Below are 72,089 nucleotides of genomic sequence, written 5' to 3' on the forward strand. Positions count from 1 at the left end.
TTAAGCCAGTTTAATTAGCCTCCCTCCCTCGGAGGCTTGGTATGATCAAGTGGGAAATCCACTCCCTCTTGACAAGACGTGTCATGGGAAGTAGTGTAAGGTGCTCCAAGGTGATAGTTTAGTTTAAGGGGATAAGTGGGCCAATAAAAATATGTGAAAAAGGTAACAAAGAGAAATGTTTAGAGGGACAAAGACACGAGGGGGTGTTTAACATTTTTTAGAAAACTTCCGATCTATCCATTATGCCATGGCAGTATAAACAACACAAAAATAATAAAAATTACATCCATATCCATAGACCATGATTTTTACTTTTACTCTCCTTATATATGCCTTTTTAGTTAATTAAATGGCTTTTTTTATTTCCTTTCAGAATAAAACTCTATTTTTAATCAGAAAGCTAAATATTCTGCAAGAATGTTAGGTTGTTTATAAGGTTCTTTAACTTTTTTGATAGAAATATCAAATTTCTGGTTTACAGAGTTAATTTCCTTTTGTAGATCTTTCTCTAATATGTTTAAAAAGAACGAAAGGTTCTCATTTCACCTCTCTTTCGTCCAACATTCCTTATATACGTTCCACTCTTTCCTTCTCCTCTTTGATTTTTTACTCCCATATCTGATTTTTCTACCATCCATTCTCCCTAAAATAGAATCAATTGTCTCATGTTTTCATAACTTACCAAAATAAAAACACATTTTATTTGGTAAGTCATTAAATTCTTATCAAATAAGTGCTTAATAATAAAATGGCAGGTAAATACTGGCGATTGCACACAAGAACTTGCTAAGATTTTAGCGCATCAATATAATAATGGACGTGTCGTCATGAGCTAATCTACTAGAATGTTTATACTCCCGTTGCAACGCACGAGCAATTGTCCAGTCTTTAATAAATTTGGTAATCTAATATGGATTACAACGTGGATCGTATCAACTTAACTAGCCTATACAACTCCAAGCAACGGTCAAGCACAAACAACCAAAAGAAAACAAGTTACGGTTATCCCAAGCTAGGAACATATCCACAATGGCAATCTAATGGAAAAAAGGTGCACAAATGGGTTTATAACCATTTTGGCATGGCCATACCATTTTGGCTTTTTAGAAGAAACAACATTTTGACACAGCCATGCAAATCAACACCGCTTGTTTCACAAAATACATGCCGGTAATTTCTTTTCTAGTAAATACTTTTTTTTGCTTAGTAGCAATTATACTTGAAATAATGCTACGACACGTGTAACTAAATGCAATGTAGGTCGATACACATTTACATACAATGCAATGTAGGTCAAAACACATGCATACAACCTCAAGATGCCACTTAAATTGTCATGAAATGCCCTTTGAACCTTAATTAAGCGTTCTTTAGTTATTTTGTGGTACCTGTTAATTTGCTGGCAGAAAATTAAGTGGAAAATAGATGGTTGCGCGTTGTAGACCTACACAGTCCAATTGTAAGGCCGCTTTCTTGAGAACGTCCTAGCGGACAAAAAACAAGGTTTTTGTGAGCTTCCTACACAGGGGTGAAGCCAGAAAAAAAAAGGTCTCCGGGGTCAACACGAACAAGTAGCACTAATTTATCCTGAAAAAGTAGCAATGATATATATGACTAAAAAAATGTGTAGGTCGCATTAACTAACATGCCTAAAATGATTTTCAGTAACCTCACATAAATGAAAAATCATAGTTGCCAACGTAACATAACAAAATAAATATGGTTACATTTGTTTTAGGTAAAACTACGGTTACATCATGAATGTGAGACTGGGTGCTTTTTTGGGCTGCCCATCGTGAATGTGAGACTGGGGCTTTTATATACGTACCGGTGTTTGGGCCAAGGGCATCGGGGTCAATTGCCCCTGGCCCAACACTGTAGCACCGCCCTTGTTCCTACGTTGAAAATCATATGAATTCTGGTTGTTGAGAGCATGTCCGTGCACGTAGCTCGTTGCTGGCAGCATAGGACAGTTTCTCCTTGGAAGAAAAGTTGACAACGACAATTCTCTTTAAAAAATGGGACCTCCTAATAATTCTATCAGTTAAGCACGATTAGTTCAACTGCATCCTATATATCTAAGAGATTGATCCTCACTAACCTATTTATCTTAACATGCAAGCATGCCACATCACCATATAATTATAGATGAAATAAGGCCCACCATAACATGCAACCATGCATGAAAAAATAATTATCATTCTATTGTTCAACTTATATTCAATAAATATTTTATCACATATGATAAGCCATATGCATATTTTATTTTGGTTCATGTGTTGTCAATCTAAAAATTTATATTTCACATATTTTAGTATTATTGAAATATATTACAACCAATTTTCGCAGTAACGCGCGAGGCATCATCTAGTGTACATCAATCAGCCTGCACATTGACGACTTTTTCTGGAGGATCTACAGTTGCGACTTCTTCTTCGATTAAAAAGTAGGATCTACAGTTGCGACTTCTTCTTCGATTAGTGGTAGAAGTTCCCACCACGTGACGACGGAACAGTTGCTGCTGCATTGAGAGACAGATCAGCCTTTTGTTTTGCGGGAAAAATCAAATATATTAAAAAGTCATCAGTACAAAGCCCCTCAAATATAATACTTCTTCCGTTCCAAAATATAGTGTGTCTTTGATCTCCGTGCTTCAACTTTAACCATAAATTTAACCAGCGAGACCGACTGCGGTGAGAGCAAAAATTATACCCGCCGCAATCGGTTTCGTTGGTTAAATTTATGGTCAAAGTTAAATCTCGAAAAACGTGGGCGCGCTATATTTTGGAACGGAGAGAGTAAAAGATTGATTCATTCTTGCATTGTCCCTGTATAACTACCCACAATGAGAGTAACATATGCACTAATATCACACATATTTAGATAAAATAGATAATGTGACAAGCAATAAATGAAAAAGAAGAGCAAAGTGGTAACATCGCTAATTACTAGTAGTATGAGTAACATCACACGTATCAAGACGAGATGGGTCTATAACCTAATAATTGAAATGTTGCATGTTAGCACACATATGTTAATTCTCACTCTAAAGGTAGTAATATAGACTAATAACATATGCATGTTACTAGTTTATTACTACCCATTGTGGCTAGTCTATCAAATTAGAAAACCTTCAAATTAGTAGATTGGTTACATCGAGGTCTCGAGACCATCAAACAACAACTACTACCGCTAGAATGAGCCGTCGGCGTGTTGTTATTATCACTTCACTATTGAAGTTGGTTCAACCTTGTTGATGACAAACAAAAAGTCTTTATACACGTGCCCTGCAGACCATCACCCTAAAATCGCACTCGTCCTGGTTGGGACTGATCTGTCTTAATACCACTAGGCAAACAGCCTAGAAGGCGGGAGTACAAATACAAGCGCACCAGTTTGGACTTCAACAAGGTTACTACTGTATCCGCTATGAAATGGTACACTGGCCCTATTTTTCTTTCTTCTGATTCTGGCTATTAATTAAGTGATTTTGCTGATTCTTAGTCGTCCAAGAATCTCTTAGCAGCCAGTCAACTCCATGAACCACCGTTCTGACAAGTGGTCTGTGAAACAATTCCATACTTGTTGTATTCTAGAAGTAAATATTCTTTACTCTCCTAGATGAAGGAATTATTAGTACACTGTTTTTTTTACTTATATGAGTAAATTTGTAAAATTATTTGAAAATCTTTATCCATTGGCTAAGTTATATTTTTTTTAACTATCAAGATGCTCATACGTTGCACGGAACATCAAGATGCATCTGTATAAATAGTTTATTTTTTGGGAGAAAAGGTTGAACGAGGGAAAGCCTTATTTGCAAATATGAAAAGGGGTGTGGGTATTTTTTTCAAAATTGCCATAGTTTCCTTCCTATTCATCAGATATAAATCGGACGGCCTATATCGCAGAATGGCAAACACACCATCATCACCGACTTTGTTTTTTATAAGAGTAAAGAAACAGGTGGTTTATCGGTGGAGTTTTGTCCTGCGCGACGGGTCCTGTAAACATTTACGGAAATGTTAACGCCCACACGTGTGGGCATTTGCACATCGCCCACACGCCTCCATCACCACTCATTTTGCCACGTATGAATAGATGACATGAGCAGAATTTTTTTTGGTTTTCGGCTTAAAAATGTTGTATCTCCTAAATAAAAAAGCGAACTAAAAATCCATTTTCATCATTAAATTCGTCTCGACGAGATCTTCAAAACTAAACCCCATGTTGATATGTTTCAACGATTTTTTTTTGCCAGAAGTTGCCACGATGTTTACACTGCAGTTGCCATAGGGCTTAAACTAAAGTTGCCATGTGGCAATATTAGTTTGTAGATCATGGCAATTTTAGTATTTTGATGATGGCAACTCCAGTACTTTGACCATGAAAATTATTTTTTGTATGAACCATGGCAATTTTACGTGCATGTATCATGGCAATTTTAGTTTATGGTTCATGGCAAGTCTAGTTTCTTAATTCCTCATTTTCTAAATGTCAAAATTTACATTTAAATGTAGAAGAAAATAGCTGAAACATATCATGGCAACTTCAGTGTAAACATCATGGCAATTCATATGCAATAGACATGGCAACTTTTAATAAAAAAATTCATCAAAACATATCAACATGGGATCTAATTTCGAAGATCTCATCGCAAGGGATTTAATGGTGAAAATGGATTTTCAATCGGATTTTTCGTTTAAGAGATAAAACATTTTAAAAACTGAAAATCCAAAAAGATTTCTACATGCATGCATGCGATGACGTGGCAATCTGTTTACATTAAAGACGTGTGATGCGTCTCCCTTCCTGCCACACGTGTGACAATTAGCGCGACCCAACATTTATTGGTTAATATGTTTGGTTTTCAAAATAAAGAAGTAAAATATAATCAGTTTTTTCACAAAACAAAAGAAACGTTCTTCATAATATCATATGGAAAATAGTACTATGATTGTTGTACATTGAAGACAATATTAATTATCATCCATGTACATTGAGACTATTCTAACTATATCAAAATCTAACAAAGAAAAAAGAAAAAAGAAAAAAAAGAATGTCATCGTCTTTGTTCAATCAAACTCTCTACCGCAGGTGCTCCAATGCCCGCAGCAGAGAGGGCCTAAACCTCTCTACGTCGATCCGCACGTCCTGCTTGCCGAGGTACCACTCCGCCACGTTCCCCCACCCGCTCAGGTGGATGGCGGCGGGGTCCTTGATCATGGGGTGCTCCTTCCCGAACACGCCCATCAGCGAGCTCTCCTCCGCCGCCACGCTGTACTCGATGTACCGGAGCCCCATGTCGCGGGCCGGGTCCCCGAAGTCGGTCCGGGCGATCTCCTCCAGCCGCCCGTACGGCACGATCTGCAGGAACACGGCCCCCGTGGGCAGGTACACGCAGTTTGTCAGCCCGGCGCCGTGCACGCCGACCATGACGTCGAAGGAGTTCATCTCCCGCGTGAACTCGTCGTAGCTGGCCTTCGGGCGCCCGGCGACGACCACCTTGAACCCCGCCGCCTCCGCCGCCGCGACGACCTCCGGGAGGTTGAGGATCTTCCGTCTGTTCGTCCTCTCCAGGATGATCATTCGCGGACGCCGGCGGCGCCCGCCGGGCGGACGGACGTCGCCGAGCTTGATCGGCCGGTCACGCGGCAGCGAGTACGCGTGCCTCAAGAACCTGGTGAAGTCGACCATGGTGTAGTCCCCGCCGGTTTCGTCGAGGGAGGGGTCGATGGTGAACTCCTTGCGGCTGCCGTAGCCCACGACGACGTGCGGGTAGCACCGGACGGCGCCGTCGTCGTTCTCAAAGTCCACGACGTCGTGGCGCGAGATCTGGGCGAAGATCCGCTTGTACCTGTCCACCCAGAAGGGCAGGAGGTTGACGACGAGGAGCTGGACCTCCCCGTTGAAGCGGCGCGCGCCGATGAAGAGCGGGACGAGGACGTCGGTGAAGTCGTGCCAGTAGTTGCCGGTGAGACCGCCGAGCTCGATCACCATCGCCGGGATGTTGAGCTGCGTCGTGCACTGCGGGGCGTCACGGGAGTTTGGGACGGCCCTCACCGTGACCTGCTTCAGGCCGTCGAGGTACTTGCGGGAGTAGGGCTTGATCTGCCACTCCTTGGGGGGAGCCCGCGGCGAGACGAGCGTGACGGTGGCGCCGGGGCCTCCCTGAGCTCGCGCGTCGCCGGCCAGCTCGCAGATGTCGTACTTGCCGAACGACGTGTCGCAAATCGGCTTGGCGTCGGCCACATTGTTGTAGTCATCCGTTCCTCCGCCTGAACATCGATCGCACGCAAACATGATGATGTTCACCAGATCGAACTTGACAGTTTGGGTAAAGCAATTCAAGTCAGTCACACGTATTATCATACCGAATTCCTTTGATTCGGCTGCCTCCTCGTTCTTGTCCTGGCTTTTCGCCTCCCAGTTGTCGGATTTCATTTCGTTGCCTGATTGGCACCACACATCAGAAAAATTTGATGACACGATGGCTGCTAATAATTGAACAAAAACAACAACAATAAACAGAAATGGCACCTGGTTGTTCTTCGATCGAATTTCTCCCTGCCCACTGCTGCTCGCTCTCGTCCTGTTTCTCTGAAGAAGAGGGGACGAAAAGGTCGAAATCGAGACTTGTTCTTGGTTAATCAACAAGGTATCTCTTATATTATTATGACGCAACTAACGTTTACCTTGACGCCGTGGCGTTGATGGTTCCGTGTGCGCCTTGGCCTTCTCCTCTTCCTCCTCCTGGCTGAATTCCTCCATTCCTCTGCTCGCATCATCTACAGTAGCTTCAAAACTTCAGCAGATTTAGCTACACAAAATTATCTAAAGATCCCTAGGTATATATTGATTCGGCGTGCGTGCGTGCCTTGCCCTGGATGGCTCCTTCGATGCTTTGCAGGGATTGCTTCAGCTGAATCGATTGCCGCTGGGTCCAACAAGGCTGCGTTTGAGCACCAAGATAAAGATTGTAAGGACTGATCATAAAACTTTCCTGCTCCTTGAGCTCCTAAAGTTGATTCCCTCTATGACAATTAGAAGAAGAGGAGGATTGATCATGATACCTTTTTGGCTGTAGCTGAACTGCGTTGACACCATCAGGTAGAGGAGCACAAGCAGGGAGCCGAGCAACAGGCCGTACGCAACATAGCTGCTCTTCCACGGCGACGATCGGTTCGCGCTCCTCGCCGCCTTCCCCTCCGCTCGCATCATCTTGATCTTATTAGCCTCCACGAAAATGGTCTTTGACCACGCCGCGGCATAAGCACAGATCTCCCGAGGGCCCTGGCTTGGCTTTCAGGGTGTTTTTATTTTCGGTTTCTCTCTTTGATAAGAAAGAGGGAGGATTAGTTCGTTGCGAGAATATAGAATAAGAGAGACACTTGGACTTCCGGAGGTTAGTTTACTGGTTCTTTGTACTTCATCGTGACAAGGAATGGAATCGTGGATCCTTCTCCCTTTGTTTTCTTTGACATGTACGTACTGTCTTATATCCAGAAGAAGTGAATTTCACAGCACATGACGGGGGCCTTTGCAAGCTAGTGTACTTGTACAAGTTCCATAAACATGTCACCAAAAGAATATTTGAATGCCGTAAAAATACAAAATATTCTAAATATGTATATCACACATTTCTTGTAAAAATGTTATAATTATGGAACTTAGAGCGAAAGAATAAAAAACCTAGCTGCAACCTCCCCTGTCACTCCACTCGGCGATACCGCGTGACCTCCCTTTTCTGGTGTCGGTGTCGCCGGATCCACTTCAAGAAGAGGGGGGTTCTCGCGCAATGGCAATGGTGGGGTGTCTCAACATGTATTTTTCACACGATGATTGATTAGGTGAGGATTGCACCGGTGGAGCCTCCCAAATTGGATACGACGGTCAGGCAACAATCTTGCCTACAAAGGCTCAACTGTTGGAAAACATGAAAATACCGTTGACGATGCCATAGTGTTACACCGATGTAAAGTATGAAGAACCAACATGTTGTCCATGAACACCGACAGGAATAGAAACTCCCAAACTCATTGATTCTAGACCGAGCGTCACTAAGATGGGATCCAAATTGAAGGACTTTTATTTGAGACAATACCCCTACCATTGTTGAAACAACATTACCGCGACACCAAAACCTAACCAAAGAACCCTTCCAACACACCAGAGACAGAGACATGAGTTCCCCTACCCTCCATCACCTCGCTGGTGGCCTAAGTGAGGGGAACTTGTTGAGACTTCGCGAACCCTAGAGCGTGAACCTTGACGGTGGTCGAAGAAAGGGGAACCGTTGAACTTCAGGATGGGGAGAACACTAGAATGAAAAAATTTAGATTAAGGAGGGCAAGATGATATTTTCAGAACCAACAAAGCTAACCGAAGACAAGTCCGATCGTGATGTGTTTGCAAAAACAATGAGGGTTGACAAGTTCAAACATGAGCATGCATTGTGCTACAGCGTGTCCAACTAGCCATCACGCACGATGTTCCCATGTGCCTTGGAGTCTATCGTTATTAGATAACTCGAACTTGCTTACCACTACCATTTATCGTAAAACATCTCTAAATCCTCTAAGAACTAGTTTCTCTAACTAGCGGATCCTAAGGCCTCATTTGGTTTACATCAATTTTATAGAAGTTCTAAAGCCTTCAGAGCCCTTCATCAGTCAGATGCAGAGACCGGGGTGATTCTCCTTTTCTTCTAGGCATGTTGGTTGCGCCGGGTGCCAGGCAGTGTTGCTCATGTTGTACTAGCTGACTGTAATTCTGTTTCTGAGGAATAAAACCCACTTTTTCCACGCAAAAAGAAAAAGAAAAAAAGAAGAGTTAATCCTTCACATTTAAAAAAAAAATAGACTAGACTCGTTGAAAAAACTTATATTCTATGAATCAAATGGCATACCTTTTCTTATAGAAAATAACATACATATCATCTCACTTCCTATAGTTTTCGTATTCTCAAGATGTCTCTATCCTGAACTAGAGAAGGCATCAATATATAACTCCTTCCAAAAGTTATAAGTTTGTTTCGACGAAAAAAAATTATGAGTTTGCATCCTTTAAAAAACTATACTTTGGACTATTTTTAGTTCAAAAAGGACAACTCTCACAACAAACAAGGAGACGACCATGCCGCCCGCAGCCACTGCCACAGCCGCCTACCTCGCCATCGGCCACCCCGGGCCCAACCTGACGCCCTTATCGTGAGCCACCCCGTCATCTCCGGCCATGATGATTTTTTCTTCCCCGTCGTCTCCAGCCACGGTGACACTTCTCCCGGTGTCGCTGGCTCGGCAGTGCTCCTCTCCGTCGTAACCGGCCACGATCAGGCAGCAGCATGGGCAGAATAATTTTTATAGAGGAGAAACATCAAATACACCTTTATATACAGAGAAACATGGCCGCCAGCTTCCAGTGATACGTTGTGTTTCAGACCATGCCATCATGACACTAGGAGAATTAAGATTAGAAGAACACATTCAGATGTGTTTAACATATTTATGCATGTATCTGTTAGAATAATCTCTCACGGTATCCCGCTCCAGTGCCGAGGCTGAGTATCGTGCTGTGGCTAATGTCGTCGCCGAGTGCTCATGGCTTCGCTAGCTTCTCCAGGAGTTGCTTCTTGATATTCCGAAGGCCATCATTGTCTACTGTGACAATGTCTCTGCGGTCTACCTCTCCGCCAACCCCGTTCATCATCGTCGCACGAAGCACATTGAGCTCGACATTCACTTCGTGCGAGAGCAGGTGGCCCTTGGGCGCGTCCACGTTCTTCATGTTCCCACTGCTCAGCAGTTTGCCGATGTCATGACGAAGGGGTTACTGACGCCTACATTTGAGGAGTTCCGATCCAGTCTATGTGTCACTGGTGACGTATCGACTGCCGGGGGGGGTGTTGAACATATTTTAGGATAATCTCCTACCAACCCCACCTCTAGTTTCCTTGTATAGATGAGGCCGAGGGCTGCCCTTATACCCATATATACGTGCACCGTGCACCCGGACAATACATCGAGAGTTGCATTGCCTCCAATAAGATGAAGTGCCCAAACTGTGGTCCGTGGACGATGAATTCCATCTACTTTCTAGACTCCTTCATATGTGTATGTCGCGCTTGGTGAGTCTTTAACAAATTACTTACATGGATCATCTATCATAGCCCTAGCTATCTAATGGACATCAATCTCAAAATGAAGCATCAAGAAGATACAAACACAATAAGCACACACCCGGCCTCTGCATAGCTAGGATGCATGCAGCCAACACCAACGCACGCACACAAAAACACGCCGACAAATAGCAAAGTCATACAAAACCAAAGCTATGAGCAGGCGAGGAAAAAAGAAAAAAGCCCCAAAGCGATCACAACATGATCGGCAAACTATAACAATGACCATATCTGCACCGACAATCTCATGACACCACGTGGACGACGAGGTTCTTCAACAGTAACACCTTAAGGAAGGGAGTGACATTCAAGTGTCACCATCACCGAATCCAGCCACCCAAGGCTAGAATCTAGGTTTTCACCCTAAAAAATCAATTCGAACATTCCGAACAATGCCTTCAACAAGGTAACGACATCAAAACATCGTCATTGTCAGGTATACCCAACTCGGGCCAGACCAAGGCTTTCACCCTCGAGCTCAAGACCGGGTGCTCAAGTAGCACCACCATCAAGGTCATTCATGTGTTGTCGCTGCCACTTTTCCATGATCCCAGCAGCTACAAGCGATATGACCGATGCCACTGCACAAGAATCCCTCTGCATCAAGACATCGTCCATAGTTTGCATCTCGCCGCCGAAGTGAACCACCATATCTGCAGAGATGAAACTCTCACAAAATCTTTTGATGGCGACAACAATCCGTGGCGAGGCTTCCGCCATCCTGGATCCAATCCCCAATGACGTAGTCAACTAGGTGGACGACAATACCATGGGTTGCAGCTAGCCAGCAGTCTGGGCGGCCACCGATCATCTGCATGCATGTCCATGCATGTGCATTTGTGTATATGCATTCATGCACCAGACCTGCGTGCTTCCCCTGATCAAACTCACAGCCATGGACATCATCCAGATCGGAGCCGGAAAGGTAGCTGCGAGATCGGGAGGCACCATGCTATGGACAGATCGGGAAGCCCACGACATGGGATGACAGCGGCCAGAATAGATCGGGAAGCCAGCGGCGACGACGGCGGCTAGATCGGAAGGCGGCCACCAGGGGGAAGAATAGAAGAAACCGGCCGAAGACACACAATCTAGTGGCCGCGTGAAAGAAATAAGAAGAAAGAACAAGAAGGAAGAAGGAATAAGAACATGAAGAGAGGCTTTCATGCTACTGTTGGGAAACGTAGTAATTTCAAAAAAATCCTACGCACACGCAGGATCATGGTGATGCACCGCAACGAGAGGGGGGAGTATTGTCTACGTACCCTCATAGACCGTAAGCGGAAGCGTTATGAGAACGCGGTTGATGTAGTCGTATGTCTTCACGATCCGACCGATCCAAGTACCGAACGCAAGGCACCTCCGAGTTCAGCACACGTTCAGCTCGATGACGTCCCACGAACTCCGATCCAGCAGAGCTTCACGGGAGAGTTCCGTCAGCACGACGGCGTGATGACGATAATGATGTTGCTACCGACGCAGGGCTTCTCCTAAGCACTGCTACGATATGATCGAGGTGGATTATGGTGAAGGGGGGCACCGCACACGGCTTGGAACAATCAACTTGTGTGTTCTAGGGTGCCCCTACTCCCGTATATAAAGGAGCAAGGGGGGAGGCCGTCCGGCCCTTGCTAGGCGCGCCAGGAGGAGGAGTCCTCCTCCTAGTAGGAGTAGGACTCCCCTTTCCTACTCCTACTAGGAGGGGGAAAGCAAGGAGGAGAGGGAGAAGGAAAGGGGGGTGCCGCCCCCCTTCCCTAGTCCAATTCGAACCAGAGGGGGAGGGGTGCGCGGCCTGCCCTGGCCGGCCCCCTCTCTCCACTAAGGACCATGTGGCCCATTACTTCTCCCGGGGGGGTCCCGGTAACCCTCCGGCACTCCGGTTTTCTCCGAAATCACCGGGAACACTTCCGGTATCCGAATATAGTCGTTCAATATATCAATCTTTATGTATCGACCATTTCAAGACTCCTCGTCATGTCCGTGATCACATCCGGGACTCCGAACTACCTTCGGTACATCAAATCACATAAACTCATAATACCAATCGTCAGTGAACATTAAGCGTGTGGACCCTACGGGTTCAAGAACTATGTAGACATGACCAAGACACGTCTCTGGTCAATAACCAATAGCGGAACCTGGATGTTCATATTGGCTCCTACATATTCTACAAAGATCTTTATCGGTCAAACCGCATAACAACATACGTTGTTCCCTTTGTCATCGGTATGTTACTTACCCGAGATTTGATCGTCGGTATCTCAATACCTAGCTCAATCTCGTTACAGGAAAGTCTCTTTACTCGTTCTGTAATGCATCATCCCGCAACTAACTCATTAGTTGCATTGTTTGCAAGGCTTATAGTGATGTGCATTACCGAGAGGGCCCAGAGATACCTCTCCGACAATCAGAGTGACAAATCCTAATCTCGATCTATGCCAACTCAACAAGTACCATCGGAGACACCTGTAGAGCACCTTTATAATCACCCAGTTACGTTGTGACGTTTGGTAGCACAGAAAGTGTTCCTCTGCTAATCGAGAGTTGCATAATCTCATAGTCATAGGAACATGTATAAGTCATGAAGAAAGCAATAGCAGTAAACTAAAACGATCAAGTGCTAAGCTAACGGAATGGGTCAAGTCAATCACATCATTCTCTAATGATGTGATCATGTTAATCAAATGACAACTCATGTCTATGGCTAGGAAACTTAACCATCTTTGATTCAACGAGCTAGTCAAGTAGAGGCATACTAGTGACACTCTATTTGTCTATGTATTCACACATGTACTAAGTTTCCGGTTAATACAATTCTAGCATGAATAATAAACATTTATCATGATATAAGGAAATAAATAATAACTTTATTATTGCCTCTAGGACATATTTCCTTCAGTCTCCCACTTGCACTAGAGTCAATAATCTAGTTCACATCTTTATGTGATTAGTTCACATCTCCATGTGACTAATACCCAAAGGGTTTACTAGAGTCAATAGTCTAGTTCACATCGTTATGTGATTAACACCCAAAGAGTGATCATGTTTTGCTTGTGAGAGAAGTTTAGCCTACGGGTCTACAACATTCAGATCCGTATGTATTTCGCAAATTTCTATGTCTACAATGCTCTGCATGAAGCTACTCTAGCTAATTGCTTCCACTTTCAATATGTATCCAGATCGAGACTTAGAGTCATCCAGATCGATGTAAAAAGCTTGCATCGACGTAACTCTTTACGATGAACTCTTTTATCACCTCCATAACTGACAAATATTTCCTTAGTCCTCTAAGGATAATTTTGACCGCTGTTCAGTGATCTACTCCTAGATCACTATTGTACTCCCTTGCCAGAAAGATGCTAAGGTATACAATAGGACTGGTAAATAGCATAGCATACTTTATAGAACCTATGACTGAGGCATAGGGAATGACTTTTCATTCTCTTTATATTTTCTGCTGTGGTTGGGTTTTGAGTCTTTACTCAACTTCACACCTTGCAACACAGGCAAGAACTCCTTCTTTGATTGTTCCATTTTGAACTACTTCAAAATCTTGTCAAGGTATGTACTCATTGAAAAAACTTATCAAGCGTCTTGATCTATCTCTATAGATCTTGATGTTCAATGTGTAAGCAGCTTCATCGAGGTCTTTCTTTGAAAAACTCTTTTCAAACACTCCTTTATGCTTTTCAGAAAATTCTACATTATTTTTGATCAACAATATGTCATTCACATATACTTATCAGAAATGTTGTAGTGCTCCCACTCACTTTCTTGTAATACAGGCTTCACCGCAAGTCTGTATAAAACCATATGCTTTGATCACTTTATCAAAGAATATATTCCAACTCCAAGATGCTTGCACCAGTCCATAGATGGATCGCTGGAGCTTGCTCAGTTTGTTAGCACCTTTAGGATCGACAAAACCTTCTGGTTGCATCATATATAACTCTTCTTTTAATAAATCCATGAAGGAATACATTTTTGACATCCATTTGCCAGATTTCATAAAATGCGGCAACTGCTAACATGATCCGGACAGACTTTTAAGCATCCATACGAGTGAGAAAATCTCATCGTAGTCGACACCTTGAATTTGTTGAAAATATTTTGCGACAATTCGAGCTTTGTAGATAGTAACACTACTATCAACATCCATCTTCCTCTTGAAGATCCATTTATTCTTAATGACTCACCGATCATCAGGCAAGTCAATCAAAGTCCATACTATGTTCTCATACATGGATCCCATCTCAGATTTCATGGCCTCAAGCCATTTCACGGAATCTGGGCTCATCATCGCTTCCTCATAGTTTGTAGGTTCGTCATGGTCAAGTAACATGACATCCAGAACAGGATTACCGTACCACTCTGGTGCGGATCTCACTCTGGTTGACCTACGAGGTTTAGTAGTAACTTGATCTGAAGTTACATGATCATCATCATTAGCTTCCTCACTAATTGGTGTAGGAGTCACAAGAACAGATTTCTGTGATGAACTACTTTCCAATAAGGGAGCAGGTACAGTTACCTCATCAAGTTCTACTTTCCTCCCACTCACTTCTTTCGAGAGAAACTCCTTCTCTAGAAAGGATCCTGTAGCAACCAGACCTCAAACAGTCTGATCTCTGTGCTCCGGTGTCATCCCTGGATCAGTAATGCTGACACCACATAGTACTCGGAGGATTTATAGCAGAGTAGCAATCACACACTTATTACATCGAGAGTCTCAAAAGAGAACTTATTACAATAAATATGGCTTAAGACCATCTAATAACGATAACAGCGGAAGGCTTGGAAGGTAAGTGAGTCCATCAACTCCAGCGGCATCACTGAGTATAGAACCACGACCTAAAAACTCCTTAACCGTCGTCTGAAAAGTCTGCAACATTAAAGTTGTAGCCCGAAAACGGGTCAGCACATGGAATATGCTGGCAAGGTAACACATAGAGAATAATGGAATGCATCGGCTGTACTATATGCATATTTGGCTGGTGGAAAGCTCTATGGTTACTGTTTTTGCGTAAAGCCAATTTTTCCCTACTTCAAAGGAATAAATTTAATTACTATCATGGTGGTTGTGAAACATTGAGAATGGTTGACAGCATTCTCAATCCCAATTAAGTAACATCATTAAAACCCATCAAAATTAATTTAGAGTAACATGTTGAGATTCACATGATAATCCAAGTACTAGATACTCAAGATGTCCATAACCGGGGACACGGCTAATCATGATTAGTTTATTACACTCTGCAGAGGTTTGCGCACTTTTCCCCACAAGACTCGATCGCCTCCGTTTGGTTTCTCGCACTACAGGGTGTTTGAGAAGACGGATGACCGAGACATAGTCTTTCAGAAGCGCTAGCACCTTACGATCGGGTAGACCGTACCACCTACAACCCCTACATCTGCTAGTCTACCACTGTAAGAGTTCGCACAACTTAGTCAACTATGCCAGAGCCCATATTGGCTTGTGGCTGCACACGGAAGTTTCTAGTATGAATAATCTCATGATCCCTTTGGGCCTGGGTGGCGGTCCAAAGAAAAACAGGCAAGTCCTGGTAACCCCAGGTGCCTAAATCCACCCAGATGTGTATTAGGTTGCCACCTTAGATAAACCCTTAATTTTCAATCTCACATCTGTCATGGATATCACTCACCCAATCCACGTCTACTAGCATAGCATGGCATAATAAGCAAACGTAGAAGTAACTCCCAAAGGTTTGATAAGAAACAGGTAATAGGTACTACCTCATCTACTTCCCATCCCACAATTTAATTAGATCCTAATCATGCAATGTGTGAGGATTGATCTAATGCAATAAAACTGGGTTGTAGAAAAGGTATGATCAAAGTGTTACTTGCCTTGTTGATGATCCGCGTAACCTAGAGATTCAACGTAACAGGCGGCGCACTCCGGGTATTCTATCGCAGATAAACAACAAGCATACAATAAGTACTCATCTAATGCACAGATAAAACTCAAATAGAAGATCTAACCAGAAAGTTCAACTTAAGAACCCTGGTTGGCAAAAGAATCAAATCGAACGAAGCAAAAGAGATCAAACGGCGAAAGAAAACAACTTCACTCTAGTAATCTGGATCTAGGGCAAATTTTACAGTAGCAAAAACTTGTTTAAGTTGATTATTCGGAAAGAGGGTTTCGAGACGAAACTCCAGGCGCTTGAATCGCCTGATTCTGATAAACGAGCGAAAAGTTATACTAAAACGAAAATCGGATCAGAAATCGCGATCAGAAAATAACCGCGGAAAAATCCGACGAACATAAATTTTTTTAAAAAAAACAGCACGAAAAACGAGGCGGCGGCGAACCTCGAAAGGCGCGCGGCTCCGGCGGCGGCGGCTAGGGTTTCGTGGGGCGCTGGCGGCTGGGCTCTCCTCGGACCGGGGCGGCGACTTATATAGCCTAGGCCGGCGGAGTCCAGGCCGAATACGGCCCGAAGTCGGTTCGGCGTGTTTTTTTTATATAATTCCGCTCGGAAGAAAAATAAAAAGAAATACTAAACGGACTTCAAAAATCATGAAATAAATTTTGCCGGGTTCCTAAAATCAAGCCCGATAAAGTGAACATTTATCTGGGCCCAAACTACAACTTTGAAAAACGCGCATTTTTCCTAAATTCAAATAAAAATACCGAAAATTCCGAAATAAATCTTATGTGATTTTTTTTATTAAATCCTCAATATTTCTATATTTTGGGAAAGTCATTTTATTCCCTCTCTCATATTTTTGTAATAGAAATAATTAATGATAAAATAAATAAAATCAAATGATCCTGTTTACATAATTTGAGAAAACTCAAACATGTAAATAACGAAATCCCCAACTCTCTCCGTGGGTCCTTGAGTTGCTTAGGATTTTCTAGGATCAAAACCAAAAGCAAAAATAAAATATGATATGCATGATGACCTAATGTATAACATTCCAAATTGAAAATTTGGGATGTTACAAACCTACCCCCCTTAAGATGAATCTCGCCCTCGAGATTCGGGTTGGCTAGAAAATAGGTGAGGGTGGTCTTTGAGTAAATCTTCCTCTCGCTTCCAGGTGGCTTCATCCTCCGTGTGGTGGCTCCACTGAACTTTGCAAAACTTGATAACCTTGCTACGAGTAACTCGACTGGCAAACTCGAGAATCTTGACTGGTTTCTCCTCATAGGTCAAATTATTATCCAACTGAATTGCTTCCAATGGTACTGTGTCTCTCAAAGGTATGTCAGCCATCTCCGCGTGACAGTTCTTCAACTGAGAAACGTGGAACACATCATGAACTCCTGTCAATCCTTCTGGCAATTTCAACTTGTAGGCCACTTCTCCCATACGCTCCAAAACTCGATATGGCCCTACAAATCGTGGCGCTAACTTCCCCTTAACTCCAAAGCGCTTAATCCCTCGAAGTGGGGATACTCGAAGATAAACTCTGTCTCCAACTTCGTAAACTGTCTCCTTACATTTAGAATCTGCGTAGCTCTTCTGCCTGGACTGGGCTACCTTGAGCCTATCGCGAATCAACTTCACCTTCTGTTCAGACTCTTTAATCAGATCTGGTCCAAACAACTGACGGTCTCCAACTTCGTCCCATGACAATGGTGTCCTTCACCTCCTTCCGTACAAAGCTTCGAAAGGTGCCATCTTCAAACTGGTCTGATAGCTATTATTGTAAGTGAACTCTGCATATGGCAAATTATCGTCCCAACTAGATCCATAATCTAGCGCACAAGCTCTCATCATATCCTCCAAAATCTGATTGATTCTCTCGGTCTGTCCATTTGTCTGCGGATGAAAAGCTGTACTAAATTCTAGCCTAGTACCTAAAGTCTCATGCAACTGCTTCCAGAACTTTGAGGTAAACTGGGTTCCTCTATCTGATACAATACTCCTCGGAACTCCATGCAGACATACGATCCTGGTCATGTATATCTTCGCCAACTTAGCACTAGTGTAAGTGGTCTTTACTGGGATGAAATGAGCTACTTTCGTCAATCGATCGACTACAACCCAAATCGAGTCATAGCCTGAACGAGTCCTTGGCAATCCCGTGATAAAATCCATGCCTAGCTTATCCCACTTCCATTCGGGTATCGGCAATGGTTGCAACAATCCTGCTGGCTTCTGATGCTCTGCTTTTACTCTCTGACATACATCACAAACTGCTACATACTCCGCAATATCCTTTTTCATTCCGGTCCACCAGAAAATATCCTTCAAATCCAAATACATCTTGGTATTTCCTGGGTGAATCGAATACGGTGAATCATGGGCCTCTTGCAGAATCAACTTTCTAATCTCCGGGTTATTGGGCACATAAACACAATCTTCAAACCATAGGGTGTCGTGCTCATCCTCACGAAATCCTTTAGCTTTTCCTTTGCTCAGTTTCTCCTTTATAGTGGCAATCTCTTTGTCAGTTTTCTGAGCTTCTCTGATTTTATCCATCAAAGTTGACTGAATCTCCAATGCTGCTACATAGCCTCTGGGAACTATTTCCAAACGTAGTTCACGAAAATTTTCAGCTAACTCCTTGGGTATTTCTCCCGTCATTACTCTATTGACATGGCTCTTGCGGCTTAATGCATCAGCTACTACATTAGCTTTCCCGGGATGATAATGGAATCTCATATCATAATCCTTGATGAGCTCCAACCATCTTCTTTGTCTGAGATTCAACTCCTTCTGCGTGAAAATGTACTTCAAACTCTTATGATCCGTGTACACCTCACAATGGTTTCTAATGAGGAAATGTCTCCATGTCTTCAATGCATGCACTACGGCTGCTAACTCCAAATCATGCGTAGCATAATTCAATTCATGGGGCTTCAGTTGTCGTGAAGCATACGGAACAACTCTTCCTTCCTGCATAAGCACTGCTCCAAGTCCTCGACGTGAAGCGTCGCAATACACCTCATAATCCTTGGTTTGATCTGGCAAAATCAACACGGGTGAGGTAACCAAACGTTTCTTCAACTCCTGGAAACTAGCCTCACACTCCTCGGTCCATTTGAACTTAGTATCCTTCTTTAGCAACTCCATCATAGGCCTTGCGATCTTTGCGAAATTCTCAATAAATCTCCGGTAGTATCCTGCGAGTCCAAGAAAACTCCGGATCTCTCCAACTATTGTTGGTGCTTCCCACTTGGTCACGGTTTCAACTTTAGCGGGATCTACTGCTATACCTTCTCCGGATATAACGTGTCCGAGGAATCCTACTTCCTTCAACCAAAACTCACATTTGCTGAATTTGGCGTATAACTGATGTTCTCTGAGCTTTCCAAGTACCAAACGCAAATGCTCCTTATGCTCCTCTTCATTCTTCGAATAAACCAGGATATCATCAATGAACACTATGACGAACTTATCCAAAAACTCCATAAACACTTTGTTCATCATGTTCATAAAATAGGCAGGCGCGTTAGTCAGTCCAAATGACATAACGGTATACTCATATAGTCCATATCTTGTGGTGAATGCTGTCTTAGATATATCCTGTTCTCGAATCTTCAACTGGTGGTATCCTGATCGCAAATCGATCTTGGAAAACACTTTAGCTCCTTGCAATCGATCAAACAGATCGTTGATCATTGGTAGTGGGTACTTGTTCTTGATCGTTACCTCGTTCAATCCTCGATAGTCAACAACCATCCTTAACGATCCATCCTTCTTCTCCACTAGAAGTACTGGTGATCCCCAAGGCGAAGAACTTGGGCGAATATATCCCTTATCCAATAACTCCTTAATCTGCTTCTTAATTTCCACCAAATCTTTTGCTGGCATCCTATATGGTCTCTTCGATATTGGCCCAGTGCCTGGCAATAGCTCAATCAAAACTCAATGTCTCTATCCGGTGGCATGCCTGGCAACTCTCCGGGAAATACATTAGGAAAATCCTTTACCACTGGTACTTCCTCCTGCACAACTCCTGTTAGGCAGTTTACTTGGGTCCTCTTTGGCACATGCCGGGATACATACTTGATCCTTCTCCCTTCTGGTGTGGTAAGCAAAATTGACTTACTAGCACACTCAATATTCCCTTTATACTTTGATAACCAATCCATGCCTAATATCACATCCAATCCTTGAGTTTCCAATACTATTAGGTCTGAGGGAAAAACATAGTTACCAATCCTTAATGGTAACCGATCACACCATAGACTTGCCACATATTCTGCTCCTAGCGAGGTTACTAACATGGGTGACCTAAGGGCTTGGGTTGGTAGGTTATACTTATCCACAAATCCCCTTGATATGTATGAATGCGATGCCCCAGTATCAAAAAGGGCGAGTGCAGTAAATGACTTAACCAAAAACTTACCTATTACTGCATCGGGCTGAGCTTCAACCTCCTCCACGCTAACGTGGTTCACCTGTCCCCTGTTGAAAGGGTTCGGCTTCTTCCCAGAACTTCCATTGCCGTTTTGGCCTTCAGGACATTCATTTGCAAAATGCCTTCTTGGCTGGGGTTGATGGGGTGCTGCGGTTCTGTCCATTACTTCCTCCATTCCCATTACCATTCTTGGTGCCATTGTGATTGTGCGAGCTACCTATTCCATGGGTATGCTGAAAATGTCTTCCTGGTCTAGGGGTAAAATGAGGCTTCTGCTGAGCTCCTGAATTATACTTTCCTTGTCCATACTTCCTCTTGCGGTTCTCAATTTGCTGCTGCTTCCCTTCAATCATAAGAGCACGATCTACCAACTCCTGGTAGTTGTTGAAGGTGGCTACCATCAACTGCATACTCATCTCATCATTCAGTCCTTCCAGGAATTTCTCCTGCTTAGCTGCATCCGTAGCAACGTCATCTGGGGCATAACGTGCTAGCTTACTAAACTCCTCCACATACTGGCCAATTGTCCGTCCTCCTTGGCGCAAGTTACGAAACTCATGCTTCTTCATGGCCATTGCTCCTGCTGAAACATGGGCAGTACGAAAAGCCTGCTGAAACTGGTCCCATGTAACAGTGTCGACTGGGAAGGTGGCTGTGAAATTCTCCCACTAAGATGCTGCGGGTCCTTCTAACTGATGTGCGGCAAACTTAACCTTCTCCACATCTGTGCATCCTGCTGTGGTCAACTCCCTAGATATCTTGCGGAGCCAATCATCTGCTACTATCGGCTCGGTGCTACTGGAAAACACCGGCGGATTTAGCCTAAGAAAACGGGCTAAGTGGTCAACAGGTGGTGGTGGTGGTGGTGGGTTGTTGTTGTTGTTCCCTTGATTCCGATTTTGAACTAGCAACTGCATCAAGGTGTTCTGCTGCTGGATCAGCTGGGTGAGCTCCGGCGGAAAGGCAAATCCGGGGTCACGTCTCGGAGGCATCTGAGGGTTTAGAAAAGATGAGATATAAGAATAGAGGGGGTCTAAAGGGAAAACACTACCCATATGCACATGAGGCAAAAGCACACAATTCACTTCAATCAATCAAACAAAGGCATACAATCGGTCTAGCTATCGCAAAAGTGCTCGGACTACTATATTTACATGGTGGACTACTACTACTGATGAGGTGGTCTACTAGAAATATTCTACGGTTGTAGACTCCATGATATCTGCTCCTGCTTCATCCACATAGTCATCATCGCTACTATCTTGTTCCGAGTCGGTGCCGTCAATGATGATGTAATCTTCCGGGCTAATCTCCTTGGGTTCTTCGTCTTCATCTACTGGTGTCGGGCCTCCAATAAATATGCCAATCTTCTTTGTTAGGTCGGCATTCTTATCCACCAATACTTCAATTTCTTCTTCATAATCTTCGCGTGTAGCCTTGAGTTCTTCCTCTAGTTCCTTGATTCTAGTCTTAGCCTTCTTCAGATCTATCATGTCGGCGCACATCTGATTCTCCTAGCGTCGAATGTGCTGATTTAACTCCTGAATAAAAGCTGCAATTGATCTATCTTTCCTGGTGCTGATCATCTCCCAGTGTTCATCTCGGCGCCCACAAATTTGGTAGATAGTATCTTTGAGATCCTTGCGGTAGACTTCTCCAATGCGTCCCATGGCGATGTGAGCTGCCATGCTCTTTCCTAGACTCCAAGTTGGGGCATCAAAAGAAAACTCTATGGGCTCAGTGACTGGCATGAACGTCCTTCCTGGAACTTGAACTTGAATCATCCAGCGCTCTTCTTAAGGTAAAGTGGCGTTGTAGGTTCTCGTGAAGCTTGGTATTCCTATGTTTAGGTATCTAGTGACTTCCTTCAAGTGGCGTCCAAAGGGTATATCTTCATCTGGTTGGGTGAACTTGTTCCTTGCATCCGCCATCCTAAAAAGTAGAAAAGATGAGAAGTCAGAAGAGAAGAGAGTGAGTAGTGATCTAGGTCTTTAGCTTAGTGGTCGTGTCCTACAGTCAGCGTGTGCTCTGATACCATCTCTGTAGCGACCAGACCTCAAACAGTCTGATCTCTGTGCTCCGGTGTCATCCCTGGATCAGTAATGCTGACACCACAAAGTACTCGGAGGATTTATAGCAGAGTAGCAATCACACACTTATTACATCAAGAGTCTCAAAAGAGAACTTATTACAATAAATATGGCTTAAGACCATCTAATAACGATAACAGCGGAAGGCTTGGAAGGTAAGTGAGTCCATCAACTCCAACGGCATCACTGAGTATAGAACCACGACCTAAAAACTCCTTAATCGTCATCTGAAAAGTCTGCAACATTAACGTTGCAGCCCGAAAACGGGTCAGCACATGGAATATGCTGGCAAGGTAACACATAGAGAATAATGGAATGCATCGGCTATACTATATGCATATTTGGCTGGTGGAAAGCTCTATGGTTAATATTTTTGCGTAAAGCCAATTTTTCCCTACTTCAAAGAAATAAATTTAATTACTATCATGGTGGTTGTGAAACATTGAGAATGGTTGACAGCATTCTCAATCCCAATTAAGTAACATCATTAAAACCCATCAAAATTAATTTAGAGTAACATGTTGAGATTCACATGATAATCCAAGTACTAGATACTCAAGATGTCCATAACCGGGGACACGGCTAATCATGACTAGTTTATTACACTCTGCAGAGGTTTGCGCACTTTTTCCCACAAGACTCGATCGCCTCCGTTTGGTTTCTCGCACTACAGGGTGTTTGAGAAGACGGATGACCGAGACATAGTCTTTCAGAAGCGCTAGCACCTTACGATCGGGTAGACCGTACCACCTACAACCCCTACATCTGCTAGTCTACCACTGTAAGAGTTCGCACAACTTAGTCAACTATGCCAGAGCCCATATTGGCTTGTGGCTGCACACGGAAGTTTCTAGTATGAATAATCTCATGATCCCTTTGGGCCTGGGTGGCGGTCCAAAGAAAAACAGGCAAGTCCTGGTAACCCCAGGTGCCTAAATCCACCCAGATGTGTATTAGGTTGCCACCTTAGATAAACCCTTAATTTTCAATCTCACATCTGTCATGGATATCACTCACCCAATCCACGTCTACTAGCATAGCATGGCATAATAAGCAAACGTAGAAGTAACTCCCAAAGGTTTGATAAGAAACAGGTAATAGGTACTACCTCATCTACTTCCCATCCCACAATTTAATTAGATCCTAATCATGCAATGTGTGAGGATTGATCTAATGCAATAAAACTGGGTTGTAGAAAAGGTATGATCAAAGTGTTACTTGCCTTGTTGATGATCCGCGTAACCTAGAGATTCAACGTAACAGGCGGCGCACTCCGGGTATTCTATCGCAGACAAACAACAAGCATACAATAAGTACTCATCTAATGCACAGGTAAAACTCAAATAGAAGATCTAACCAGAAAGTTCAACTTAAGAACCCTGGTTGGCAAAAGAATCAAATCGAACGAAGCAAAAGAGATCAAACGGCAAAAGAAAACAACTTCGTTCTAGTAATCTGGATCTAGGGCAAATTTTACAGTAGCAAAAACTTGTTTAAGTTGATTATTCGGAAAGAGGGTTTCGAGACGAAACTCCAGGCGCTTGAATCGCCCGATTCCGATAAACGAGCGAAAAGTTATACTAAAACGAAAATCGGATCAGAAATCGCGATCAGAAAATAACCGCGGAAAAATCCGACGAAAAAGAAAAACGATGAACAGATTTTTTTTTTAAAAACAGCACGGAAAACGAGGCGGCGGCGAACCTCGAAAGGCGCGCTGCTCCGGCGGCGGTGGCGGCGGCTAAAGGCGGCGGCGGCTAGGGTTTTGTCGGGCGCTGGCGGCTGGGCTCTCCTCGGGCCGGGGCGGCGGCTTATATAGCCTAGGCCGGCGGAGTCCAGGCCGAATACGGCCCGAAGTCGGTTCGGCGCGTTTTTTTATATAATTCCGCTCAGAAGAAAAATAAAAAGAAATACTAAACGGACTCCAAAAATCACGAAATAAATTTTGCCGGGTTCCTAAAATCAAGCCCGATAAAGTGAACATTTATCTGGGCCCATACTACAACTTTGAAAAACGCGCATTTTTCCTAAATTCAAATAAAAATACCGAAAAACTCTGAAATAAATCTTATGTGATTTTTTTTATTAAATCCTCAATATTTCTATATTTTGGGAAAGTCATTTTATTCTCTCTCTCATATTTTTGTAATAGAAATAATTGATGATAAAATAAATAAAATCAAATGATCCTGTTTACATAATTTGAGAAAACTCAAACATGTAAATAACGAAATCCCCAACTCTCTCCGTGGGTCCTTGAGTTGCTTAGGATTTTCTAGGATCAAAACCAAAAGCAAAAATAAAATATGATATGCATGATGACCTAATGTATAACATTCCAAATTGAAAATTTGGGATGTTACAGATCCATTCTTAGCAACGAATGTCTTGCCTTCGGATCTGTGATAGAAGGTGTACCCAACTGTCTCCTTTGGGTATCCTATGAAGACACATTTCTCTGATTTGGGTTTGAGCTTATCAGGATGAAACTTTTTCTCATAAGCATCGCAACCCCAAACTTTAAGAAATGACAACTTTGATTTCTTGCCAAACCAGAGTTCATATGGTGTCGTCTCAACGGATTTAGATGGTGCCCTATTTAACGTGAATGCAGCTGTCTCTAATGCATAACCCCAAAACGATAGTGGTAAATCGGTAAGAGACATCATAGATTGCACCATATCTAATAAAGTACGGTTACGATGTTCGGACACACCATTACGCTATGGTGTTCCAGGTGGCGTGAGTTGTGAAACTATTCCGCATTGTTTCAAATGAAGACCAAACTCGCAACTCAAATATTCTCCTCCACGATCAGATCGTAGGAACTTTATTTTCTTGTTATGATGATTTTCCACTTCACTCTGAAATTATTTGAACTTTTCAAATGTTTCAGATTTATGTTTCATCAAGAAGATATACCCATATCTTACTCAAATCATTTGTGAAGGTCAGAAAATAACGATACTTGCCGCAAGCCTCAACACTCATCGGACTGCATACATCAGTATGTATTATTTCCAACAAGTCGGTTGCTCGCTCCATTGTTCTGGAGAACGGAGTCTTAGTCATCTTGACCATGAGGCATGGTTCGCAAGCATCAACTGATTCATAATCAAGTGATTTCAAAAGCCCATCAGCATTGATTTTCTTCATGCGCTTTACACCAATATGACCTAAACGGCAGTGTCACAAATAAGTTGCACTATCATTATTAACTTTGCATCTTTTGGCTTCAATATTATGAATATGTGTATCACTACGATCGAGATTCAATAAACCATTCACCTTGGGTGTATGACCATTGAAGGTTTTATTCATGTAAACAGAACAACAATTATTCTCTGACTTTAAATGAATAACCGTATTGCAATAAACTTGATCAAATCATATTCATGCTCAATGCAAACACCAAATACCATTTATTTAGGTTCAACACTAGTCCCGAAAGTATAGGGAGTGTCCGATGATGATCATATCAATCTTGGAACCACTTCCAACACACATCGTCCCTTCACCCTTAACTAGTCTCTGTTCATTCTGCAACTCCCGTTTCGAGTTACTAATCTTAGCAACTGAACTAGTATCAAATACCGAGGGGTTGCTATAAACACTAGTAAAGTACACATCAATAACATGTATATCAAATATACCTTTGTTCACTTTTCCATCCTTCTTATCCGCCAAATACTTGGAGCAGTTCTGCTTCCAGTGACTAGTCCCTTTGCAGTAGAAGCACTTAGTCTCAGGCTTAGGTCTAGACTTGGGCTTCTTCATTTGAGCAGCAACTTGCTTGCCGTTCTTCTTGAAGTTCCCCTTCTTCCCTTTGCCCTTTTCTTCAAACTAGTGGCCTTGTCAACCATCAACACTTGATGCTTTTCTTGATTTCTACCTTCGTCGATTTCAGCATCACGAAGAGCTTGGGAATCATTTCCGGTATCTCTTGCATATTATAGTTCATCATGAAGTTCTAGTAACTTGGTGATAGTGACTAGAGAACTCTGTAAATCACTATCTTATCTGTAAGATTAACTCCCACTTGATTCAAGTGATTGTAGTACTCAGACATTCTGAGCACATGCTCACTAGCTGAGCTATTCTCCTCCATCTTGTAGGAAAAGTGCTTGTCAAAGGTCTCATACCTTTCGACATGGGCATGAGTCTGAAATACTAATTTCAACTCTTGGAACATCTCATATGCTCCGTGGCGTTGAAAACGTCTTTGAAGCCCCGATTCTAAGCCGTAAAGCATGGTGCACTAAACTATCAAGTAGTCATCATATCGAGCTCGCCAAACGTTCATAACATCTGCATCTGCTCCTGCAATCTGTCTGTCACCTAGCGGTGCATCAAGGACATAATTCTTCTGTCCAGCAATGAGGATAATCCTCAGATCACGAATCCAATCCGCATCATTGCTACTAACATCTTTCAACTTAGTTTTTCTCTAGGAACATATCAAAATAAATGGGGAGCTACATCGCGAGCTATTGATCTACAACATAGTTATGCAAATACTATCAGGACTAAGTTCATGATAAATTAAAGTTCAATTAAGCATATTATTTAAGAAATCCCACTTAGATAGACATCCCTCTAATCATCTAAGTGATCACGTGATTCATATCAACTAAACCATGTCCGGTCATCACGTGAGATGGAGTAGTTTTTAATGGTGAACATCACTATGTTGATCATATCTACTATATGATTCACGCTCGACCTTTCGGTCTCCAGTGTTCCGAGGCCATATCTGCATATGCTAGGCTCGTCAAGTTTAACCCGAGTATTCCACGTGTGCAAAACTAGCTTGCACCCGTTGTATATGAACGCAGAGCTTATCACACCCGATCATCACGTGGTGTCTCGGCACGATGAACTTTGACAACGGTGCATACTCAGGGAGAACACTTGTACCTTGAAATTTAGTGAGAGATCATCTTATAATGCTACCGACAATCAAGCAGAATAAGATGCATAAAGGATAAACATCACATGCAATCAATATAAGTGATATGATATGGCCATCATCATCTTGTGCCTTTGATCTCCATCTCCAAAGCACCGTCATGATCACCATCATCACCGGCACGACACCATGATCTCCATCGTAGCATCGTTGTCGTCTCGCCAAATATTGCTTCCATGACTATCGCTACCGTTTAGTGATAAAGTAAAACAATTACAGGGCGATTGTATTGCGTACAATAAAGCGACAACCATATGGCTCCTGCCAGTTGTCGATAACGCAGTTACAAAAACATGATCATCTCATACAATAAAATATAGCATCATGCCTTCACCATATCACATCACAACATGCCCTGCAAAAACAATTTAGATGTCCTCTACTCTGTTGTTGCAAGTTTTACGTGGCTGCTACGGGCTGAGCAAGAACCGTTCTTACCTACGCATCCAAACCACAACGATATTTTGTCAAGTTAGTGCTGTTTTAACCTTCAATAAGGACCGGGCCTAGTCACACTCGGTTCAACTAAAGTTGGAGAAACTGACACCCGCCAGCCACCTGTGTGCAAAGCACGTCGGTAGAACCAGTCTCGCGTAAGCGTACGCGTAATGTCGGTCCGGGCCGCTTCATCCAACAATACCGACGAACCAAAGTATGACATGGTGGTAAGCAGTATGACTTGTATCGCCCACAACTCACTTGTGTTTTACTCGTCCATATAACATCTATGCATAAACCTGGCTCGGATGCCACTGTTGGGGAACGTAGTAATTTCAAAAAAAATCCTACGCACACGCAGGATCATGGTGATGCACATCAATGAGAGGGGAGAGTATCGTCTACGTGCCCTCGTAGACCGTAAGCGGAAGCATTATGAGAACGCGGTTGATGTAGTCATACGTCTTCACGATCCGACCAATCCAAGTACCGAACGCACGGCACCTCCGAGTTCAGCACACGTTCAGCTCGATGACGTCCCACGAACTCTGGTCCAGCAGAGCTTCACGGGAGATTTCCGTCAGCACGACGGCATGATGATGGTGATGATGTTGCTACCGACACAGGGCTTCACCTAAGCACCGCTATGATATGATCGAGGTGGATTATGGTGGAGGGGGGCACCGCACACGGCTTGGAACAATCAAGTTGTGTGTTCTAGGGTGCCCCCTGCCCCCATATATAAAGGAGCAAGGGGGGAGGCCGGTCGTCCCTTACTAGGCGCGGCAGGAGGAGGAGTCCTCCTTCTAGTACGAGTAGGACCCCCCTTTCCTACTCCTACTAGGAGGGGGAAAGGAAGGAGGAGAGGGATAAGGAAAGGGGAGCGTCGCCCCCCTTCCCTAGTCCAATTTAGACCAGAGGGGGAGGGGGCACGCGGCCTGCCCTGGCCGGCCCTCTCTCTCTCCACTAAGGCCCATGTGGCCCATTACTTCTTCGGGGGGGGGGGGGGGGTCCGGTAGCCCTCCGACACTCCGGTGTTCTCCGAAATCACCTGGAACACTTCCTGTATCCGAATATAGTCGTCCAATATATCAATCTTTATGTCTTGACCATTTCGAGACTCCTCGTCATGTCTGTGATCACATCCGGGACTCCGAACTACCTTCAGTACATCAAATCACATAAACTCATAATATCGATCATCAGCGAACATTAAGCGTGCGGACCCTACGGGTTCGAGAACTATGTAGACATGACCGAGACACGTCTCCGGTCAATAACCAATAGCGGAACCTGGATGTTCATATTGGCTCCTACATATTCTACGAAGATCTTTATCGGTCAAACCGCATAACAACATATGTTGTTCCCTTTGTCATCGGTATGTTACTTGCCCGAGATTCGATCGTCGGTATCTCAATACCAAGCTCAATCTCGTTACCGGCAAGTCTATTTACTCGTTTTGTAATGCATCATCCTGCAACTAACTCATTAGTTGCATTGCTTGCAAGGCTTATAGTGATGTGCATTACCGAGAGGGCCCAGAGATACCTCTCCGGCAATCGGAGTGACAAATCCTAATCTCCATCTATGCCAACTCAACAAGTACCATCGGAGACACCTGTAGAGCACCTTTATAATCACCCAGTTGCGTTATGACGTTTGGTAGCACACATAGTGTTCCTCCGGTAATCGGGAGTTGCATAATCTCATAGTCATAGGAACATGTATAAGTCATGAAGAAAGCAACAACAGTAAACTAAAACGATCAAGTGCTAAGATAACTGAATGGGTCAAGTCAATCACACCATTCTCTAATGATGTGATCCTATTAATCAAATTACAACTCATGTCTTTGGCTAGGAAACTTAACCATCTTTGATTCAACGAGCTAGTCAAGTAGAGGCATACTAGTGACACTCAGTTTGTCTATTTATTCACACATGTACTAAGTTTCCGGTTAATACAATTCTAGCATGAATAATAAACATTTATCATGATATAAGGAAATAAATAATAACTTTATTATTGCCTCTAGGGCATATTTCCTTCAACTTGTTGGCTCGGTGGTTTGCTTTATATATAAAGCGGGGCGAAAGTCTTTTTCAAGAAGAGAGGCCTTCATGTTGACCGAGTTGGTTTGAGAATTAAGTTTAGGGGATTTGCTAAATGAACAAAAGTTCAATCCCAATTTTTTTAACTCTTTGGGATATAGATTATGTTTTGGCATTATAGGTGTTATAGTAATAACTCTAATACTACTTAAAATCCCACCCCTATCCTACATGACATGCCACATAAGTAATCAACACAAGTCAAGACTAGTCAACAAGGCTCAAAGCATTCAACCATAGTCAAAGCCACCCCTCGTGGATCCAAGCAAGCCACCCTAGTCAACAAAAGCCCAAGCAAGGTTTTGTAATCAACAAATCAAAGGAAGAGGAACACATTACTCATATAAAGGATATTGGAGTACCCACCTTCTAGGAGCCTCCCCGCGCGAGAGTGCCCTCCCTGCCATCTATTGCACCTAGGCCTCACATGACTAGCTCCTTAGCGCACTTGTGACCATCCAATTTGCATGCCTGCCTCACACCCAGAAGGCTTGCCTCGGGGGCCCATGATGGTGTTGGGGAATGTTGCATAGAAAACAAAAAAAATTCCACACACACGCAAGATCTATCCATGGAGATGCATATCAACGAGAGGGGAGAGTGTGTCTACATACCCTCGTAGACCGTAAGTGGAAGCATTTAGTAACGCGGTTGATGTAGTCAAACTTCTTCGTGATCCAACCGATCAAGTACCGAATGTACGTCACCTCCTCGTTCAACTCGATGAAGTCCTCGCCTTGTTGATCCAGCAAGACAGACGAAGTAGTGGATGAGTCCCGGTAGAATGATGGCGTGGTGAAGGTGATGGTGATGCTATCTCCGCAGGGCTTCGCCTAAGCACTCCGAAAATGTGACCGAGGGACGAAACTGTTGAGAGGGATGCCGCACACGGCAAAGAGATTGCCGTGGTCTTGTGTGGCACCCCCTCCCTCATGTATATAGGTGGGGGAGAGGGGAGGCAGCCAGGAGGCGCCCCCAAGGAGGCCGAATCCTCCTTGGGCTCCTGCCCTAGCCCCCCTCTCTTCCATGTTTGTTCGCGGGAGGAAGGCAGAGGGAGGTGGCGCCCCCTCTTTCCTTTCTCTCATGAGGAGGGAAAGGCAGGAGGGGCGAACCCTTCCCCTTTCCTTCCCCTAGGGTCGGTGGCCAGGGAGAGGGGTGCACTAGCCCCTTGTGGGCTGGTGTGTTCCCCTCTTTGGCCCATTAAGCCCATATAGCCTCCCGGGGCTTTCCGGAACCCCTCCCGGTGATCCGATGACTACCTGGTACCTCCCGGAACTCTTCGGTGTCCAAACATCATCGTCCTTTATATGAATCTTTGCCTCCGCACCATTACGGAGCTCCTCGTCATGTCCGCGATCTCATCCGAGACTTCGAACAACATTCGGTCACCAAATCACATAACTCATATATATAACACTATATCGTCAACGAAGGTTAAGCGTGCGGACCCTATGAGTTCGAGAACTATGTAGACATGACCGAGACACCTCTCCGGTCAATAACCAATAGCAGAACCTGGATGCCCATATTGGTTTCTACATATTCTACGAAGATCTTTATCGGTCGAACCTTATGACAACATACGTAATTCCCGTTGTCTATCGGTATGTTACTTGCCCGAGATTCGATCGTCGGTATCTTCATACCTAGTTCAGTGTCATTACCGGCAAGTCTCTTTACTCGTTTTGTAATACATCATCTCGTAACTAACTCCTTAGTCACTTTGCTTGCAAGCTTCTTGTGATGTGTATTACCGAGAGGGCCCATAGATACCTCTCAGATACACGGAGTGACAAATCCTAATCTTGATCGATGCCAACTCAACAAACACCTTCGGAGATGCCTATAGAGCATCTTTATGACCACCCAGTTACGTTGTGATGTTTGATAGCACACAAGGTATTCCTCTGGTATCCGGGAGTTGCATGATCTCATAGTTGAATGAATATGTATTTGACATTAAGAAAGCAATAGCAGTAAACTGAACGATCAAATGCTAAGCTAATGGACGGGTCTTTTCCATCACATCATTCTCCTAATGATGTGATCCCATTATCAGGTGACAACACATGTGTATGGTTAGGAAGCCTTGAACATCTTTGATCAACGATCTAGTCTAGTAGAGGCTTACTAGGGACACGGTATTTGTTTATGTATTCACACATGTATTTAAGTTTCTGATCAATACAATTCTAACATGAATAATAAATCTTTATCATGAATAATAAACCTTTATCATGAATAAGGAAATATAAAATAACAACTTTATTATTGCCTCTAGGGCATAATTTCTTCAGTATCTGACTTGCACTAGAGTCAATAATCTAGATTACATTGTAATGATTCTAACACCCATGGAGTATTGGTGCTGATCATGTTTTGCTCACGGAAGAGGCTTAGTCAACGGGTCTGCTATATTTAGATCCATGTGTATCTTGCAAATCTCTATGTCTCCATCCTTGACCTTTTCATGAATGGAGTTGAAGCGTCTCTTGATGTGTTTGGTTCTCTCGTGAAACCTGGATTCCTTCGCCAAGGCAATTGCCATCAGTTTGGTAGGGAGGTACCAAAGTAATCCAAGAGCGGGTGTTAAACTTTCTTGGAATGACAGTCTGACTACCGGTAGGCTATATGTTTCTTTGAAGTTGCCTCTTTTCATGAGCGGGTGTTAAACTTTCTTGGAATGGACCGAGATTTTCCAAGCGGTCTTGGTACACCACCGGTAGACCGCCTGTCAAGTTTCGTGCCATTTGGAGTCTGTTTGATACTCCAACGGTTAACCGGGGAACCGTAAAGGCCTCGTGTGTGTTGCAGCCCAACACCCCTCCAAAATGGCCCAATAACCCTTCCAAACCACTTCCATGTCCTCCGTCGTCGGATCACGATCGCGTGGCCGAAAATCACACCTCATTTGGACACTCCCACCTCCTTCTAGGTATAAATATGTGCACCCCCCCTCCAAAATTTGAGCAAAACCCTAGCCTTCTTCCACCCCGCGCCGCCGGACAAATTGCGCCGCCGCCCCAAGCCACTCAGAGCGCGCCACATGGCCCTGAGCCGCCCCAGTGCCGCCGTCCCGCCGCGGCCCTCCGCGGGCCCGCGACGCCCGGTCGCCTCCGTCGCCCGCCCGATCGCCCGCGCTCGAGTCCCAGCGCCCCGCCAGCGAGCGCGCGCCGCCGCCCCCGCGAGCTCCGGCCGCCGTCCGACGTCCGCCCCGCCGCCTGCGGCGCCTCGCCGCCGGCCTCGCCGTCTGCCTCCACGCCGGTCACCGCCGACCCCGCGCCGCTCTCCCTCCCGGATCCGGCGAGCTCCTCCGCCCGGCCATCCTCTTCCCCACTCTGGCTGCCGTCCCCGTCGTCGTATTCTCCGGCGAACCTCGATCCGCGTGCACACCCTAGATCTGGATCAGAGGTTGACCTCGTTTTCTTCTCTAAGTCATTTTCTGTTATGTTTTTAGCCTCTGTTCATCATGCCATAGCTTTGTGCTCGCTGCTCCATTTTGTGCGTGCAATATATCAAAATGTTCGTCATGATGTGCTCTTCATTTTGTTACATTGTGACCTGCTTGTTTGAGTCCATCTTGATGCCCAAATCATTGATGCAAGAGTGCTATAAATTGTTAGGTGCTGTATCTTAGCAGAGCATGAGGATTTGCAATTTTTGCTACATTTGTTGTGTGCTGCATATGGGCATGAGCTCTACATGCGCTTTGATCTATGCCATGCCATCTTTACAGGGGTGTATGCCATGTATTTTTGTGATCTTTGTGGTGACTAGCACAAGCATGCAAAATATCTCTCGTGATATTGCTGATTTCAGGGACTTAGAATTTCACTAAGTCTTTGCTCTGCTGTTATTTTTATGCCATGTATTTATGTTGCTATTGTGAGATCCATGCTTCTTTTGAGTATCTACAGTAAGGATGTTTTGGACATATGGATGTGCTCTATCCATCCATGCCCCTGTTTGCAATTATGGAGTGCCCTAGCATGTCTTAATCTTGCTCTACTTTTGCTATAAAATGTTCCTGGCAGATTGTTTACATGTTAATCAATTTTGCCAAGGTTGTTGTAGTTGATCCAAGCATGCTATAAACTTGTTCTTGCCTTGGTTAGCCTTATGATCATGTCTTCTTGCTGGTAGTATGCTTATCTTGTCATTCAATGCCTTCTGTTGAGTGAATCGAGCTTGCAAAGATGCCTTCATAACTCTGTTTATGCCATGCTCAGTTTTCTGCTAAGTCTGAAACTGTTAACGAAACTTGCTATGTTTACATGGGTGCCATCATATTTTCTGTGCCTTTTGGCTCATGGTCAGTAAGGGACTTTTGTTCTATGCAATTAGTAGATTCATGTCATGCCTTTGTTTGCTATGTTCTGTTCATGTACCATGTTTTTCCTTGCTCTAAACATTGCTTCCTGATGTTAATTCCTGGCATGTTAGTATTTTCACTAAGTCTGTGATGCTGATATCTTTTGCACTTTTTCCATGCTTGTTTGAACCTACTCTTTGTGATTTAGCCATAGCTTAGTGTTCATCTTTTGCCAAGCATCTTGAGTAGATCACTGCCATGTGCTCTGTTGCTTTGTTGGAGTACAGTAGCTTAGTTTCTTGTTGCACTCTAGATGGCATCGTGTTGTTAATCGCAGAATTGTGCTATTCTTGTTTTGCTTGCCATTTGCAAACCATGCATCCGATTCCGGTGATCTTTATATCGATTTCGACCGAAATCAACTTATATTTCCAGCGGCACACTTGGTTTTACAAGTTGATGCCTGGTTCAATCTTTCCTTTCCGAAGCACGCATATGCATTGCATATCACATCCCGCATGTCATGCCATGTTTTGCATCATGTTGCTTGCGCATTGCACCGTGGTTGATTGTTGTTTCCTTTGCTTGTGTTCTTGCCTTGGGTAGAGCCGGGAGATGAGTGCGTGATCGAGGAACCCGTTGAGTACGCTTACGAGGATCAAGCTTTCGTCAACTCGGAGAACTTTGCAGGCAAGATGACCATACCCTCGAAATCACTTCTCTCTTTGCTTGCTAGTTGTTCGCTCTATTGCTATGCCGCGATGCCTACCACTTGTTATATCATGCCTACCATATTTCCATGTCAAGCCTCTAACCCACCTTTCCTAACAAACCATTGTTTGGCTATGTTACCGCTTTTGCTCAACCCCTCTTATAACGTTGCTAGTTGCAGGTGAAGATGAAGTTTGTTCCATGTTGGAACATGGTTATTGCTAGGATATCATTATTATTATATCTTGTTTACTTTAATGCATCTATATACTTGGTAAAGGGTGGAAGGCTCGGCCTTATGCCTGGTGTTTTGTTCCACTCTTGCCGCCCTAGTTTCTGTCATACCAGTGTTATATTCCTTGATTTTGTGTTCCTTACGCGGTTGGGTTATAATGGGAACCCCTTGACAATTCGCCTTGAATAAAACTCCTCCAGCAAGGCCCAACCTTGGTTTTACCATTTGCCACCTAAGCCTTTTCCCCTTGGGTTCCTCGGACTCAAGGGTCATCTTTATTTTAAACCCCCGGGCCAGTGCTCCTCTGAGTGTTGGTCCAAACTAGAGCCCCTTGCAGCGCCTCCTCGGGGAAACTTGAGGGTTGGTTTTAGTTGTACGGATTGCTTATCTGGTGTGCCCTGAGAACGAGATATGTGCAGCTCCTATCAGGATTTGTCGGCACATTCGGGCGGCTTTGCTGGTCTTGTTTTACCATTGTAGAAATGTCTTGTAACCGGGATTCCGAGTTTGATCGGGTCTTCCTGGGAGAAGGAATATCCTTCGTTGACCGTGAGAGCTTGTGTTCTCTAAGTTGGGGCACCCCTGCAGGGTTTTGAACTTTCGAAAGCCGTGCCCGCGGTTATGGGCAGATGGGAATTTGTTAAGATCCGGTTGTAGAAAACTTGAAACTTAAGTTAATTAAAATGAATCAACCGCGTGTGTAGCCGTGATGGTCTCTTTTCGGCGGAGTCCGGGAAGAGAACACGGTCTCGTGTTATGCCTGAACGTAAGTAGCTTCAGGATCACTTCTTGATCATTATTAGCTTTTCGACCATGTTTTGCTTCTCTTCTCGCTCTCTTTTGCGTAAGTTAGCCACCATATATGCTAGTGCTTGCTGCAGCTCCACCTCACTACCCTTTCCTACCTTAAGCTTAAATAGTCTTGATCACGCGGGTGTGAGATTGCTGAGTCCCCGTGACTCACAGATACTTCCAAACAGATGCAAGTGCCGATGATGCCAGTGCAGGGGAAGCTACCGAACTCAAGTGGGAGTTCAACGAGGATTCGGGACGTTACTATGTGTCCTTTCCGGATGATCAGTGGAGGAGCCCAGTTGGGGCGATCGGGGATCTAGCATTTGGGGTTGTCTTTCTTTATTTTGGTACCGTAGTCGGACCTTGATTGTATTCTGGATGATGTATGCTATATTTATATATTGTGTGAAGTGGCGATTGTAAGCCAACTCTTTATCCCTTTCTTATTCAGTACATGGGATGTGTAAAGATTACCCCTCTTGCGACATGCCTACCATGCGGTTATGCCTCTAAGTCGTCCTTCGACACGTGGGAGATATAGCCGCATCATGGGTGTTACATTTGATCACCTCTCAAAGCGTATATTCCAACTTCGAGATGCTTGCACCAGTCCATAGATGGATCGCTGGAGCTTGCACACTTTATCAACACCTTTAGGATCGACAAAACCTTCTGGTTGCATCATATACAACTCTTATTTAAGAAATCCATTAAGAATGTATTTTTTACGTCCATTTGCCAGATTTCATAATCATAAATGCGGCAATTGCTAACATGATTCGGACAGACTTAAGCATCGCTACGGGTGAGAAAGTCTCATCATAGTCAACCCCTCGAATTTGTCGAAAACCTTTCGCGTCAAGTTGAGCTTTGTAGATAGTAACATTACCATCAGCCTCAGTCTTCTTCTTGAAGATCCATTTATTCTCAACGGCTTGCCGATCATCGGGCAAGTCCACCAAAGTTCATACTTTGTTCTCATACATGGATCCTATCTCAGACTTCATGGCCTCAAGTCATTTGTCGGAATCTGTGCTCATCATAGCTTCTTCATAGTTCATAGGCTCGCCTTGGTCTAGTAACATGACTTCCAGGACAGGATTACCGTACGACTCTGGTGCGGAATGTGCTCTGGTTGACCTACGAAGTTCAGCAGTAACTTGATCTGAAGTTTCATGATCATCATCGTTAGCTTCCTCACTAGTTGGTGTAGGCATCACGGGAACGGTTTTTCTGTGATGTGCTACTTTCCAATTCATGAGAAGGTACAATTACCTCATCAGATTCTACTTTCCTCCCACTCACTTCTTTCGAGATAAACTCCTTCTCTAGAAACGATCCATTTTTAGCAACAAAGATCTTGCCTTCGGATCTCTGGTAGAAGGCGTACCCAATGGTTTCCTTAGGGTATCCTATGAAGACACACTTCTCCGATTTTGGTTCGAGCTATCAGGCTAAAGCCTTTTGACATAAGCGTCGCATCCCCAAACTTTAAGAAACGACAACTTAGGTTTCTTACCAAACCACGGTTCATACGGTGTCGTCTCAATGGATTTGGACGGTGCCCTATTTAATGTGAATGTAGCCGTCTCTAATGCATAACCCCAAAACGATAGTGGTAAATCGTTAAGAGACATTATAGAGCGCACCATATCTGATAAAATAAGGTTACGACGTTCGGACACACCATTATGCTGTGGTATTCCAGGTGGCGTGAGTTGTGAAACAATTCCATATTGTTTTAAATAATGGCCAAACTCGTAACTCAAATATTCACCTCCACGTAAACCTGTGAATAGTTTCAAACCCAGATTAAAACCAGCCCAAACCACATGACTTTCCACCCACCAACTAATCCAATCCAATCCAAATATTGAGGTCTAGAAGCCAGACTGTACCAAACTAACTGTATTTTCCATCCAAAGCAATCCAAACCGTTTCACGTTTTTGGATTATATCCATAGTTTGAAACCATGAACAAGCTGATGCATTGTTACCGTGAAGGTGAAGCTTCTGGTCAACTGCTTGTCCGTTCATGCGCTTAGGCTTAATGGAGAGACACGATCTTATGCTGCTAGTCATTGAGAATACGCTTAATGGAGAGAGACAGAGAGATGACACGTCATCAACCACTCACAGCCGGCCGGCCCGCCGCCGCCACCAAGTGGGGCATGCTGCCATGAGTAGGGAACCACCACTGCTAGACGTGACATCCATATGGGAAAGACGGCATCGCGAACCCAAATCCTAGCAACTAGCGCTTGAAAGATGGTCGTTTATGCGCTGGTCTCGCGTACACTGGTTGTTGATTTGTTCCTGAGACTATGGATTGAAACGATTTGAGACCAATTAGTCTGTGTCCAGAACGATCCAATCCAGTCCAATAAGTATTAAAGCCCAAACCATACCAGATTACATTATGGCCTTAGACCATTTAAACCAATCCAAAGGCAACCCACTAGAAAACCGAACCAAAACTTAGGTTTCAACCCAAACCATTCTCAGGCTTACCTCCACGATCAGATCGTAGAAATTTTATTTTCATGTTACGATGATTCTCTACTTCACTATAAAATTCTTTAAACTTTTCAAAATTTTCGGATTTGTGTTTCATTAAGTAGACATACCCATATCTACTCAAATCATGTGTAAAGGTTAGAAAATAACGATACCCGCCGCGTGCCTCAACACTTACCGAACCGCATACATCGGTATATATTATTTCCAATAAGTCATTAGCTTGCTCAATTGTCTCGGAGAACGAAGTTTTAGTCATCTTGCCCATGAGGCATGGTTCGCAAGTATCAAATGATTCATAATCAAGTGATTCCAAAAGTCCATTCGCATGGAGTTTTTTCATGCGATTTACACCAACATGACCTAAATGGTAGTGCCAAAGTATGTTGCACTATCATTATCAACTTTGCATCTTTTGGCATCTATATTATGAATATGCGTATCACTATGATCGAGATTCAACAAGAATAGACCATTCATCAAGGGTGCATGACCATAAAAGATATTACCCATATAAATAGAACAACCATTATTCTCCGATTTAAATGAATAACCGTCTCGCAATAAACAAGATCCAGATATAATGTTCATGCTCAATATTGGCACCAAATAATAATTATTGAGGTCTAAAACTACTCCCGGAGGTAGATGTAGAGGTAGCGTGCCACGATGATCACATCGACCTTGGAACCATTCCCGACGCGCATCGTCACCTCATTCTTAGCCAGTCTTCGTTTATTCCGCATCTCCTGTTTCGAGTTACAAATATGAGCAACCGAACCAGTATCAAATACTCAGGCGCTACCACAAGCATTAGTAAGGTACACATCAATAACATGTATATCAGATATACCTTTGTTCACTTTGCCATCCTTCTTATCCGCCAAGTATTTGGGGCAGTTTCGCTTCCAGTGACCATTCCCTTTGTAGTATAAGCACTCAGTTTCAGGCTTTGGTCCAGCTTTGGGCTTCTTCCCTGGAGTGGCAACTTGCTTGCCATTCTTCTTGAAGTTCCCTTTCTTTCCCTTACCCTTTTTCTTGAAATTAGTGGTTTTGTTAACCATCAACACTTGATGCTCCTTCTTGATTTCTACCTCCACGGCCTTAAGCATTGCAAAGAGTTCGGGAATCGTTTTCGTCATCCCTTGCATATTATAGTTCATCACGAAGCCTTTGTAGCTTTGTGGCAGTGATTGAAGAACTCTGTCAATAACACTATCAACTGGAAGTTCAACTCCCAGCTGAGTCAAGTGGTTATGATACCCAGACATTTTGAGTATGTGTCCACTGGCAGAACTATTCTCATCCATCTTGCAGCTATAGAACTTGCTGGAGAATTCATATCTCAACCCGGGCATTTTCTTGAAATATTAACTTCAACTCTTGGAATATCTCATATGTTCCATGACGTTCAAAACGTCTTTGAAGTCCCGGTTCTAAGTCGTAAAGCATGGCACACTGAACTATCGAGTAGTCAGCAGACCGCGTTTGCCAGGCGTTCACAACGTCTAGATTAGCGGGAGCGGGTTTGTCACCTAGCGGTGCATCAAGAACATAATTCTTCTGTGCAGCAATGAGATTTCATTGAGCATCCATCAGGCGGCATAGGACTTTATTTGTATCTTTTGGGTCTACTTTGAATTTTGTAGTAGAATATTGAGTCAATAGCCTGCCTCCCCCTAAAGTGGTGCAGGACCTGCATCAGTGTCATTTTTACCATTTCCTTTCTCATCCACACCCTCACATTATTAAGATACTTTTTGTGTAAGGGAATGTCCTCATAAACATAGTAATTTTTTGGGTGCTTTTTTTGTAGTTTTCTCGGGCACGGGTTTGGTCTGTTTCTCGCTTTTCTTTATCTTTTTTAGCTTATTCTTTTTCATTTTTTGCAATTGCATGCACTTTTCCCAAATTCATTTTTTTAATTCAAACACTTTTTCAAAAAATTCATGAAACTTTTTTCTATTTTGCGTACTTTTTTTAGAAAATATTTGTGAATGTTTTAAAATTCATGATCTTTTTTCATTTTGGCGACTTTCCTGAAATTACAAGCTTTGCCAAGTAGTTAACTTTTTCCAAATTCGTTGTTTTTGAAATTAACAAAAAAATGTGATTTTTTCATTTTTCACATTTTTTTTAAAATTCTGAACCTTTTCAAGTCATGAAGTTTTTTTAATCTATGAAAATTTTGAAATTCATTTTATTTTAATTTTAATTTTCATGAACTCTTTTCATATCCGTGTTTTTTAAGTCAATTCTCAACTGTCAATGATTTTTAAATTCTAAACTTCTTTTATAGGCGCAGGCGAGGAAACAAAAGCTAGCAAGTAACCTGTACCAAACAATGCATCGCTAGCGGTCTCACGGTCAACGCCGAGCAGAAGGCAGCTACCCGTCAAAGGCCACGGCATCCAGCTGCTAGGCCGGCATCCAGTAAAGCTACCATGTACGTAACTCTAATCGTGCGTGCTGCCAACGCGCTGTGGTGGACGTGGAGTATCTACACCCGAGCTCAAATGAGCTCGGGTGAACAGTAAAATCAAAAGACATTTTATAAATATTCAAAAAAAATTGAATTTTTTTTGTGATAAATTTTGACAAATGTTCTAACTGCTTGTAAAATTTCATCTTCAGAGCACATTCGTGGAAAGCGTGACAAAAAAAAAACAAAATCGATGCTCTAAAAATGCTACTTTCAAAGCATTTCAGAGCATTGATTTTGTTTTTTGCCACACCTTGTACGAATGCGATATGAAGATGAAATTTTGCAAGTAGTTAGAATATTTGTCAATGTTTACCATAAAAAAAATTCAGAATTTTTTGAGCATTTTTAAAATACTTTTTAATTTTACTATTCACCCGAGTTCATTTAAGCTCGGGCTGAGAAAGGACTTTCCGCTCTGCTAAATGAGTCTCCCGACGCGTTGCCAGCTAAACAGGAGCTCTGGACAAACAAACAATCAAAGCAAAATAAACAAACAAATTAATGAGGATAAAAACATGGTGATATCATATTTAGATGAGACATAACTATGTCTCATTTAGATAAGTACGGACCCCTTTACTACATGCTGGCCTAGCGGCTGGATGCCGTGGACATTTGACGGCAAGCTGTTTTTTGCTAGGCGTTGACCGTGAGACCACTAGCGATGCATCGTTCGGTACAGGTTGCTTGCTAGCTTTTGTTTCCTTGCCTGCGCCAATAATTTTATTTATGAATTTAAAAATCATTGACCATTGACTGTTGACTTAAAAAACATGGATTTGAAAAGAGTTCATAAAAATAAAATGAATTTCAAAAATTTCATAAATTTTAAAATTCATGACTTGAAAAGGTTCAGAATTTGAAAAAAGTTTGTGAAAATAAAAAAAACATCACATTTTTTTGTCAATTTCAAAAACAATGAATTTGGAAAAAGTTCACTACTTGACAAAGCTTGTAATTTCAGGAAAGTCACGAAAATGGAAAAGGATCATGAAATTTAAAACATTCACAAATATTTTCTAAAAAAATTACACAAAATAGAAAAAAGGTTCATGAAATTTTAAAAAAAGGTGTATGAATTTGAGAAAAATATGAATTTGGAAAAAGTTCATGCAATTGTAAAATAGAATAAGATAAAAAAAGATAAAGAAAAGAGAGAAAACAGACCAAACCCGTGACCGAAAAAACTACAAAAAAAACCCACACAAAATAATTACTATGTTTATGAGGACATTCCCTTACGCAAAGAAGTGTCTTAATAATTTGAGGGCGTGGATGAGGAAGAAAATGGTAAAACTGACACTGATGCAGGTCATGCACTACTTTAGAGGGAGGCAGGCTATTGACTCAAGATTCTACTACCAAAAATTCAAAGTAGACCGAAAGATACAAATAAAGTCCTCTACATCTTCTAGTCTGATGAATGCTCAAGGAAACTATATGATTTTTAGTTATGAGTCGATGGTTGACTTGCAATTGGGCTCCTACAAACGCACGTCATCCCTAGTTGTGAGTCGATGGTTGAAATGCAACCGAGGCCACTACAGAAAAGTACGACGCGTCCTAGTTGCAAGTCGATGGTTGACTTGCAATTGGGCCCCTACAAACATATGTCACCCCTAGTTGCGAGTCGACGGTTGACTTGCAACTGCCCCCTAGAAACATTCACCCCCCTATCTGCGAGTCGATGGTCAACACGCAACTGGGCCACTACAAAAAAGTATGATGCGTCTTATGAAGGAAATATGCCGTAGAGGCAATAATAAAGTTCTTATTTATTTCCTTATATCATGATAAACGTTTATTATTCATGCTAGAATTGTATTAACCAGAAACATGATACATGTGTGAATAAATAGACAAACATAGTATCACTAGTATGCCTCTACTTGACTATCTCGTTGATCAAAGATGATTATGTTTCCTAGCCATAGACATGAGTTGTCATTTGATTAATGATCACATCATTAGGAGAATTACATGATTGACTTGACCCATTCCGTTAGCTTAGCACTTGATCGTTTACTATGTTGCTATTGCTTTCTTCATGACTTATACATGTTCCTATGACTATGAGATTATGCAACTCCCGTTTACCGGAGGAACACTTTGTGTGCTACCAAACATCACAACGTAACTGGATGATTATAAAGGTGCTTGTCGGTGTCAAAACTGGCGGATCTCGGGTAGGGGGTCCCGAACTGTGCATCAAGGCCGGATGGTAACAAGAGGCAGGGGACACGGTGTTTTACCCAGGTTCGGGCCCTCTTGATGGAGGTAAAACCCTACATCCTGCTTGATTGATATTGATGATATGGGTAGTACAAGAGTAGATCTACCACGAGATCAGAGAGGCTAAACCCTAGAAGCTAGCCTATGGTATGATTGTATGTTGTATATTTTTTATCGACTAGCCTGGCCCTGGTTTATATAATGCACCAGAGGCCTAGGTTAACAAGGGTCCTAGCCGAATACGCCGGTGGGGAGAAGTCCTTGTCTCGATCGCCAAGTCTTGTGGAATCTTCCTTGTATGCGGCAGCTGTCCAAACTGGCCCATGAGTATACGGCCATGGGGGTCCTCGGCCCAATCTAATAGATCGGGAGACGACGTGGTGAGTACCCCCTAGTCCAGGACACCATCAGTAGCCCCCTGAACCGGTCTTCAAGTTAGGGACGCTCCTCGATTCTTCCGAACTGTTCTTCATCTTCGGTCGTCGGTCTTGAAAACTGGTTCAACAAATCTTCTTTATCTTCGATCTTGAGGATCGCCAAAATGCATTCGATGAGTTTACACGTCGGGTATCCAAGGAGCCCCTTTAAGTTTCCGGCCTTTATCAATGCCTTGTTATTTTTATGCCACACCTCGGGTTTTGAAGTTGTTCCCGGGAGGCAATGTCCTCTTGTGTCCGAGCTCCAACGCCGGACTGCATTCGAGGTATCTTTTGCAGCCGAGCACCAATGTCGGACCGCTTCCCAGCTCTAACACCGGAATGTATCCGAGCTCCAACGCCGGACTATGTATCCGAGCTCCAACGCCGGACTATGTATCCGAACTCCAACGCCGGACTATATCTGAGGTGTCGTAAATTACCTTGGTTCAAAGAAGTTTAAAGGAGTTTAGCCGAGCTTAATGCCGGAAATGCCCTCTATGGAGCCAGCCACTAGCGCCCGAGCTTTATGCCGGGCTGCTTCCGAGGTGGTGCACCACCCCGAATGTGGGCCGATTTTTGTGAATATTTTTTATTGGTGCAATTTATTCTCTGCCGAGATATATAGCCAGTAGCCCTCAAGGTGTGTATCGGTCTAAAACCCGAGATACACTTGAAGGATGACGTAAGACCGCTGATCCTAGTAGCCGCTGAGACTCAGGTTGATTTGCAAAATCGGCCTGAGGATCAAGTCCAAGCTCGGCAGAATATTTCGGGACACTAAAAGCGGCATGCTCAGTCCTCGAGACTCAGGTTGGGTGCGGCCGACCAACCTGAGGATCAAAATCTCCTTGGAAACTATATTGCACATAAAATTTTCTGCATTGGACAAGCAATGCAGTAGCCCCCGAGACACTGGTCGGGTGGCAACACCAGATCAGGGGATCGATGTGCCCATTTAATATTTGTAAATAATAAGCCCGAAGCCCAGTAGCCCCGAGCCTTAATGCGGGCACAGGTGGCCCAATTAAGGATCAATATCCATAGTAAAATCACAAATTATGTGTAATGACTCTATGTATCCAAGTACTTTACATCATTAATGCTCAGATCCGCATTTGTACAAAACTTTGTTGACTGACCATCGGCTTCCACCTCCTCGGCCAGTAGCCGAGGAGTGTTTGTCCTACTTTATAAAGCCTTTATGAGGGCAAAGATTTACAACAAACAAGGCAATCTGGCCATACGGTTTTATAAACAAAGGTACACAGAGAGATATGTTATAGTACTGTTTAACAGAAGAAATGTCTTCCAAAGAAAATAGTCCCGCTATCGGTTCCTTTCTTTGGGTTGTCATGCTAAGTATGATCATTAAACCTCAGCTCTAATGTAAGAGCAAAATATCGAGGATTTAGTTTGGGAGGCCAGTTAATAGCCCCCGGTAGTGTTCGGCGACAGTCGAGGTCAAGCCGTGAACACTTCGGCCAATGTTATGAACGGCCCGTCATAGTCATCGGATCGCTGACCAGTTTATGCTTATTGTGACAGTCAGTTTTCGGCTTTCTCCACTTAGGTGCTTAACCATGTGAGCTGGAAGCACAACCGCAGTGGTTCTCCCTTTGCACGCCTAGCCGAAAAAACGGAACGTAGGAAGCAAGTGCAGGAGCCGGGCAACCCAACTATTGACCGAAGACACAATTCGAAACCGATGCATATATAGCAATATCTGAGAATGTTTTTGCCGAATCCCTAAAGGTGTCCGGCGTTGCACTACGAGACTAATGCTGGAAAAGCACAAATAGTTTAAAAGTGCCAAAAAGCTTGGAAAACCAAGAAACGTCAGTAAAAAACATGACGTCCGAACAATATCAAGTGTTCAGTGCCAATCCGAAAGTTGGTCTTAGAAAAAAGAAGTGCTTCTGTCGTGCTTTAACATGATACATCCTATCGCAATACTTCGAGCGGGTCAGCCTACGGCTTCAACCTCCCATCCCGTGGGCGGAGTACTTCTCATCAGGCCAGTTTAGCAAACTAAACTCTAGCGGCTTTGAGAGAGAAATTAGGCTCCCCGGCCAGTGACCGCACACTCGTGTCGAAAAAAGGAGTGACAAATAATAATAATAAAACTTTGCAACGACTAAGAAGAAGAACACTTATTATAAAACAGCTCAAATAAACTTAAGAGCCCCCAAGTGACTTGGGAGAAGAATGATTGCATGTACCGAAGTACTTATATCATATCTATGTTCAACCAAACTTTAAACGCGTCTTAACCGACCGTGAGCTTCTCCCTCGTCGGTCAAGGACCGAAAAGTGTTATGTACTCCATCGGTCGAGAATATCGACAGTGTTTCCAATAACCAGGCAATCAGGCCATAAGGCTGTAACAGACAAAGCGCGCTCAGGGAACTTATGCTATATTACCGTGAAGTGTAAGAAGCATCTTCGAAGAAAATAGTACCCCCACCAATACCTTTCTTCGGTGCTCATTGTTATTATGAGACTTGTGCAATAGATTTTTTGTACTCATGAGTTCCGTTGTGTGCCGACCATCATTGAAAACTATAAGAGCCCTAGCTTTCGGCTTCACCCAGTCTGAGGTCCGGCTCGGCAGACCCGATCGTGACAATCGCAGAGGTGCTCCCTTTACTCCCTAGCCGAGCAATCGGGAACGTAGGGGTAAACACAGGAGCGAGGCAACCCAGCTTGCAAATCGCTTAAGTTAATATGGTGCATATTGTGGCGTAATACACGAACAAGGAACGAAGCCGTACAAGTATAATCATATGCAACAAGAAAAGCTTCATGAAGGAAGCCCCCAAATGAATTGGGTATTTGAATTTATGCGTCACAAACAAAGTTTGGACAAGGAAAATTTTTTACAAGCAACTTTTTTTTCCAAAAAAGTATAATGCTTGGTCGAACCGAACACAAGTTAGAAATTAAAGCTTTGAGCATGAAAGCGACTTAGCTGGTTAATGTGTTCGGTATTGATGACGCGGTCCGAGCTTGATGCGGGGCAAGGTTCCATCCCCCAAGCTGGTCCCGAGGTGGCGGAGCGGAGAGCTCGACATGCCGAAGTGGTGACATAGCACGGTCAATGCAGACCAGCAGAGTGACGCCGAAGTCCCCGGATCATTTTCCTGTGCACAAAAAATAGTGCAAACCGGAGATAATAGTAATAATGATAGTTAAATTAAAAAAACGTTGCATAATAAATAATTTATGCAAAGTGAGTAATAAAAGAGATATGGCCTGGCGCCGAAGTCATTGTTGATGCAGGGTGTCGGCGTGATGCGGTAAAGGCGTGGCAAAGCCTGAATTCGCAGGTCGGTCCGAGCTCCGGATGCGGCGTTCGCCAGACTATGTACGGAAACTGACCGAACCACCATGCGACTGTCGTTAATGCGGCCATCATTTGATAGACCTGTGTACATATGATGGACAAACCAGAGTAATAATTCCTTGGAAAAAATGAACCCAAACAAGCAAAAAATATTAGGGATTGATAGCACCTGGTTTATTTGTTGTAGCAATCCGAAGGAAGATGATTCCCAAAATTGGGACTCACTCCGCACACCCATTTCCTGATGGGCGATAAAACGACGGCATGGCAATGCTGGTAAAGGTTGGCTCGTCGAGGCAAAGCCCTCGGCCCAGCTAATGTGACGGAGCTGGTCGGCTAGTGACGCCGAAGTGTTCGGAGTAGGTTGATGAAGAGATGGAGAAGCCCCCGGTCCAGCCGAGATGTCGAAGCCTCGATGTCAGCCGATGAGTCGAAGTAGGTCGGCGTGATGGACACCAGCTTGAAGAAGCAATAGTGCGGCCCTGTCGATGCAGGTCGTGACGTGGTCGATGCCGGCTTGATGAAGCGACCGTACGGCGATGCCGGTATGCCCGCTCCGTGTAATCCGTGGGGCGGCGATGTTGGTGATGATTTATCCTTCGCGATGCCGGACTCTTGTTCGGCTTGCCGAGATGATGACCCGAAGAAGTTGAGCTCGGCTCAACAAAGTGACACCGTGTCTAGCGTAGGTCGACAGCCGTGGAGTAATATTGCCGGACTGGTTTGACACCAGCATGATGTTGAAGATCATGTTCAAAAGATCTTAAAGTTAGTGGGATGTGTTCGGCAACAAAACACAATACTCCATACAAAACTTCTTCAAAAGGGATGTCCGAAATCCTGTTCATAAAAGAGATGAACTCGGGTCGGATTCGTTTTCGCGCAGAAAACAGATCCAAAAAGTGATGCACTAATCGGAAGGTTCCCGGAGTTTGGACGGTCGGATCGAGCTGAAATTTTGAGAGGTGGTAGATAAAGGAATTCCGCAGCCGATAAACGGTTGGATCTTCCAAAGGACGTCCGAGCTAGAAGCTGGACTCCACGCCCTAAACTCATCCAAATTCCCGTCCAGATTTGACAGGGCTCCGGTATATCGTGGATTGCCAGAGATTCCTTCATCAGAACTCGACGAAATTTTCCAGGGTTGTTATAGACTCAATTCCGCACAATTCCACCAAAGCGATCGTCAAAGCGATACTCAAGGAGGTGGTGGCGGCATATACGAGTTTGCTGTCTAGAAAAACAGCACGGTCGCTTGAGGGCAATGTTGACGTTGAGCCACCGAGCTCCATGGATGATTCCTCCGTGATCTTGATAGAGATCGGAGTTGATGTTTGATGAAGGTCCTCGTCCGAACATGGTGATCCGAACACGGGGCGCAATTCTTGGTCGAGCCAAGGTGACCAGTCGAGCTGGTGACGAAGATGCCGAAGTTACAGTTGATCTGCAGGCGAGCCATCGATCCTTTTGTCGATCACACAGCGGAACTCTCAATGAAAGCACCAATGTCGGTGTCAAAACCGGCGGATCTCGGGTAGGGGGTCCCGAACTGTGCATCAAGGCCGGATGGTAACAGGAGGCAGGGGACACGGTGTTTTACCCAGGTTCGGGCCCTCTTGATGGAGGTAAAACCCTACGTCCTGCTTGATTGATATTGATGATATGGGTAGTACAAGAGTAGATCTACCACGAGATCAGAGAGGCTAAACCCTAGAAGCTAGCCTATGGTATGATTGTATGTTGTATATTTTTTATCGACTAGCCTGGCCCTGGTTTATATAATGCACCAGAGGCCTAGGTTAACAAGAGTCCTAACCGAATACGCCGGTGGGGAGAAGTCCTTGTCTTGATCGCCAAGTCTTGTGGAATCTTCCTTGTATGCGGCAGCTGTTCGAACTGGCCCATGAGTATATGGCCATGGGGGTCCTCGGCCAAATCTAATAGATCGGGAGACGACGTGGTGAGTACCCCCTAGTCTAGGACACCGTCAGTGCTCTACAGGTGTCTCCGAAGGTACTTGTTGAGTTGGCGTATTTCAAGATTAGATTTGTCACTCCGATTGTCGGAGAGGTATCTCTGGGCCCACTCAGTAATGCACATCACTATAAGCCTTGCAAGCATTGTAACTAATGAGTTAGTTGCGGGATAATGTATTAATGAATGAGTAAGGAGACTTGCCGGTAACGATATTGAACTAGGTATTGAGATACCGACGATGGAATCTCGGGCAAGTAACATACCGATGACAAAGGGAACAAACATATGTTGTTATGCGGTTTGACCGATAAAGATCTTCGTATAATATGTGGGAGCCAATATGAGCATCCAGGTTCCGCTATTGGTTATTGACCAGAGACGTGTCTCGGTCATGTCTACATAGTTCTCGAACCCGTAGGGTCCGCACGCTTCAAGTTCGGTGACGATCAGTATTATGAGTTTTTGTGTTTTGATGTACCGAAGGTAGTTCGGAGTCCCGGATATGATCACGGACATGACGAGGAGTCTCTAAATGGTCGAGACGTAAAGATCGATATATTGGACGACTATGTTCGGACACCGAAAAGGTTCCGGAAGGTTTCGGACATATACCGGAGTACCGTGAGGTTACCGGAACCCCCCCCGGGGGGGCTTAATGGGCCTATATGGGCCTTAGTGGAAATAGAGGGCAGCAAGGGGAGTGTGGGGCGCCCCCCCAAGGCCCAAACCGAATTGGTTTAGGGCAAGGGGGGCTGGCCCCCTCTTTCCTTCTCCTCCTCTCCTTTCCTTTCCCCTCTCCTACTCCTACTAGGAATAGGAGGAGTCCTACTCCTAGTGGGAGTAGGACTCCCCCTTGGCGCGCCTCTCCCTAGCCAGCCACCTCTTCCCCCTTGATCCTTTATATACAGGGGCAGGGGGGCACCCCATGGACACACAATTGATCATTGACCCCTTAGCCGTGTGCGGTGCCCCCCTCCACCATAATCCACCTCGATCATATCGTAGCGGTGCTTATGCGAAGCCCTGCGTCGGTAGCATCATCATCACCGTCACCACGCCGTCGTGCTGACAAAACTCTCCCGTGAAGCTTTGCTGGATCGGAGCTCGCGGGACGTCATCGAGTTGAACGTGTGCACAACTCGGAGGTGCCGTGCGTTCGGTACTTGAATCGGTCGGATCGTGAAGACGCACGACTACATCAACTGCGTTGTGCTAACGCTTCCACATTCGGTCTACGAGGGTACGTATACACACTCTCCCCTCTCGTTGATGTGCATCACCATGATCCTGTGTGTGCGTAGGAATTTTTTTTGAAATTACTACGTTCCCCAACAGTGGTATCAGAGCCAGGTTTATGCGTAGATGTTATATGCACGAATAGAACACAAGTGAGTTGTGGGTGATACAAGTCATACTGCTTACCAGCATGTCATATTTTGGTTCGGCGGTATTGTTGGATGAAGCGGCCTGGACCAACATTATACGTACGCTTATGTGAGACTGGTTCTATCGACGTGCTTTGCACACAGGTGGTTGGCGGGTGTCAGTTTCTCCAACTTTAGTTGAACCGAGTGTGGCTACGCCCGGTCCTTGAGAAGGTTAAAACAGCACTAACTTGACGAACTATCATTGTGGTTTTGATGTGTAGGTAAGAATGGTTTTTGCTCAGCCCGTAGCAGCCACGTAAAACTTGCAACAACAAAGTAGAGGACGTCTAACTTGTTTTTGCAGGGCATGTTGTGATGTGATATGGTCAAGACATGATGATATATTTTGTTGTATGAGATGATCATGTTTTGTAACCAAGTTATCGGCAACTGGCAGGAGCCATATGGTTGTCGCTTTATTGTATGCAATGCAATCGCCCTGTAATTGCTTTACTTTATCACTAAACGGTAGCGATAGTCATGGAAGCAATATTTGGCGAGACGACAACGATGCTACGATGGAGATCAAGGTGTCACGCCGGTGACGATGGTGATCATGACGGTGCTTTGGAGATGGAGATCAAAGGCACAAGATGATGATGGCCATGTCATATCACTTATATTGATTGCATCTGATGTTTATCCTTTATACATCTTATTCTGCTTTGTTTGATGGTAGCATTATAAGATGATCTCTCACTAAATTTCAAGGTAAAAGAGTTCTCCCTGAGTATGCACGTGATGATCGGGTGTGATAAGCTCAACGTTCATCTACAACGGGTGTAAGATAGTTTTACACACGCAGAATACTCGGGTTAAACTTGACGAGCCTAGCAAATGCAGATATGGCCTCGGAACACTGAGACCGAAAGGTCGAGCATGAATCATATAGTAGATATGACCAACATAGCGATGTTCACCATTGAAAACTACTCCATTTCACGTGATGATCGGTTATGGTTTAGTTGATATGGATCACGTGATCACTTAGATGATTAGAGGGATGTATATCTAAGTGGGAGTTCTTAAGTAATATGATTAATGGAACTTAAATTTATCATGAACTTAGTACCTGATAGTATTTTGCTTGTCTATGCTATTGTAGATAGATGGCCCGTGCTGTTGTTCTGTTGAATTTTAATGCGTTCCTTGAGAAAGCAAAGTTGAAAGATGATGGTAGCAATTACACAGACTGGGTCCGTAGCTTGAGGATTATCCTCATTGCTGCACAGAAGAATTATGTCCTGCAAGCACCGCTGGGTGCCAGACCTGCTGCAGATGCTGCTGATGACGTTAAGAACGTCTGGCAGAGTAAATCTGATGACTACTCGATAGTTCAGTGTGCCATGCTTTACGGCTTAGAACCAAGACTTCAACGACGTTTTGAACGTCATGGAGCATATGAGATGTTCCAGGAGTTGAAGTTAATATTTCAAGCAAATGGCCGGATTGAGAGATATGAAGTCTCCAATAAGTTCTATAGCTACATGATGGAGGAGAATAGTTATGTTAGTGAACATATACTCAAAATATTTGGGTATCATAATCACTTGACTCAACTGGGAGTTAATCTTCCTGTTGATAGTGTCATTGACAGAGTTCTTCAATCACTGCCACCAAGCTACAAGAGCTTCGTGATGAACTATAATATGCAAGGGATGAATAAGACAATTCCCGAGCTCTTCACAATGCTAAAGGCAGCGGAGGTAGAAATCAAGAAGGAGCATCAAGTGTTGATGGTCAACAAGACCACCAGTTTCAAGAAAAAGGGTAAAGGGAAGAAGAAGGGGAGCTTCAAGAAGAACAGCAAACAAGTTGCTGCCTAGGAGAAGAAACCCAATTCTGGACCTAAGCCTGAGACTGAGTGCTTCTACTACAAACAGACTGGTCACTGGAAGCGAAACTGCCCCAAATATTTGGCGGATAAGAAGGATGGCAAGGTGAACAAAGGTATATGTGATATACATGTTATTGATGTGTACCTTACCAGAGCTTGCAGTAGCACCTGGGTATTTGATACTGGTTCTGTTGCTAATATTTGCAACTCGAAACAGGGACTACGGATTAAGCGAAGACTGGCTAAGGATGAGGTGACGATGCGCGTGGGAAATGGTTCCAAAGTCGATGTGATCGCCGTCGGCACGCTACCTCTACATCTACCTTCGGGATTAGTTTTAGACCTGAATAATTGTTATTTGGTGCCAGCGTTGAGCATGAACATTATATCTGGATCTTGTTTGATGCGAGACGGTTATTCATTTAAATGTGAGAATAATGGTTGTTCTATTTATATGAGTAATATCTTTTATGGTCATGCACCCTTGAAGAGTGGTCTATTTGTGTTAAATCTCGATAGTAGTGACACACATATTCATAATGTTAAAGCCAAAAGATGCAGAGTTGATAATGATAGTGCAACTTATTTGTGGCACTGTCGGTTAGGTCATATTGGTGTAAAGCACATGAAGAAACTCCATACTGATGACTTTTGGAATCACTTGATTATGAATCACTTGGTACTTGCGAACCATGCCTCATGGGCAAGATGACTAAAACGCCGTTCTCTAGAACAATGGAGCGAGCAACAGATTTGTTGGAAATCATACATACTGATGTATGTAGTCTAATGAATATTGAGGCTCGCGGCGGGTATCGTTATTTTGTCACCTTCACGGATGATTTGAGCAGATATGGGTATATCTACTTAATGAAACATAAGTATGAAACATTTGAAAAGTTCAAAAAATTTCAGAGTTAAGTGGAAAATCATCGTAACAAGAAAATAAAGTTTCTATGATCTGATCGTGGAGGAGAATATTTGAGTTACGGGTTTGGTCTACATTTGAAACAATGTGGAATAGTTTCGCAACTCACGCCACCCGGAACACCACAGCGTAATGGTGTGTCCGAACGGCGTAATCGTACTTTACTAGATATGGTGCGATCTATGATGTCTCTTACTGATTTACCGCTATCATTTTCGGGTTATGCTTTAGAGACAGCTGCATTCACGTTAAATAGGGAACCATAAAAATCCATTGAGACGACGCCTTATGAACTATGGTTTGGCAAGAAACCAAAGTTGTCGTTTCTTAAAGTTTGCGGCTGCGATGCTTATGTGAAAAAGCTTCAACCTGATAAGCTCGAACCCAAATCGGAGAAATGTATCTTCATAGGATACCCAAAGGAAACTGTTGGGTACACCTTCTATCACAGATCCGAAGGCAAGACATTCGTTGCTAAGAATGGATCCTTTCTAGAGAAGGAGTTTCTCTCGAAAGAAGTGAGTGGGAGGAAAGTAGAACTTGATGAGGTAACTGTACCTGCTCCCTTATTGGAAAGTAGTTCATCACAGAAACCGGTTTCTGTGACACCTACGCCAATTAGTGAGAAAGCTAATGATGATGATCATGAAACTTCTGATCAAGTTACTACCGAACCTCGTAGGTCAACCAGAGCAAGATCTGCACCAGAGTGGTATGGTAATCCTGTTCTGGAGGTCATGTTGCTAGACCTTGACGAACCTACGAACTATGAGGGAGCGATGATGAGCCCAGATTCCGCAAAATGGCTTGAGGCCATGAAATCTGAGATGGGATCCATGTATGAGAACAAAGTATGGACTTTGGTTGACTTGCCCAATGATCGGCAAGCCATCGAGAATAAATGGATCTTCAAGAAGAAGACAAATGCTGATGGTAATGTTACTATCTACAAAGCTCGACTTGTTGCGAAAGGTTTTCGACAAGTTCAAGGAGTCGACTATGATGAGGCCTCACCCGTAGCGATACTTAAGTCCGTCCGAATCATGTTAGCTATTGCCGCATTCTATGATTATGAAATTTGGCAAATGGATGTAAAGACTGCATTCCTGAATGGATTTCTGGAAGAAGAGTTGTATATGATGCAACCTGAAGGTTTTATCGATCCAAAAGGTGCTAACAAAGTGTGCAAGCTCTAGCAATCCATTTATGGACTGGTGCAAGCCTCTCGGAGTTTGAATAAACGTTTTTATAGTGTGATCAAAGCATATGGTTTTATACAGACTTTTGGAGAAACTTGTATTTACAAGAAAGTGAGTGGGAGCTCTATAGCATTTCTAATATTATATGTGGATGACATATTGTTGATTGCAAATGATATAGAATTTCTGGATAGCATAAAAGGATACTTGAATAAGAGTTTTTCAATGAAATACCTCGGTGAAGATGCTTACATATTAGGCATCAAGATCTATAGAGATAGACCAAGACGCTTAATTGGACTTTCATAAAGCACATACCTTGACAAAATTTTGAAGAAGTTCAAAATGGATCAGGCAAAGAAAGGGTTCTTGCTTGTGTTACAAGGTGTGAAATTGAGTAAGACTTAATGCCCGACCACTGCAGAAGATAGAGATAAAATGAAAGATGTTCCCTATGCTTCAGCCATAGGCTCTATCATGTATGCAATGATGTGTATCAGACCTGATGTGTGCCTTGCTATTAGTTTAGCATGGAGGTACCAAAGTAATCCAGGAGTGGATCACTGGACAACGGTCAAGAACATCATGAAGTACCTAAAAAGGATTAAGGATATGTTTCTTGTTTATGGAGGTGACAAAGAGCTCATCGTAAATGGTTACGTTGATGCAAGCTTTGACACTGATCCGAATGATTCTAAATCACAAACCGGATACGTCTTTATATTGAATGGTGGAGCTGTCAGTTGGAGCAGTTCTAAATAGAGCGTTGTGGCGGGATCTACATGTGAAGCGGAGTACATTGCTGCTTCGGAAGCAGCGAATGAAGGATTCTGGATGAAGGAGTTCATATCCGATCTAGGTGTCATACCTAGTGCATTGGGTCCAATGAAAATCTTTTGTGACAATACTGGTGCAATTGCCTTGGCAAAGGAATCTAGATTTCACAAGAGAACCAAGCACATCAAGAGACGCTTCAACTCCATCCAGGTGGGAGACATAGAGATTTGCAAGATACATACGGATCTGAATGTTACAGACCTATTGACTAAGCCTCTCTCACGAGCAAAACATGATCAGCACCAAGACTCCATGGGTGTTAGAATCATTATTGTGTAATCTAGATTATTGACTCTAGTGCAAGTGGGAGTCTGAAGGAAATATGCCCTAGAGGCAATAATAAAGTTGTTATTTATATTTCCTTATATCATGATAAATGTTTGTTATTCATGCTAGAATTGTATTAACCAGAAATTTAGTACATGTGTGAATACATAGACAAACAGAGTGTCACTAGTTTGCCTCTACTTGACTAGCTCGTTGAATCAATGATGGTTATGTTTCCTAACCATAGACATGAGTTGTCATTTGATTAACGGGATCACATCATTAGAGAATGATGTGATTGACTTGACCCATCTATTAGCTTAGCACGATGATCGTTCAGTTTTTTGCTATTGCTTTCTTCATGACTTATACATGTTCCTATGACTATGAGATTATGCAACTCCCGAGTACCGAAGGAACACTTTGTGTGCTACCAAACATCACAACGTAACTAGGTGATTATAAAGGTGCTCTATAGGTGTCTCCAATGGTGCTTGTTGAGTTGGCATAGATCAAGATTAGGATTTGTCACGCCGATTGTCGGAAGGTATCTCTGGGCCCTCTCGGTAATGCACATCACTATAAGCCTTGCAAGCATTGTGACTAATGAGTTTGTTGCGGGGTGATGTATTACAGGACGAGTAAAGAGACTTGCCGGTAACGAGATTGAACTAGGTATGAGGATATCGATGATCGAATCTCGGGCAAGTAACATTCCGATGACAAAGGGAACAACGTATGTTGTTATGCGGTTTGACCGATAAAGATCTTCGTAGAATATGTGGGAGCCAATATGAGCATCCAGGTTCCGCTATTGGTTATTGACCAGAGACGTGTCCCGGTCATGTCTACATAGTTCTCACGCTTAAAGTTCGGTCACGATTGGTATTATGAGTTTTTGTGTTTTGATGTACCGAAGGTAGTTCGGAGTCCCGGATATGATCACGGACATGACAAGGAGTCTCGAAATGGTCGAGTCGTAAAGATCGATATATTGGACGACTATGTTCGGACACCGGAAAGGTTCCAGAAGGTTTCAGACATATACCAGAGTACCAGGAGGTTGCCGGAACCCCCCCAGGGGCTTAATGGGCCTACATGGGCCTTAGTGGAAATAGAGGGCAGCAATGGGAGTGTGGGGCGCGCCCCCCAATGCCCAAACCGAATTGGTTTAGGGCAAGGGGGGGCCGGCCCCCTCTTTCCTTCTCCTCGTCTCCCTTTCCTTCCCCCTCTCCTACTCCTACTAGGAATAGGAGGAGTCCTAGTCCTAGTGGGAGTAGGAATCCCCCTTGGCGCGCCTCTCCCTGGCCGGCTGCCTCCTCCCCCTTGCTCCTTTATATACAGGGGCAGGGGGCACCCCATGGACACATAATTGATCATTGATCCCTTAGCCGTGTGCGGTGCCCCCTCCACCATAATCCACCTCGATCATATCGTAGCGGTGCTTAGGCGAAGCCCTACGTCGTAGCATCATCATCACCGTCACCACGCCATCGTGCTGACGAAACTCTCCCGTGAAGCTTTGCCAGATCGGAGCTCGCGGGACGTCATCGAGTTGAACATGTGCAGCACTCGGAGGTGCCGTTCGGTACTTGGATCGGTCGGATCATGAAGATGTACGACTACATCAACCGCGTTGTGCTAACGCTTCCGCATTCGGTCTACGAGGGTACGTAGACACACTCTCCCCTCTTGTTGTTGTGCATCACCATGATCCTGTGTGTGCGTAGGATTTTTTTGAAATTACTACATTCCCCAACATCTTATTTGCGAGTCGATGGTTGATTTGCTACTGGGCCCCTACAAAGATATGTCCCCCCTAATTCCAAGTCGATGTTTAACTTGCAAATGGACCCTACAAACATACGTCCCCCTAGTTGTGATTCGATGATTGACATTCAACCGGGGCCACTACAAAAAAATATAACTCGTCCTAGTTGCGAGTCGATGGTTGACTTGCAACTCGCCCCCTACAATCATACTTACCCCTAGTTGCGTGTCGTTGGTTGACATGCAACTGGTGCCACCACAAAAAATACGACGTGTGCTAGTTGTGAGTCGATGGTTGACTTGCAACTGGGCCCCTATAAACATAATTCCCCTCTAGTTGTGAGTCGATGATTGACTTGCAACTGGGGGTCATACAAACATATAAATGCCCCCTAGTTGCGAGTCGATGGTTGACTTGCAACTGGGTCGCTCTACAAACATAAGTTCCCCCTAGTTGCGAGTTGAAGGTTGACATGCATATGGGGCCACTACAAAAATGTATGATGCGTCCTAATTGCGAGTCAATGGTTAACTTGCAACCAAGCCCCTACAGACATACGCCCCCTAGTTGCGAGTCAATGGTTGACATGCAACCAAGGCCACTACAAAAAAGTACCAAGCGTCCTCGTTGCGAGTCGATGGTTGATTGCAATTGGGCCCCTACAAACATACGCCACCCCTAGTTGTGAGTTGATGGCTGACTTGCAGCTACCCCCTACAAATATTCGCCCCCCTATTTGCAAGTCGATGGTTGACATGCAAATGGGACCACTACAAAAAGTATGACACATCCTATTTACGAGTCGATGGCTGATTTGCTACTGGGCCCCTACAAACAAATGTCTCCCCTAGTTGTGAGTCGATGCTTGACTTGCAACTGCCCCTCCTACAAACATACGTCCCCCAGTTGCGAGTTGATGGTTGACATGCAACCTGGGCCACTACAAAAAAGTAAGACGCGTCCTAGTTGTGAGTCAATGGTTGACTTGCAACTCGACCCCTACAATCATACTTCCCCCTAGTTGCGAGTTGATAGTTGAGATGCAACTGGGGCCACTATAAAAACTACGACGCATGCTAGTTTCGAGTCGATGGTTGACTTGCAACTGGGCCCATACAAACATACTTCCCTCCTAATTGCGAGTCGACGGAGGACTTGTAATTGGGGCCCTACAAACATATGTCCTCCTAGTTGCGAGCCGATGGTTGGCTTGCAACTGGCCCCCCTACAAACATAAATCCCGCCCTAGTTGCAAGTTGATGGTTGACATGCATGGGGCCACTACAAAAATGTAATACACGTCCTAACTGCGAGTCAATCGTTAACTTGCAACCAGGCCCCTACAAACATACCTCCCCCTAGTTGCGAGTCAATGGTTCACTTGCAATTTTCCCCTACAAACATATGTTCCCCCTAGTTGCAAGTCGATGGTTGGCTTGCAACTGGGGCAACAGCAAAAAAGTATGAGCGTCCCAGTTGCGAGTCCATAGTTGACTTGCAACTAGGCACCTACAAACATACGCCCCATAGTTTCCAATTCGCTAGTTGACCTGCAACTAGTGTTGGGGAACGCAGCATGCAATTTCAAAAAAATTCCTATGATCACGCAAGATCTATCTAGAAGATGCACAATAATGAGAAAGGGAGAGTGTGTCCACGTACCCTCGTAGACCGAAAGCGGAAGCGTTAGGTTAACACAGTTGATGTAGTCAAACGTCTTCACGATCCAACCGATCTAGTACCGAACGTACGTCACCTCCGAGTTCAGCACACATTCAGCTCAATGACATCCATCGAACTCTTGATCCAGCAGAGGGTCGAGGGAGAGTTCCGTCAACATGATGGCGTGGTGACAGTGATAGTGATGTGATCCGCGCAGGGCTTCGCCTAAGCACTAGATGCTATGACTGGAGGAGTAAACTGTGGAGGGGGGCACCGCACACGGCTAAGAGAACAATTGATGTGCTATTGAAGGGAATATCCCCTAGAGGCAATAATAAAGTTGTTATTTGTATTTCCTTATATCATGATAAATGTTTATTATTCATGCTAGAATTGTATTTGCGGAAACTTAGTACATGTGTGAATACATAGACAAAATAGAGTGTCCCTAGTATGCCTCAGTTGGGGATCGTTGCAGAAATTAAAAAATTTCTACGCATCACCAAGATCAATCTATGGAGTAACTAGCAACGAGAGGGGAGTGCATCTTCATACTCTTGAAGATCGCGAGTCGGAAGCGTTGCAAGAATGCGGTTGGTGGAGTCGTACGAGTAGCGATTCAGGTCGCGGCCGAATCCGATCTGAGCACCGAACAACGGTGCCTCCGCGTTCAACACACGTGCAACCCAGTGATGTCTCCCACACCTTGATCCAACAAGGAGGAGGGAGAGGTCGAGGAATAAGGCTCCAACAGCAGCACGACGGCGTGGTGGTGATGGAGTGGCAGTTCTTCGGCAGGGCTTCGCCAAGCTCACGCGGAGGAGGAGAGGTGTTGGGGAGGGGAGGGGCTGCGCCTTGGATGTGGTGCTGTAGCCCTCCCCTCGCCCCTCTATTTATAGGGAGAAGGGGGAAGGGGGCCGGCCCCTCTAGATGAGATCTAGAGGGGGGCGGCGGCCAAGGGGGAGGGGGCTTGCCCCCCAAGCAAGGGGGGCTCCCCCCTTTAGGGTTCCCCCAAACCCTAGGCGCATGGGCCCTAGGGGGGATAGCGTCCAGCCCACTAGGGGCTAGTTCCCTTCCACCTACAGCCCATAAGGCCCTTCGGGACAGGTGGACCCTCCCGGTGGACCCCCAGAACCCCTCCGGTTGTCCTGGTACAATACCGGTATACCCCCGAATATTTCCGGTGACCGTATGATGACTTCCCATATATAAATCTTCACCTCCGGGCTATTCTGGAACTCCTCGTGACGTCCGGGATCTCATCTGGGACTCCGAACAACATTCGGTAATCACATACAAATCTTCCTAATAACCCTAGCATCATCGAACCTTAAGTGTGTAGACCCTACGGGTTCAGGAACCATGCAGACATGACCGAGACAACTCTCCGGCCAATAACCAACATCGGGATCTGGATAACCATGTTGGCTCCCACATGTTCCACGATGATCTCATCAGATGAACCACGATGTCGAGGATTCAAGCAGTCCCGTATACAATTCCCTTTGTCAATCGGTACGTTACTTGCCCGAGATTCGATCGTCGGTATCCCAATACCTCGTTCAATCTCGTTACTGATGTCTACTACACAACCTTCTTCTTGTAGACGTTGTTGGGCTTCCAAGTGCAGAGGTTTGTAGGACAGTAGAAAATTTCCCTCAAGTGGATGACCTAAGGTTTATCAATCCGTAGGAGGCGTAGGATGAAGATGGTCTCTCTCAAGCAACCCTGCAACCAAATAACAAAGAGTCTCTTGTGTCCCCAACATACCCAATACAATGGTAAATTGTATAGGTGCACTAGTTCGGTGAAGAGATGGTGATACAAGTGGTATATGGATGATAGATAATAGTTTCTGTAATCTGAAAATATAAAAACAGCAAGGTAGAAAGTGATAAAAGTGAGCATAAACGGTATTGCAATGCTAGGAAACAAGGCCTAGGGTTCATACTTTCACTAGTGAAAGTCCTCTCAACAATACTAACATAATTGGATCACATAACTATCCCTCAACATGCAACAAAGAGTCACTCCAAAGTCACTAATAGCGGAGAACAAACGAAGAGATTATGGTAGGGTACGAAACCACCTCAAAGTTATTCTTTCCAATCAATCCGTTGGGCTATTCCTATAAGTGTCACAAACAGCCCTAGAGTTCGTACTAGAATAACACCTTAAGATACAAATCAACCAAAATCCTAATGTCACCTAGATACTCCAATGTCACCTCAAGTATCCGTGGGTATGATTATACGATATGCATCACACAATCTCAGATTCATCAATTCAACCAACACAAAGGACCTCAAAGAGTGCCCCAAAGTTCTACCGGAGAATCATGACGAAAACGTGTGCCAACCCCTATGCATAGGTTCATGGGCGGAACCCGCAAGTTGATCACCAAAACATACATCAAGTGAATCACGTGATATCCCATTGTCACCATAGATATCCACGGCAAGACACACATCAAGTGTTCTCAAATCTCTAAAGACTCAATCCGATAAGATTACTTCAAAGGGGAAACTCAATTCATTACAAGAGAGAAGAGGGGGAGGAGAAACATAAGATCCAACTATAATAGCAAAGCTCGCGATACATCAAGATCGTGCCAAATCAAGAACACGAGAGAGAGAGAGAGATCAAACACATAGCTACTGGTACATACCCTCAGCCCCGAGGGAGAACTACTCCCTCCTCGTCATGGAGAGCACCGTGATGATGAAGATGGCCACCGGAGAAGGATTGGCCCCTCCGGCAGGGTGCCGGAACATGGCCCCGATTGGTTTTTGGTGGCTACAGAGGCTTCTGGTGGCGAAACTACCGATCTATTCTCTGTTCTGGAAGTTTTAGGGTATATGGAGTTATATAGGCAGAAGAAGCACGTCAGGGGAGCCACGAGGGCCCCACGAGGTAGGGGGGCGCGCCCCTACCCTCGTGAGCTCCTCCTTCCTTCCTTGATGTGGGGTCCAAGTCCACCGGGTGGCTTTCGTTCCAAAAATAACTTCTCTAGTTGATTTCGTTCCGTTTCGACTCCGTCTGATATTCCTTTTCTTCAAAACACTGAAATAGGCATAAAACAGCAAATCTGGGCTGGGCCTCCGGTGAATAGGTTAGTCCCGAAAGTAATATAGAAGTGGATAATAAAGCCTAATATTGCCCAAAACAGTAGATAATATAGCATGGAGCAATCAAAAATTATAGATACGTTGGAGACGTATCAAGCATCCCCAAGCTTAATTCCTGCTCGTCCTCGAGTAGGTAAATGATAAAAACATAATTTTTGATGCGGAGTGCTACTTGGCATAATTTCAATGTAATTCTTCTTAATTGTGGCATGAATATTCAGATCCATAAGATTCAAGACAAAATTTCGTGTTGACATAAAAATAATAATACTTCAAGCATACTAACAAAGCAATTATGTCTTCTCAAAATAACATGGCCAAAGAAAGTTATCCCTACAAAATCATATAGTCTGGCTATGCTCCATCTTCACCACACAACATATTTAATTCATGCACAACCCCGATGACAAGCCAAGCAATTGTTTCATACTTTTAATATTCTCAAACTTTTTCAATCTTCATGCAATACATGAGTGTGAGCCATGGACATAGCACTATAGGTGGAATAGAATGGTGGTTGTGGAGAAGACAAAAAGGGAGAAGATAGTCTCACATCGACTAGGCATATCAACGGGCTATGGAGATGCCCATCAATAGATATCAATGTGAGTGAGTAGGGATTGCCATGCAACGGATGCACTAGATCTATAAGTGTATGAAAGCTCAAAAAGAAACTAAGTGGGTGTGCATCCAACTTGCTTGCTCACGAAGACCTAGGGCATTTTGAGGAAGCCCATCATTGGAATATACAAGCCAAGTTCTATAATGAAAGATTCCCACTAGTATATGAAAGTGACAACATAGGAGACTCTCTATTCGAAGAACATGGTGCTACTTTGAAGCACAAGTGTGGAAAAAGGAATAGTAGCATTGCCCCTTCTTTTTTTTTGCCTTTCTTTTTTTGGCCTTTCTTTTTTTATTTGGCCTTTTTTTGGGACAATGCTCTATTGAATGATGATCATCGCACTTCTATTTACTTACAACTTAAGAATTACAACTCGATACTTAGAACAAGATATGACTCTATATGAATGCCTCCGGCGGTGTACCGAGATATGCAATGAATCAAGAGTGACATGTATGAAAAATTATGAACGGTGGCTTTGCCATAAATACGATGGCAACTACATGGTCATGCAAAGCAATATGACAATGATGAATGTGTCATGATGAACGGAATGGTGGAAAGTTGCATGGCAATATATCTCGGAATGGCTATGGAAATGCCATAATAGGTAGGTATGGTGGCTGTTTTGAGGAAGGTATATGGTGGGTTTATGGTACCGGCGAAATTTGCGCGGTACTAGAGAGGCTAGCAATGGTGGAAGGGTGAGAGTGCGTATAATCCATGCACTCAACATTAGTCATAAAGAACTCATATACTTATTGCAAAAATCTATTAGTTATCGAAACAAAGTACTACGCGCATGCTCCTAGGGGATAGATTGGTAGGAAAAGACCATCGCTCGTCCCCGACCACCACTCATAAGGAAGGCAATCAATAAATAAATCATGCTCCGACTTCATCACATAACGGTTCACCATACGTGCATGCTACGGGAATCACAAACTTCAACACAGGTATTTCTCAAATTCATAACCACTCAACTAGCATGACTCTAATATCACCATCTCCATATCTCAAAACAATTATCAAGTATCAAACTTCTCTTAGTATTCAACACACTCATAAGAGAATTTTATTATTCTTGAATACCTAGCATATTAGGATTTTAAGCTAATTACCATGCTATTTAAGACTCTCAAAATAATATAAGTGAAGCATGAGAGTTCATCTATTTCTTCAAAATAAAACTACCACCATGCTCTAAAAGGTATAAGTGAAGCACTAGGGCAAATGACAAACTACTCCGAAAGATATAAGTGAAGATCAATGAGTAGTCGAATAATTATGCAACTTTGTGAAGACTCTCTAACATTTAATAATTTCAGATCTTGGTACTTTATTTAAACAGCAAGCAAAACAAAATAAAATAAAATGACGCTCCAAGAAAAACACATATCATGTGGCAAATAAAAATATTGCTCCAAGTAAAGTTACCGATGAACGAAGACGAAAGAGGGGATGCCTTCCGGGGCATCCCCAAGCTTAGGCTCTTGTCTATCCTTTAATATTACCTTGGTGTGCCGTGGGCATCCCCAAGCTTAGGCTCTTGCCACTCCTTATTCCATAGTCCATCGAATCCTTACCCAAAACTTGAAAACTTCACAACACAAAACTTAAAGTAGAAAACTTGAAAGCTCCGTTAGTATAAGAAAGTAAATCAACACTTCAAGGTACTGTAATGAACTCATTCTTTGTTTATATTGGTGTTAAACCTACTGTATTCCAACTTCTCTATGGTTTATAAACTATTTTACTAGCCATAGATTCATCAAAATAAGTAAACAACACATGAAAAACAGAATCTGTCAAAAACAGAACAGTCTGTAGTAATATGGATCAAACGTATACTTCTGGAACTCATAAAATTCTCAAATAAATTTCTGGACCTGAGGAATTTATATATTAATCATCTGCAAAAATAATTAACTAAATATCACTTTCCAAATAAAAATGGCAGCAGTTCTCGTGAGCGCTAAAGTTTCTGTTTTTTACAGCATGATCAACAAGACTTTCCCCAAGTCTTCCCAAAGGTTCTACTTGGCACAAACACTAATTAAAAGCATAAGACCACATCTAAACAGAGTCTAGATGAATTATTTATTACTAAACAGGAGCAAAAAGCAAGGAATAAAAATAAAATTGGGTTGCCTCCCAACAAGCGCTATCGTTTAACTCCCCTAGCTAGGCATGATGATTTCAATGATGCTCACATAAATGATAAGAATTGAAACATAAAGAGAGCATCATGAAGAATATTACTAGCACATTTAAGTCTAACCCACTTACTATGCATAGGTATTTTGTGAACAAACAACTTATGGGAGCAATAATCAACTAGCATAGGAAGGCAAAACAAGCATAACTTCAAAACTTTAAGCACATAGAGAGGAAACTTGATATTATTGCAATTCCTACAAGCATATATTCCTCCCTCATAATAATTTTTGGTAGCATCATTAATGAATTCAACAATATAACCAGCACCTAAAGCATTCTTTTCATGATGTACAAGCATAGAAATTTTACTACTCTCCACATAAGCAAAATTCTTCTCATTCGGGATAGTGGGAGTATCATAAGAGACTTGGATACTATAAATTGTTTCCACATTAAAAGAGTAATGTTCAGAAAAGGGGTAACCATAATCATGACAAGTTTTATAAATATAATCCTCAATACTTTTTATAGCATATGTATCATCACAATAATTATCATAAGTAGGAGGCATGTTATTATCATTATGAATTTGCATATCAAAACTTGGGAGACTAAAAATATAATCTTCATTAAGCGTAGCATCCCCAAGCTTGGGACAAACATTAATTGCAGCAAATATATTCTCAAAAACACCATCTTCATCAAACATAGCATCCCCAAGCTTGGGCCTTTTCATATCATAAGCATAATCACTCTCATCATTAATAGTATGGATAGCACCAATAGTATAGCAATTATCATATTCTTCCAAGCAAGTGCCAAATACATTTTCAAGATCATAAGAAGTATCAATATCTTCCACAATTATATTTTCATGAGGCACAATAGTAATAGGAGCAACATTATTTGGGATAGATATCTTTTTACTTCTCTTCCTTTTTCTTTTCTTCTTCTTCACCACATCATGTGTGGGTTCAATCCTCTTTTTGGAGCTCCTTATTAATGAGATTGGTTGAATAGGAGGCTCCTCCTCGTTACCTGATTCATCATAAGAAATAATAGGAGGATATTGGGAAGGCTCTTCCCTTTCATTGGTATTCTCTTCATCCTCTATTTCTTTTCTTTTCTTTATGTAATTGGCAATATAAGGGTTTTCAATGCAATTCACTGCACAATACATATAAATATTCTCTAGATCAAATCAAGAACTCTATCAAGATTAAACTTTGGAATACCCTTAGTTATACGTTTCATTTCTTCATAACCCAAAAGAAGGCTAAGCTCTTTATGATGCTCAAGGGTAATCAAATTATCACAATGTTTGGACACGACTTGATCATGAAACAAATAGCATTGGAGCTTTAAATGACCATGTTCATTGCAAAGTTCACAAGGGGCACGAAAAATATTGAATCTTTCAGCACATTCATCTAGCTCTTCCTGCAACAATTTGGTTTCTAAGTACTTATGCCTCTTGAAATATCTATCTTCCCTATTTGGTGTGTACTTGCAAACCCAGTCTACTCCACAAAAATTGACATGTTTATAGGAGGCATTTTTATCATAACTCGTGCAATCATCATTAGCATCATGGATATTCAAAGAATTCGTACTAACAACATTGCAATCATTCTCATCATTCAAATATTTAGTGCCAAACATTTTATAGATTTCTTCTTCTAGCACTTGAGCACAATTATCCTTTCCATCATACTCACGAAAGATATTAAAAAGGTGAAGTGTATGAGACAAACTCAATTCCATTTTTTTATAGTTTTCTTTTATAAACTAAACTAGTGATAAAACAAGAAACTAAAAAACTCAATTGCAAGATCTAAAGATATACCTTCAAGAGCTAACCTCCCTGGCAACGACGCCAGAAAAGAGCTTGATGTCTACTACACAACCTTCTTCTTGTAGACGTTGTTGGGCTTCCAAGTGCAGAGGTTTGTAGGACAGTAGAAAATTTCCCTCAAGTGGATGACCTAAGGTTTATCAATCCGTAGGAGGCGTAGGATGAAGATGGTCTCTCTCAAGCAACCCTGCAACCAAATAACAAAGAGTCTCTTGTGTCCCCAACATACCCAATACAATGGTAAATTGTATAGGTGCACTAGTTTGGTGAAGAGATGGTGATACAAGTGGTATATGGATGATAGATAATAGTTTTTGTAATCTGAAAATATAAAAACAGCAAGGTAGCAAGTGATAAAAGTGAGCGTAAACGGTATTGCAATGCTAGGAAACAAGGCCTAGGGTTCATACTTTCACTAGTGAAAGTCCTCTCAACAATACTAACATAATTGGATCACATAACTATCCCTCAACATGCAACAAAGAGTCACTCCAAAGTCACTAATAGCGGAGAACAAACGAAGAGATTATGGTAGGGTACGAAACCACCTCAAAGTTATTCTTTCCAATCAATCCGTTGGGCTATTCCTATAAGTGTCACAAACAGCCCTAGAGTTCGTACTAGAATAACACCTTAAGATACAAATCAACCAAAACCCTAATGTCACCTAGATACTCCAATGTCACCTCAAGTATCTGTGGGTATGATTATACGATATGCATCACACAATCTCAGATTCATCAATTCAACCAACACAAAGGACCTCAAAGAGTGCCCCAAAGTTCTACCGGAGAATCACGACGAAAACGTGTGCCAACCCCTATGCATAGGTTCATGGGCGGAACCCGCAAGTTGATCACCAAAACATACATCAAGTGAATCACGTGATATCGCATTGTCACCACAGATATCCACGGCAAGACATACATCAAGTGCTCTCAAATCTTTAAAGACTCAATCTGATAAGATTACTTCAAAGGGGAAACTCAATTCATTACAAGAGAGAAGAGGGGGAGGAGAAACATAAGATCCAACTATAATAGCAAAGATCGCGATACATCAAGATCGTGCCAAATCAAGAACACGAGAGAGAGAGAGAGATCAAACACATAGCTACTGGTACATTCCCTCAGCCCCGAGGGAGAACTACTCCCTCCTTGTCAGGGAGAGCACCGGGATGATGAAGATGGCCACCGGAGAAGGATTGCCCCCTCCGGCAGGGTGCCGGAACAGGGTCCCGATTGGTTTTTGGTGGCTACGGAGGCTTCTGGCGGCGGAACTCCCGATCTATTCTCTGTTCTGGAAGTTTTAGGGTATATGGAGTTATATAGGCAGAAGAAGCACGTCAGCGGAGCCACGAGGGCCCCACGAGGCAGGGGCGTGCCCCAGGGGGGTGGGCGCGCCCCTACCCTCGTGAGCTCCTCCTTCCTTCCTTGACGTGGGGTCCAAGTCCATCGGGTGGCTTTCGTTCCAAAAATAACTTCTCTAGTTGATTTCGTTCCGTTTCGACTCCGTCTGATATTCCTTTTCTTCAAAACACTGAAATAGGCATAAAACAACAAATCTGGGCTGGGCCTCCGGTTAATAGGTTAGTCCCGAAAGTAATATAAAAGTGGATAATAAAGCCCAATGTTGCCCAAAACAGTAGATGATATAACATGGAGCAATCAAAAATTATAGATACGTTGGAGACGTATCAGTTACCGGCAGGTCACTTTACTCGTTGCGTAACACATCATCCCGTGACCAACCCTTAGCCACATTGAGCTCATTACGATGATGTCTTACCGAGTGGGCCCAGAGATACCTCTCCGTCATACGGAGTGACAAATTCCAGTCTCAATTCGTGCCAACCCAACAGACACTTTCAGAGATACCCGTAGTGCACCTTTATAGTCACCCAGTTACATTGTGACATTTGGCACACCCAAAGTATTCCTACAGTATCCGGGAGTTGCACAATCTCATGGTCTAAGGAAAAGATACTTGACATTAGAAAAGATTTAGCAAACGAACTACACGATCTTGCGCTATGCTTAGGATTGGGTCTTGTCCATCACATCATTCTCCTAATGATGTGATCCCGTTATCAATGACACCCAATGTCCATGGTTAGGAAACCGTAACCATCTATTGATCAATGAGCTAGTCAACTAGAGGCTCACTAGGGACATGTTGTGGTCTATGTATTCACACATGTATTACGATTTCCGGATAACACAATTATAGCATGAACAATAGACAATTATGATGAACAAGGAAATATAATAATAACCATTTTATTATTGCCTCTAGGGCATATTTCCAACAGTCTCCCACTTGCACTAGAGTCAATAATCTAGTTACATTGTGATGAATCGAACACCCATAGAGTTCTGGTGTTGATCATGTTTTGCTCGAGGAAGAGGTTTAGTCAACGGATCTGCGACATTCAGGTCCGTATGCATTTTAGAAATATCTATGTCTCCATTTTGAACATTTTCACGTATGGAGTTGAAGCGACACTTGATATGCCTGGTCTTCCTGTGAAACCTGGGCTCCTTGGCAAGGGCAATAGCTCCAGTGTTGTCACAGAAGAGAGTCATCGGGCTCGACGCTTTGGGAATAAATCCTAGGTCGGTAATGAACTCCTTCTTCTAGATTGCTTCTTGTGCTGCCTTCGAGGCTTCCATGTACTCCGCTTCACATGTAGATCCCGCCATGATGCTTTGCTTGCAACTACACCAGCTGACTGCCCCACCATTCAAAATATACACGTATCCAGTTTGTGACTTAGATTCATCTAGATCTGTGTCGAAGCTAGCATCGACGTAACCCTTTACGACAAGCTCTTCGTCACCTCCATAAACGGGAAACATATCCTTAGTCCTTTTCACGTACTTCAGGATATTCTTGACCGTTGTCCAGTGTTCCATGCCGGGATTAATTTGGTACCTTCCTTCCAAACTCACGACAAGGTTTACATCAGGTCTGGTACACATCATGGCATACATAATAGACCCTATGGCCGAGGCATAGGGGACGACACTCATCTTTTCTCTATCTTCTGCCGTGGTCGGGCATTGAGCCGTGCTCAATCTCATACCTTGCAATACAGGCAAGAACCCCTTCTTGGACTGATCCATATTGAACTTCTTTAATATCTTGTCAAGGTACATACTTTGTGAAAGACCAATGAGGCGTCTCGATCTATCTCTATAGATCTTGATGCCTAATATATAAGTAGCTTCTCCAAGGTCCTTCATTGAAAAACACTTGTTCAAGTAGGACTTTATGCTTTCCAAGAATTCTATATCATTTCCCATCAATAGTATGTCATCCACATATAATATGAGAAATGCTACAGAGCTCCCACTCACTTTCTTGTAAACACAGGCTTCTCCATAAGTCTACGTAAACCCAAACGCTTTGATCATCTCATCAAATTGAATGTTCCAACTCCGAGAGGCTTGCACCAGCCCATAGATTGAGCGTTGGAGCTTGCACCCCTTGTCAGCATTCTTAGGATCGACAAAACCTTCCGGCTGCATCATATACAATTCTTCCTTAAGGAAACCATTAAGGAATGCCGTTTTGACGTCCATTTGCCATATCTCATAATCATAGAATGCGGCAATTGCTAACATGATTCGGACGGACTTCAGCTTCGCTAGGGGTGAGAAAGTCTCATCGTAGTCAACCCCTTGAACTTGTCGATAACCCTTGGCGACAAGCCGGGCCTTATAGATGGTCACATTACCATCCGCGTCTGTCTTCTTCTTAAAGATCCATTTATTTTCTATGGCTCGCCGATCATCAGGCAAGTCAGTCAAAGTCCACACTTCGTTTTCATACATGGATCCTATCTCGGATTTCATGGCTTCCAGCCATTTGTCGGAATCTGGGCCCGCCATCGCTTCTTCATAGTTTGAAGGTTCACCATTGTCTAACAACATGATTTCCAGGACAGGGTTGTCGTACCACTCTGGTGCGGAACGTGTCCTTGTGGACCTACGAAGTTTAGTAGAAACTTGATATGAAGTTTCATGATCATCATCATTAACTTCCTCTCTAGTCGGTGCAGGCACCTCAGGAACATTTTCTTGAGCTGCGCCACTCTCCGGTGCAAGAGGCAATACTTCATCAAGTTCTACTTTCCTCCCACTTACTTCTTTTGAGAGAAACTCTTTCTCTAGAAAGGATCCATTCTTGGCAACAAAGATCTTGCCTTCGGATCTAAGGTAGAAGGTATACCCAATAGTTTCTTTAGGGTATCCTATGAAGACACATTTTTCCGATTTGGGTTCGAGCTTTTCAGGTTGAAGTTTCTTGACATAAGCATTGCATCCCCAAACTTTCAAAAACGACAGCTTAGGTTTCTTACCAAACCACAATTCATACAGTGTTGTCTCAACGGATTTTGACGGAGCCCTATTTAAAGTGAATGCGTCAGTCTCTATAGCATAACCCCAAAATGACAGCGGTAGATCGGTAAGAGACATCATAGATCGTACCATATCCAATAGAGTGCGATTACGATGTTCGGACACACCATTACGCTGAGGTGTTCCAGGCGGCGTGACTTGTGAAACAATTCCGCATTTCCTTAAGTGCGTGCCAAATTCGTGACTCAAATACTCTCCCCCACGATCTGATCGTAAGAACTTGATTTTCCTGTCATGTTGATTCTCAACCTCACTCTGAAATTCCTTGAACTTTTCAAAGGTCTCAGACTTGTGTTTCATTAAGTAGAATACCCATATCTACTCAAGTCATCAGTGAGGGTGAGAACATAACGATATCCACCGCGAGCCTCAACACTCATTGGACCGCACACATCAGTATGTATGATTTCCAATAAGTTGGTTGCTCGCTCCATTGTTCCGGAGAACGGAGTCTTGGTCATTTTGCCCATGAGGCATGGTTCGCATGTGTCAAATGATTCATAATCAAGAGACTCCAAAAGTCCATCTACATGGAGTTTCTTCATGTGTTTAACACCAATGTGACCAAGGCGGCAGTGCCACAAGTATGTGGGACTATCATTATCAACCTTACATCTTTTGGCATTCACACTATGAATATGTGTAACATCACGTTCGAGATTAAATAAGAATAAACCATTGACCAGCGGGGCATGACCATAAAACATGTCTCTCATATAAATAGAACAACCATTATTCTCAGATTTAAATGAGTAGCCATCTCGCATTAAACGAGATCCAGATACAATGTTCATGCTCAAAGCTGGTACTA

General features: G+C 43.4%; 1 protein-coding gene across 2 annotated transcripts; it reads right to left on the reverse strand.

The window, feature by feature from the left end:
- Window positions 1-4,939: 4,939 nt before the first annotated feature.
- LOC125523748 (beta-1,2-xylosyltransferase XYXT1) lies at window positions 4,940-7,409 on the reverse strand. Of its 2 annotated transcripts, none has more exons than XM_048688810.2 (6): window positions 7,074-7,409; window positions 6,878-6,952; window positions 6,696-6,797; window positions 6,541-6,600; window positions 6,375-6,452; window positions 4,940-6,278 (listed from the first exon to the last, which is right to left on the reverse strand). In XM_048688810.2, the coding sequence occupies exons 1-6, from the start codon at window positions 7,219-7,221 to the stop codon at window positions 5,089-5,091; spliced, it is 1,653 nt and encodes a 550-aa protein (XP_048544767.2). In that variant the 5' UTR covers window positions 7,222-7,409; the 3' UTR covers window positions 4,940-5,088. The 2 variants fall into 2 exon arrangements, with proteins under 2 accessions (XP_048544767.2, XP_048544768.2); XM_048688811.2 differs by having other exon boundaries at window positions 6,696-6,788; window positions 7,074-7,404.
- Between the last annotated feature and the right edge of the window lie 64,680 nt (window positions 7,410-72,089).

Source organism: Triticum urartu, chromosome 7A, assembly GCF_056163025.1.
Source record: "Triticum urartu cultivar PI428250 chromosome 7A, HENAU_Tu73, whole genome shotgun sequence".
Classification (NCBI taxonomy): domain Eukaryota; kingdom Viridiplantae; phylum Streptophyta; class Magnoliopsida; order Poales; family Poaceae; genus Triticum; species Triticum urartu.

Excerpts from the sequence above, each read along its gene's own strand:
- LOC125523748 (XM_048688810.2), bottom strand. The coding sequence starts at position 7,221 with ATGATGCGAGCGGAGGGGAAGGCGGCGAGGAGCGCGAACCGATCGTCG. Across the intron at positions 6,953-7,073 it reads GTTCAGCTACAGCCAAAAAG|CCTTGTTGGACCCAGCGGCA; the intron begins GTATCATGATCA and ends GCTCAAACGCAG. Across the intron at positions 6,279-6,374 it reads AGCCGAATCAAAGGAATTCG|GCGGAGGAACGGATGACTAC; the intron begins GTATGATAATAC and ends ATCGATGTTCAG.